At 39.0% G+C, this 71,282-nt stretch overlaps 5 protein-coding genes across 26 annotated transcripts in view; 4 read left to right on the top strand and 1 right to left on the bottom strand.

The window, feature by feature from the left end:
• The window catches only part of LOC103718330 (ubiquitin-like modifier-activating enzyme 5), a 21,838-nt gene extending 4,929 nt beyond the window's left edge, over nucleotides 1–16,909 (top strand). For 2 of the 3 annotated variants that reach the window (XM_026808952.2, XM_008807107.4), the window contains exons 6-14: nucleotides 2,502–2,654; nucleotides 2,877–2,913; nucleotides 5,705–5,787; nucleotides 10,443–10,517; nucleotides 12,107–12,181; nucleotides 12,508–12,594; nucleotides 12,711–12,826; nucleotides 16,307–16,356; nucleotides 16,446–16,909. In XM_026808952.2, coding sequence (XP_026664753.2) covers nucleotides 2,502–2,654; nucleotides 2,877–2,913; nucleotides 5,705–5,787; nucleotides 10,443–10,517; nucleotides 12,107–12,181; nucleotides 12,508–12,594; nucleotides 12,711–12,826; nucleotides 16,307–16,356; nucleotides 16,446–16,585 — 816 coding nt within the window. In that variant the 3' untranslated portion in view covers nucleotides 16,586–16,909. Of the gene's footprint in view, nucleotides 1–2,501; nucleotides 2,655–2,876; nucleotides 2,914–5,704; nucleotides 5,788–10,442; nucleotides 10,518–12,106; nucleotides 12,182–12,507; nucleotides 12,595–12,710; nucleotides 12,827–16,287; nucleotides 16,357–16,445 lie in introns of all 3 variants that reach the window. The other variant, XM_026808953.2, reaches the window with a different exon arrangement.
• Nucleotides 16,910–23,963: 7,054 nt separating this feature from the next.
• Nucleotides 23,964–37,728, top strand: LOC103718328 (splicing factor-like protein 1). 19 transcript variants are annotated; one of them, XR_005514720.1, is made up of 4 exons: nucleotides 23,964–27,340; nucleotides 27,485–27,537; nucleotides 31,448–31,532; nucleotides 35,969–36,227. XR_005514720.1 is itself a non-coding variant. In XM_026808951.2 (2 exons), the coding sequence occupies exon 1, from the start codon at nucleotides 24,093–24,095 to the stop codon at nucleotides 26,355–26,357; it is 2,265 nt and encodes a 754-aa protein (XP_026664752.2). In that variant the 5' UTR covers nucleotides 23,964–24,092; the 3' UTR covers nucleotides 26,358–26,393; nucleotides 35,969–37,728. The 19 variants fall into 19 exon arrangements, 1 of the variants encoding a protein (XP_026664752.2); XR_005514722.1 differs by lacking the exon at nucleotides 27,485–27,537 and adding an exon at nucleotides 27,434–27,484; XR_005514716.1 differs by having other exon boundaries at nucleotides 27,434–27,537.
• A 5,367-nt stretch (nucleotides 37,729–43,095) lies between these two features.
• On the top strand, nucleotides 43,096–55,346 carry LOC103718327. 2 transcript variants are annotated; one of them, XM_039133366.1, is made up of 13 exons: nucleotides 43,096–43,396; nucleotides 43,989–44,130; nucleotides 44,265–44,401; nucleotides 49,790–49,991; nucleotides 50,062–50,300; nucleotides 50,443–50,554; nucleotides 50,675–50,819; nucleotides 51,711–51,856; nucleotides 52,351–52,523; nucleotides 52,743–53,213; nucleotides 53,302–53,357; nucleotides 53,513–53,715; nucleotides 53,802–55,346. In XM_039133366.1, exons 1-13 carry the CDS (start codon nucleotides 43,148–43,150, stop codon nucleotides 55,097–55,099), a joined length of 3,573 nt encoding a protein of 1,190 aa, XP_038989294.1. In that variant the 5' UTR covers nucleotides 43,096–43,147; the 3' UTR covers nucleotides 55,100–55,346. The 2 variants fall into 2 exon arrangements, with proteins under 2 accessions (XP_038989294.1, XP_038989295.1); XM_039133367.1 differs by lacking the exons at nucleotides 43,096–43,396; nucleotides 43,989–44,130; nucleotides 44,265–44,401 and adding an exon at nucleotides 48,988–49,467.
• A 4,254-nt stretch (nucleotides 55,347–59,600) lies between these two features.
• On the top strand, nucleotides 59,601–61,803 carry LOC103718326 (chlorophyll a-b binding protein 7, chloroplastic-like). The gene is made up of 5 exons (XM_008807083.4): nucleotides 59,601–59,714; nucleotides 60,146–60,331; nucleotides 60,459–60,496; nucleotides 60,828–61,342; nucleotides 61,503–61,803. The coding sequence occupies exons 1-5, from the start codon at nucleotides 59,668–59,670 to the stop codon at nucleotides 61,518–61,520; spliced, it is 804 nt and encodes a 267-aa protein (XP_008805305.2). The 5' UTR covers nucleotides 59,601–59,667; the 3' UTR covers nucleotides 61,521–61,803.
• An 8,310-nt stretch (nucleotides 61,804–70,113) lies between these two features.
• LOC103718324 lies at nucleotides 70,114–70,864 on the bottom strand. The gene has a single exon (XM_008807082.4). It carries the CDS (start codon nucleotides 70,646–70,648, stop codon nucleotides 70,349–70,351), a length of 300 nt encoding a protein of 99 aa, XP_008805304.2. The 5' UTR covers nucleotides 70,649–70,864; the 3' UTR covers nucleotides 70,114–70,348.
• Nucleotides 70,865–71,282: the final 418 nt, after the last annotated feature.

Below are 71,282 nucleotides of genomic sequence, written 5' to 3'. Positions count from 1 at the left end.
AATTGAACATTGTGCTTTTTGCCTCTATCAGTAACTTTTGTTTGTATAGATAGAATGAACCCACACTCATCTCATTTTTTTAAAATGTATCATTTGGAAATTCTTTGTGAAAATTGCAGATAATTGCTCACTAAATTCAATATATTTAAGTAGGAACTCATCATTGTAATCAATAAATCATCATCCTTATCACCATAACACACCATCATATGATTGATTATAAGATGATTGATAGGTACAAATGTTACTGTTCAATTGAACTTGTGGTGGCTGATACATGACTATGGTAAGAAGCTATATAGCATGGATTCAAAAACTATTAGTACAGGATGGTACAACTAGTACTATACCTTTCCAACATGGAACCAGCACCAGTACAGGTGTCGAGACAGTGAAACCCTGTTACTTGTACATACTTAATGTACCAGACCTATTGGTCTGTACTGGTGCATGCTGATGGTACCATATCGACAGTACCAATGTATACCAACAGTTTTTTTTTTTCTCACATAATGTTGGTACTGATACCATACCGGTACAGAACCTTTTTGATAGGAAAATGTTATAGGGTTCAGTAATGGTATTCAAAACCTTGCTATATAGCGAACTAAGGAGTAACCTGATTGTCAAGAACCTGTAGGCATCTTGGAAGTGTAGACTAGTTTGGGTGCTACGAAATAGTTGAGATGATTACTTGTGTCACATAGTGATGCTGATATAGACGTTCCATAGGGGAAAAGAATGCACATGTAAATGAGGCAGTGTCTGGTCACCACAAATATATATATTCATGTTTCTGTTTATTTAATGAAGTAAGGAAACAATGAGGTCTAGCATAACTTTAAACCTACCAATAATAAATTACAAGGTATACCCTATAAACCTAACCCTATCATTAATTTGTTGAATTTATTATAAGCAAAATTTTTACTGAAAGTTCATTTAGGATATGTAAAAGCACTGCTCAATAAACTCAAAATTCTCAAGGGTGAGTGTATCGTGGTCCAAATTTTATTTACCATTTACTGCCACTTTAAGACTTCACCATGCTATATAAAATGACTTGTGAGGGTTCCCATAAGACTTTGTACATGCTTATATGTACACCTCTGTGTATATAGGTGCATATGTATGTATACTTGTGTATATAGGTGCATACAACCAATCAGTCAGCAAATTAGTGAATTTTATCAAGTTCAAATTGGGTTGTCTTATTATAGAATTATAGGCATAACAAATCTAATTCTACTGTCATAGTATAGCGCAGGAGTTCTATATAAAACTAAAGTCATGTGCACAACTTTGTGAAGTGTTCTACTATTATAATTCCAAGCACCCTCCAGTCATAGTGTATCAAGATTCAACATTCTTATAGCAAAGACAATGGTAATTGGTACATCACTATCATTAAGTTAATCATTAGATCATTTAGAGAAACGTAGGCTAGTCTACACGAGAATCATTAACACGACCTTCAGCAGCTATATCCTAGCATTTCATTAGTTGTACTTGTAACTGCCATCTATTATAGCGAAAAAAAACTTAGATTGGTACACTGATGCAAACTCGAACATGAGAGTAGTAACTCAAATGTGGATGCCAAACATTCATGTGGATCATGATGCGATGAATATGGATATATTCCTCACAGTATAGGTGGAAAGGCTGTTGGTAATGCCTACATTGCATGGCTGATGGAGAATTGTGGAAATTTTGACCTATATGGTTTGGACTGTGGAGTAACCCTTTTGATGACCTTTATGTTGGTTCATCCACTGTTTGTTCTAATTGTAATGTCTGGGTGAAGAACTGCGTGAAGATGAATTCTTAGGACTTTGCTTAGCGCCTGAACCTTGCATATGTTTCACATAGGCTGAAATATATTTGGTAGGAGTAGGAGACCTTTCGAGGCCTCTCAAGTTTTGCAGTCTCATTTGTGGTATGGTTAATAGGCTGCTCAATTATTCTGGTAGACCAAGAACTGAAGAACTGCAACGACTATTTGCATTCTCATCATTGTAAGCCTCACATTTATCTGGATGCATGATTATTCCTCAATATAAATGTATCAAAAACATTGCCTGGATTCCAAGTTGTCTTACGAAATGTTACTTGTCTCAAAAAGCTACATGGCATGTAAGCAACAATGAAAAGAAACTAGTGCTTCTCCCACCACATGCTATATATGATGTGTGTTTTTAAGTATTTCTGCATTTAACTATATAATAAATGTATGATAGGGTAAATGATCAAAACAAAAAGTTCAAAAATTTTAATTCTTAATATCCAATTTATCTATCACAACAAGTTGTGTTTATGAATGGTTGATTAATGTACTCACTTTTTTAACTGCTGGTAATTAGAAAAAAAAAAGAGAAAAGGATATTATAATATCTATTTTGATCTTCAAGTCAATCAAAGTTGACTTCATTTCTTGTATCTTTTTGTCTTCTTCATATACAAATGTTTATGGTGACGACTCATGCTTTTCTTGTCCTTAGAGCTATTCATTAAACATCACAACTGTAAAAGGGTTTGAAATCTTCACGGAGAGTCTTAAATTTCAAGGCTCCCAGAAATCTGGACGAAGTACTGGAGTTGATCTTGTTTTGAGCTGTGTTGATAATTATGAGGCTCGTATGGTTGTGAACCAGGTAATGACCTTTTCTATGGGACCTTGTTATCTACAGGCTCAATAGGAAATACAAAATGATGATTATTTTCCAAAAGACAACAAAACAATTTTATTGTTTTGCAACTATCATCTTTTGCAGTTTTTTTGGATTTTAATGATACCCTTCTCTTATGCTTTAGCATGGGCATTCTCATTTTCTTTTTGTTCTGTTTCTAAAACAGTTGTTACTTTTGTTGTTCAGGCATGCAATGAGCTGGGTCAGACATGGATGGAGTCTGGTAACATACATGCTCTCATTTATTTTTGAAGATTCAATCATGATATTTCTGTGATTTTCTATATATTTGTTGAGACCTTGGATGATGGCTGCTATATCACTGCAATTTGTGTCCATTAGCTGTGATCGTAGGGTGTACTGATAATATTAGCTCCCTTACTTTTAGCTAAATATTTGTTTTAGAATCTAGCAGTAACTTTGGACAAGAAATATTTAATTCATCTCTTCTATTTATCACCGTATAACATCAAAAATCAGAACTGGGTTCAGATATAGAAATATTGGTTATTATGATCAAATTTTATGTGGTAAAAATTCTCTCAACTTCATTAGAATTTTTGTGGTTTAGTCACTCAAATAAAGTTTGGTTTGTTATGTGCTGGAAATATTTTTTCAAACAATGGTTTGTAAAATCTTACAAGGAATGTTACCATGACCATCAAGTCTTCCATCTATCTTGGGTTGGCTTTTTATAAGGAGCGTTTATATTTCTATGTTTATAAATGTGCAAATATGAGGATGACAGACAATGCTTCTAGGCTAACTTAGATGCCCAATGGCTATTGTCATGCTGGGTCTTTCAATTTAGTTATGCACTCCAACCATTATACCCTAGATATCTTAAAACATATATGCATGGCAGAATTTAAGTGGTTTGGATGATTATTAGCCAATAATCAAAGTAAAGCTATTATTCTATTGTCAAAAAATCATTCATTTGATAATCATTTGATGTGCACATAAATTTTATTTTAGTCTTTCTGGACATTGTAGATCATGATGAACAGTGTGGCTTATCAATTTAGATATCCCACCTTGTAATTTGACTACTAGGCACAGTATAGTTATGCGCCATGAACATAAAAAGCATTGTACACATGCATGAAGCATGATAGGAAAATAAGCTAGAGAAGATCTCATTATGTGCCTAACTTGGGTAAGATAGGACACGCTCTTGTTCTGCCTCCTCATAAAAGTGACCTTGTGCCTCGTAAGGATGAAGATAAAATCGTTCGATGGCAAAACTATCGGGATAAGCTTTTAGAAGTATAGGCTATGATAAGTCATAGTGATTAGAAAACAAATTTTCAGATACATTGACAGTGTAAGAGAGATAAGGTTATATCATATATATGCCATTTTGAAACTATGTTAAGGCTTTAAAAATCGAACGAACCAGACCGAACCATCCAATTTGTACCGAACCTAGGACAACTCGGTTTAGACATGCTTGATTCAGGGGCAACTCTAGTCAAACCATGGGCCAATGGAGCGAACCGTTCTAAAATCACTCGGTTCACCCTGTACCACATATGAGCCGAGGTCAAACCACTCAGTTTGCTTGGCGTTGTGAAAACCCTTGCTTCCATCTCTGTCTTTGGCTCGTCCTCTATTGCATCTATCATGCTCATGCCTTGTCTTCGGCTTCTCCATTGTCAAATCCCTTCAAGGCTCGGCCTTGCTCAGCTTCTTCATTGCCAACCCCTATCCAGCTGGCATTGATAGCAGCCGGCCACCACCTTAGTTGCCTGGATCTCGCCGTCGGTGGCGGAATCTGATTGTATTTTGAATCCAGCAAGCTCAAGGTGCTTGGCAACACCCCATGGTGAATTCAATCCTCTCTCTCTCTCTCTCTATTTTCCTCTGTTTTCTTCTCTGTTTAATGGCTCAGTAGAGGCCAGCCATGGTGGTGGAGGGGTGGAGGCCATTCTGCCTGCTTCCGAGGTCTCATGTCCATCTCTGCTGGCAATTCTACCCTTCATATACTTATATTTTGCTAGATACTTTTTTATTCCATGTTTATAAGAAGGATCTATGATTTATGTCAAGTCAAATTGGGGGATTGGCTTGGGGTTTTATTATCAGTATATTACAGAGATGTATCATCTAATTTATTGTTACATCCTTCTATTCTTTTCATGAGGGAAATTATACAATATATCTGCTACATACAAATGGTATGCTTGCTACAGTAGCCATGCATGCATGTAGAATAAGGTAACATGCACTTGAGTATATTATGTAACATTTATCGATAATGGCTTCTTATGGCTGCAATGGAATCTTCCGCTTGTTCCATTCAACTTATATTTTGCCTTGCTTCTTTATTCAATTCTACATTGTATTGCCTTTTCTACCTACCATTGCTCCTCAGTCCACTCCATCCCATCTTCACCATCAATAAGGATCATCCAACAAGGTTTCTAGAGAGATTGACATTTGAGGGTTCCCAGTCCATGGCTTCTAGTTCAAGATGGGGCTTCTAGTTTTTGCCTTGGCATTTATAAGAGTTCCCACTGCCTTCAATTGAGAGCAAACCTTGGCATAGTCCTTGTTCTCACTGCATCATTGACTTAAAACAAATGTAAAAGCTTCTATAACTTGTCTAAAGACAGGAGAAGAATCCCTGGATTTATATATTGAGGAGTTGATAGCTCCAGCCTTCTATTTTCTTGGGTTATATGTATGTCATAGTAATATCTTTTTCTTTGCAACCATCTTCTATTGGAAGAATGGAAAATCTATACTTTAGAAAGCACTTCTCTATACCTTTTTTTTTTTCAAAAAAAAAAGTAAGCTGCTTAGATTAGTAGAAAGAAAGGCCAACTCATGGTTGTTTTCGAATGTGAACATTAAATTATTTTTTGTTCTATTTATCTGCCTCCGTTTAAGTTCAAAAGCTCAAATTCTATGATGCTGAATATAAAACACCAGGCGGATTTGCCTATGATATATCAGCTGTGCATTGTGGGGAAGGAATGAACTAAAACTTTTAAGATTTTTTATGGCAGGTGTATCTGAAGATGCTGTTTCAGGTCATATACAACTGCTGGTTCCTGGGGAAACTGCTTGTTTTGCATGTGCCCCTCCTTTGGTAAGTTAATATGTCTTTAGCTGGGTTCAAGAACCATGCAGTGGAATTACAATGTGTAGATGAATACTTTCTTCCCAGATTTCCAGCTTGGGCTTGGCTCATTAAGAGGTTGTTTGACCTCAGCTCTGCTCATAAACAAGCCAAGTCTGAACATGTGTTTTGTTCAGATATTGAAAGAAAGCTCCACTTGGTTCGACTGAAGCTTGGCTCAAGGGTTAGCTGAGCTGAGCCTGAACAGGTTATGTTGAGCTTGGCTTTAGTTCAAGCCAAGCTCAAGCAGCTCAATTAATTTCTGAGTCGAGCCCAAGCAGCCCAGCACTCGGTTCGTCTTGGCTTGTCTGCAACTCTACGCCTTACTAACCTTTTTTAGAGTAAACTAGTTGTACATAGTTTACCACTTTGTATGAGGGCCTTGCTTTCTATTGCAACTAGCAAATTATAGGGTATTTTTGTCATTAAATTTTGAAAATGATATTTTTGCTTCGAATCATATTATCTTAAGGGTCTTGTCATTAAATAATGAATAAGATATTTGCTTTGATACACTGTGACTACAGTTAGTGACCTGGTAGTTTGAATTTCATGAATGTTACACTGATTGTATCACTTATGGGAATTACTAACTTTGTTAAGCATTTGATTTGCTTTTTATCCTTATTTATTATGGTGGATGCATGCACATAAACATACAGAATTGGAAACAATTTACAAACTGAAGACATGCCTGTGCATGAGATAAGAACAAATGTGGCAAGTTAGCAATCATTTTTTGGGATTTAAGATTATGGTTTCTTATAACATGTGGTTCTTGTTGATTGGGTTTGGTGTTAAGTCATTCGTGGGATGGAAGTTGACAATGCTTGCAGGGTAATTGTACAATGGTGTATCAATGAGGATTAGTGTGAAGTTGCTTATGAGGCAACATTGAGGAACACATATTAAGAGAAATTACTTGTCCATTATATGTGCAAGAATGATGATACATTGATACTTGCTATCTTGATCTTCAGATTTTGGTTTTTGTACTTAGGCCTCTACTTTTGTGGGCGCAATTGTCTTCATTGATGCTAGTTGTTCTGTCCAAGTGAAATGTTGAAGCTCTGTAATTTGAGCCATAAACATTTGATTAGCTGCTCTGCAGATGCTTAAAGAGGCCTTGCTAATAAGAAAAGAGGGAAACAAAAGTTGCACTGATTGTGCTTGTTGACTTCTATTATTGTGTCTTATATTGGAGTGTTATGAAATAGACTTATTCACGTGATGAAACTCTGTCTTTTATCTAACATATCTTGTAGCATTGATTGAGCCACAACCTTGTTTCAAAGAGGTGCTGGATGTGGCTGCATATGGCTAAAGTGCACTTATTCTTTAATAGCTGATGCTATGGGGAAACAGTTAATTCTGCTCTAGACATCAGAAAGTAACAGTATCAAATTTACATTCATACAAACTTCACAATACCATGGGTAGGTGTTGATTTTGTTAGTGCAACTGCATGTTATGTTTGTGGCAGCTGAGATACACACGAAAAAGAGGTGCAAAGATTCAGTTTACTGTTAGAAGATGCACATGCAGAGAAAAGGAGAGGTAATTACATTAGCGAGGAAAAAGAAGGCTCATGGCATTTGATAGCCTTATTTTGGATGATGAACTGAGGTGAGATGTGGAATGTTTTGGTTGATTGAGACAAGACTAGTCAGCAATGTTTAAGATACTAGTGCCATACATGTATCGGTATTTTATTGGGATGATATGGTGCCAATGACTGTCTGGTAAGGGGTGTCAATGGAGGCTGATAACCTGCTAACCTGACCCAAAATGTACGGTTTGGATCTAAAAATTGGGCCCAGTTAGCCATTGGGTAGAGCTTGGATCCCAAAAAAATTGGTTTTCTACCATATACTTATTATGACTTAACATTTGTCTTGGTTTTTGTTTATTAGAATTTTTCTGTTTATCTTTTGGTTGCATAGATGAACCAAAAGTAATAGCTGAAATGATATCTACCTTTCAATTCATTTTCAATTATTTTTTATTATCAACATTTTTCATAATTCAGAGTTCTTAGGGAAGGATTGTGGGTGCATTAAATTGCCTAGAAAAATAATTTAAAAAACTAGCAAAATACTTATTGAAGATCTGATTTTTCCTCGAATCACAACCCGATACGCGAAGGTTTGTGTATAGATGTGGCCAAACCCAACTCAAATCCGACTTGCTGTCACCCTAATCTAGTACTAGGGACTTCTTTTGTGTGTGTGTTTTGTTTTCAATTTGTTTTGAATTTTTATCTTAAATGATTTTTTATTTTTTTTAAAAATTTTTTCTATATTTAAGTGGTTTTTGAGACAGATGGGATGTATGGTGCCAATAATGGTTTCAAGAGTTGTGATATCAATAACATTTTTAAAAAAGAACCAACAAGTATAAGTGAAACATCAATTTTTTTCTTGTTCTCTCCCTCTCCCTGTTTCTCGGTCTCCGCCTATATTAACCCCGTCACTAAAGCAAAAGGAAAGAGAGTATGGCCACCAGGTACTCTCTCCTTTCCTTCTTGGAATTAGGCAATCTGTTCAAGTCACTCTTGCTATTGTTCAAACCAAGCCTTGTACCTGCCCTGCCCTGACTTGTTTTTCCAGGATAGGTGGGACATCCCGGTCCAATATAGGATCAATATCCTGCAGGGAGTCAGTCCCATTTTCCCGTTGGAACTACAATGGCTAAGGAGTTCTTTCTAGTTGTATTAACTAGATGTATTGGTAGTGACACTTATTAGTATAGAGAAGCTTATTCTCTCAGCAGATGCTTGAAAATTGTATGGGCAAAATCTCTGATTTTTTTAGGAGACGGTCGGGCTATCGATGTTATGGAGGATAGCTGGCTCTTTGAGAGGCCTCTTAGTAGATGGCCTACCTTGATCGATGCTGGATGCCTAGAGGGGCGTAGAGTCTGCAACCTGTTTACCCCTAGTGGGCAGGCATGGGACGAGGATCTGATTCGACGAGCTTTTGGGGAGCGGCTGGCCGAGCAAGTCCTATCTCTGTCGATTTCGGCTGTGGAAGCTGTGGATAGGAGGGTGTGGAGCACAATTGGGAGGCCAGAGGTGAAGGCCCGGGATTTAGCCCAGGTGATCAGGAGGGCTCCAGCTCGTCAGATAGAGGGGGGCTGGATCTGGAGGCTCTGCATTCATCCACGAGTCGCCTTGTTTGTCTGGAAGGTAGCTTCAGGGTGTTTACCTACCAGAGGCATGTTGGCTCGGCGAGGGATGCAAGTTTCTCCGGTATGCTTGGATTGCCCGGAGGTGGAGTCTATCTTCCATGTCGTTAGAGGATGCCCGAGGGCTGCCCAGATCTGGAGGTGTGCCTGGGGTCCCCTTGATCCAGGGCTGGGGTGGTCGACGATTGAGGACTTTCTATTGTTTCTGGAGACTTCAGCGAGGAGGCCAGGCTTGGAGAGTCCCGAGATCAGGGTTGCCTACTTACTTACCACTGTTGGCTAGATAGGAATGCCCGAGTCTTCGAGGTCAGTAGCGGAGATGACTCTTCTTCATGCGAAGGAGATTATCCGCAGCGCTACGCTGTCGTCCCTGGAGCCGGCTGGAGAAATCTGGGGCTCCCCTCTTGCTAATGCAGCGCCCAGGACCGTGCAAGTCTCATGGGAGCCTCAACCTCCTGGTTTTCTCAAGGTAAACTTTGATGACAGTGTTAGTGAGGGAGGATGCACTAGAGGTGTGGGCTTTGTTATCAGAAACTATGATGCTCGTCTGATAGCGGCTGGGGGCCAGTAGATCTTCGACAGGTCTGTGGTCAGTGCTGAGCTCAGAGCTAGCTGCATGGGAGGGAGTCATCTATGCGGGGTGGATGTTGGGTGCGGGCCGCATCCTGCTCGAGAGAGACTCAGCTTCGATGATTGAGTGCATTCAAGATTTGGAGTTTGATGAAGGGTCCAGCCCGTTGATCCACGATGTTTGCAGACTCTTGGACGAGGGAGGCCTATCGTGGGCCAAATATGTCTACAGGGAGGTGAACAGCGCGGCTGATTGGGTAGCCTTATTTGCGGCCCACCACTCTGGAGCCTTCACCTGGGGGGACCACGTGTCGGTGCCTCACTCTCTATGTTATCTTTTTTTTCTGATTTTGTTGGATGCACCCACCTTCGGCGGGTATGAACTGCCATTGTACCCAAAAAAAAATGTCAGTACATAGTGAGTGGTAGTGAGCAAATGCACAACATTTTCTTTCTTCATGGAGATGATAATAAATAGCAAAAGTTTAGATTCTAGAATGTGGTTGGGGATGTTAAGTTTCTATTGAAATGGTTTACCCAGGTTATTGTTTAAAGGTTGTCCTTACACTAGTAATCTCTTACTGTTTCAGTTGTTTTACCAAAAAAAAATCTTTTATCCTTTCCGTTTTAGTAAGATCGCCATGATCTTGGTTACATAATTAATATGTTGGTCCTTTTATGTGCACTATGCTATTTGATGTTGTGGAAACATTAATGAACTAAAACTTGATGTGATGTGTTATCGATATAAGAGGCATCTCTCCCTGTGCTCTGATGATGATCCAAGTGAATGTTAAACTGTTAGTTTTGCCATCATTTTGTATCGTTTGACTGTATGAAACTGTTGATAAAGTTCTAATGTGTTATAGGTTGTAGCATCTGGAGTGGATGAACGTACACTCAAGCGAGAAGGTGTGTGTGCTGCATCTTTGCCAACAACCATGGTGAGGAGATTCTCTCTCCTTTTTATGTGTCTCCTCTGTTTCACTTCTATTAGCCAAAGAAAAAAATCAAGGTGTTGTAGGCTCATTTTCATTTCAAGAAACAATTATTAATCTTTTTCGAAATATCTTTCCATCAAAATTATGATATTCTTAAACGTTATTGCGACGGTCATATATGTCAGTCATCCAGCTTATGATTGGAAACATTGTATTTTCATGCTTAGAGTAATAAACTGTAAGGTGTATTAATTAGAGAAACTGTTGTATATTTATATAGTTATATGGTATATGTTTTGTATCCAATTACTTTGCACATGCTTTACGTGAGGGGGTGGCATCAACTGTAATTCCATATGTTGGGTTATTCATGCAGCCAATTTACCTACAGCACTTCAGAATAGTTTTCTAGTTGTAATTCTCTATGGATTTTGTTGGATATTTGAGTTACCTCAACTAGCAAGCCTTGTGCCATCCACATAGGATCAGCTTTATGGATCAACATTTAACCCACTAATGTTTAAGAGCATGATCCTATATGGATCAGTGTCAATTCCTAAGCAACGCTGTTCATGCAAAACTTGAAAGCTAGGAGACTTACCTTTACTAGGTTGTGCATTGTTGTGTTACATGTGAAATGCATTGAATGAATTGGTGTTACCTGAGTAGCTATGGGCATTTTTGGATCTTAACACATTCACCACCATGAAAATACTTTCTCTTTAAGTTACAAAAGATTTTCATCAAGGGTAACATGTGTTGCTTTTAGTTGCACTTAATTCTGAGCTGTTTAATTCTTAGTAATTTGGCAGGAATTTTAAGGTGCATCTCAATATGGGATTTTTCATTGGCACATGCTTATGTTTATCCAAAACATTGTTCGTATGGTATTCTTATAGGTGTTTATTTTTTTTTTCAATTCGGAAATGTTCTCCTTTCTTCCATCATCTTTCCATTTGTTGTCTCCAGAATTTGAATCATAGTCTCAGTTTTAATTTCTTCCATGCAGCTATTAATTTGATTGCCAGGATAAATTGAGCAATAGAATATAATGATGTTATTGGACTATTATGATTTGATTTTTAACCATTGTTTTCCCTGTATTTTTAGTATATGTATAACCGTACTGCCTATCATGGAAAACTGGAATTTCTGTGTTGATTACAAATTCTTACTCAGGGTTCAAGAACTCAACTTTTCTTCATTGGACTTAACATTTGTAACCAATGAATTTATTACCTGTATTTTCTCTAAGACAATAAAATTCCCTTCATTTGTAAGAGTTGCTTTAGTGGCCCTGATAACATATTTATTTTCATGATAATAATTTTCTTTAGCAGCTTCTGTATTCTTACAAATAAGCATAATATTCTGACATTTTTTTATCTGTTTTTTATTTGGAAAGATTAAGCATACAATGCTGTATGTATGCCATTTTCCCATCCTCTTTTGCTTTTTCCTAATGTGATAATGCTGGTTTTCTATTTCCCGATATGATTTGTCATCAGTTGTTCTTGGACAAGCTGTTCATTGTTTGCTAGCATTGTTATCTTTACCCAATTTTACTAGCTGGAGATAGATTATCTATTCAGGGGGTTGTTGCTGGTCTCCTAGTTCAGAATGCGCTTAAATACTTGCTGAAGTTTGGCCAAGTTTCTCCTTATTTGGTAAGTTCAACTCTTGAAAATTTAATCCATCATCAACTTGTACCTAAGTTCTTGTACTTATGTAGAACTTTTAGCACCACCACTGGATCTTCATGTGTTTCAAGTCTTTTAATCAACATTCATATGTTACACATCTTGTTTTTCTTGAGAAAAAAAACTCCACAATTTTAGCATATGCACTAAATGTATGAATGCCTAATAGATATTGTTTAACTCACTGGCGATCAACAAAAGCTGAATTAATTGGAAAATTTTACAACTTTCTATGGGGTACCGATGTTTAGAGCATTCTCTGGATGACTTTCATCACATCATTTACACTGCAGGGATATAATTCACTAAAAGATTATTTTCCAACCATGGAAATGAGACCAAATCCACAATGTTCGAACTTGGCATGTGTTGAGCGGCAGGTATATAGTTTGCATGCTACGTATTCATGAAGTGGCATTTTATAGAATTAAAACCCGTGTTCTGCCCATCATATTGTGCATCCGGAGTCATGGTTACAACAACATATATTGTGCAGAACGAATACATCCAAACAAAACCAGCTAGAGATGCTGCAGCTAAGGTGAAGGTGGAAGCTGAAGCATCAGCAGCAACAGAAGGCCCACTTCACTTGGAGAATGACTGGAATATAAGGTACTTTATGCTTGTTGGTAATCTTAATAAGCTCCTAGAAGCTTAATTAGCTACATGAAGAGGAAAGTTATCTGCTTTTTTTTCACTGTATAATACTCACATCCATCTAAATGTTATAGTCACAATGCGACCTTTATGGTGTACATGCATTGTTGTATATGCATGTTCATCATGTTGTGTGCTGATGTGTTATTTCATTTTTTATAGTAGTCTATGCCTGTAGCTGAACGTACATGCACTCCTTGTGCTACCATATGCTCATTTGGGTGCACAAGTCTTCATGTGTGTATGTTTGTGCATGCTTATTCTTCAGAAACTATTTGTGAGAATTGCTCATCCCTCTTCTGATCGGATAGTTGGGTTGATCCTTATCATTTTGCCCTTTAAATTGTTCATTGGTTGAAGGCGCTATTGAATTTAATGGGATGGACTATAAAAAGATTTTTTTAATTTGGGTTTTGTATCAATACTTGTATCGTTTAATCCTGAGTCACCTCATTCATCAGAAAGTCCTAGTAAGTGAATCGTGCCCAGCAGCTCCACTGTGATTTCCACTGTCATCCTGATTATGCTAGGTTCAGATCACCTGCTGTTGTTCGTAGGTAGTTTTGCCTCTCTATAGTTCTAGACTTTGTCATCATTGCAACAACATGTTTAAGTGTCTGTTGTCAGAACTCAACTTGATGATGACCCAATTTAAGCTGATTAAGGTAGGGTTTTCTATCCTGCCTCTGAAAATACTTTAAACTTGCATAATTTATTTAATCTAGCATTTTTGGAACTTTCTTGCTCTACATATTCAACCAGTCTAAACACTAATCTCTTTCCTTTAGAGATATTTTATAGCTGATTTAAATGCCTTTTTGCAATTCTTTGCAATTTTTTGTGCCTAAGTATATTTTGGGGTCCTTTCATCCACTTCCCATGTCTTAATGGTTATGGTTGATAGTTTCCAAATAAGTTTTGAAAAACATAACCTAGATAATTGGGACATATAGCTAATGTAATTATGTTTTAGAAAGCTCTTTTTCTTGCTTAATAATTTTAATGTTGGAAAAAAAAGTATTAGATGTAATATTGGTTAGAGAAAACAAGTTTGTTTTTTTGGTTTTAGCTTGACATTATATCTTATTTGAGAGAAAACTTGATAGCATATCAATTTATAAAACTTTAAGCCCATTTGGAAGGTTTTAGTCAAGTTCATTTCTAAATTCTAACCAATTTTTTAAATTCTAACCATTTTTTCAATTCTAGATCCATTAAATCCTTGCTTGATTTAATCGTAGCTCGAAAGATTTGTTGAAGAAATTCTAGATACATGACCGCTCGAGATTAATTGCCATATGAAACAAAAAAATATCAATAAATATTTAAGCAAACCGTGAAATTGAAGCTGCAAGTTATCAATCCAGAAATTCTTCACTTCAAATCAAGTATTTAAGTACTGCAGCCTTGGGGCGTGCTGTCTGGTGGCTGTTATGGCAGATCCCATGCAGCACCTAAATAAGGAGAGGATATTAGGGTCCCTTACGGTTTGGTATGGAGCTGTACTGAACCATATCAACCTGTGCTGAAGTGGCATGGGTTGATATGAGCTGGCATGCTCGATAGTCAGTACCAACCTTTTGTCAGGTGCCCATATTGCCCCGACAAGGTATGTGCAGGCTGACATAGATCTCAGCATGGACTGATGCATGAAACCTTGCTCCCTGTTTGGATCAAGTCAATCAGGCTGACTTTAGTGGAGAATATGGTGTTATTCTTGGGAAGATTCCCAGGATCTAAACATGATGAGGGGGTCCTGCTTTCTCTGTTGTTGTTGACCGAGAACTTACAGCCAAGTTGACTATGTTGACGTAGGTCTTATGCTATGTCATGTTTTGATACGCTATGATATCAGTCAGTATAACATAATATGACTAGTGCATGATCCATAAGAATAATCAAAATCACAACAAATCATTCATCTTCTTGCATAAAATCTGCCCATCTTCTGGTCTGTGATCTGGCAATATCAGACATGTCAAGGTAGACCTATTCAATAGGCGGGCCATGGTAGGTTCGGTCTGGCTCAACCAAAGATATAACTAAAATTAACCTGAGCATGGTACTTGGGCTTTGGGTCAAGCCTCGGACTTCCTGGATCCTCTTTTTTCAGTTTAAAAGTTATAAAAAAAATACTTGCCTAGATTAAATGCTTGAAAAGGATTGGCAAGGTCTATGCACTTTTTATGGTTGTTCATAAGGAGTGCTCGTGCATGAAGGTGGACTATTAATATTTTATTTGGTCACCAACCAGATTTCTAAGGCATAAGTATACATTATATATTATATAAGACTTTGGCTCTGGCCGAGCTGAACTAAACCTTAGCCTGGCCTGTTTTAATAGGTGGGCTCATATTTCAAGCCCGGCTTGGGCCGCCAGGCTTAAAATGCAGGCCCAATCCTGTCCCAAATGCTTCGGGCATGTGCAGGCTAGGTGGGTCGTCGGGTGCATGAACAGGTTGTCAAAAGGCATATTCATGTCATATCCTAGTGTACGACAGAAATAGACAAGTTTGCATGTCAATTAGTAGTTTGAAATTGTTGTCTATATCAATATGTTGCATGTGATACAAACCCACATAAGCTATCATAAGATTATAAGGCAAATGTTGAGTTTGTAGGGAACTATTACATGCTCTTGAGCCTCAATAATCTACTTCTCATACAAATTAAAATGTTCTCTTTGAGTGATCAAGTAATCGCTGCCTTGAAAGTAGAAACTTAATAAATGTTGCGTTTAGGTGAGGTCAGTAAGTGATTCAATAGCAAGCATGATTGAGATAAGGATATTGAAGAGACCTTCAAAATCACTGTCACATTATTGCCAAAAGAAAATTAGAATTTAGTGGACATGGAAATTGAGCAAGTCTCAATCTGAAGGAGCTGCTCTTGCTGATGTTGGTAGATGAGTGGATTTCATAGTATTTTCCTGCATTCAAGTATTGCAGTGATTATTGCTAACTGGACTCTAGATTATAGATTAACATCTTTAAACACATTGCTTCAGAAGTTTGAATTATTCTCTATAAACAGAGGATGAAGGTGATTTTTATATTAATTCCATTATCGCAGACAACCAAATAAACTTAACTGCACCATTACATTACCCTAGAGTATTGGATGTATATATAGTTAAAACAATTTAATGGATATCAAGTTTTGAGGTAGACATGTTGGCATCCATCTGCCAGATATTGTCAATGCAGAATGTCAAACCTTGTATGTTCTTAGGTTTGATCTTGAGACAATGGATGCTTCAGATTGCTGATAAAATAAGAGTGCTAATATTTGTCAAAGGGTTTATATTTATGTTCTAAACTGTGATCTTCCTAAAATCTTCAATATTACCTGTCCATTTTAAAGAGTTCTTGTGATAGGTTTTCACTTACAAGACTTCAGCTTTTCTTGATATTCAGATTTTACTTGTTTATACAGTGTTGTTGATGATACCGAGATGGAAACATCAAATGCTTCCAGTGCATCAGGTGATCTATCTGCCATGGTGGAACCTCTATTTTCTCTTTTCTTGGTTTAAATCTTTCTCATTCCTGCACCTCTTTTCAAACACATGCAGGTGCTCTTCCGGAAGGGCTTACCCATGAGCTCCCAAGCGCTGACAAATATCCGGAGTCACTGGTTGTTGGAGAGGCGAGCCCTGTGGTGGATGATCTTGAGGATCTACAGCGCCAGCTTGATGCCCTCAATGCATTGTGACCTTCCAGAAACATAAACCTCCATGCAATTTTATTTGAACCCTTTTTTTCTGGTGCAAAGGGTATTTATCAGTAACATTGGCTTCCCTGATTCCCTTCTGAAAAGAAAAAAGGGGAATGGGGGAAAGAGGTCTTGATCTAATTATGAGTTACATTAGCTTCCTTTGTTCCTTTCAGAAAAGGGAAATGGGGGGAAGGGGTCTTGATCTAATTATGAGAGACCTTCAGTTCTTATTCACTTAACCCGCATTCCTCCAAATGCTACAGAATTTAAGTTTACTTTTCTATGGAGCCGCAAAAGATCTAGTGCCTGCAATCTTTGGTGACAAAATGTGTTGAAAGTTCAAAACTTTTACTCTCTCTCTCTGACTCTCTGTATGTGTATGTGTGTTCATGCGTATGCAAAGCACAGGCATGCATGCACACTCGTCTGGGTGTCTGTGGATACCCCAAGTCCAGAGACTTCATGTATTGGTGACCTTTTGTCTTCAAATTAGTGCAGCATTCTTGAATGAAACTGCAATTGTCTCTTCAGGTTCAGATTCAAGACTGGCACCAACTGCCATGTTCAAGAGTCACACATTATTGAACCTTTCTTTTATGCTTATGAATAAGTTAGAGGCAAATTCCAGTTCGGTCAGTTCTCATGAAGCTAAGATCCATGGTAGGGGATGCTGGGGTGAGTAATTCAAGGCTGTTAACCCCACATCAGCTGCACTTTGCCCCACCTGCCCTGCCTGCATAAAACAAAATTGTCATTCTATTTGTTGGAAGTTGGCGCAGGTGAGCACTGCAGTCAGTCTACTTGAGCCTTTGGTTGGTCTTCTCTTGTTTAGAACATTTTAAAGCAGTATTAGAGAGGTGTTTTAGACTTAGAGGGTTGATATTTTCTAGTTGTGATGGTCTGCTGGGGGGATTTTACACACTTGCAGATTAATCACAGGTTGCTGGAAAACCCGGCAGCTGCATGATGGCAAGCAAAAGGCTGCAATGTGAAAGAGCATTTTCTGTTTCTCTGAAGTTCTAATTAGATGCAATTGGAATCATAGGCAATCAAGTGCTTCCAATATGTTCTCAAAAAAAAAAAAAGTGCCTCCAATAGATGGTGGTTCTACATGGAAGAGAAATTAAAGAGATGTTGGGGCAGCTGCAATTTACTGGCTTAAAATGTTTTGGTAGATGCCCTATTCATCTGCATTAGGCATATGGAACTATCTAGACATTGGAAAATGGAACCTGAACCTGGAAAATTGATATTTGAGAATGAACACTGTCCGCTCTTTTTGAAGCAGCATGGCCTACAAAGTCCTACGCTTGCATTTGAAGGAGCTATCCTGGTTGAGGATGAACCAGCTCTACTACGATGATTGGTTGGATCTAGAGATGTGTTGGGACTTGGGGGTGGGCACTTATCCTCTACTTTAGGACATTTGGAGCTTGGAAAGAGGGAGCATATTTTTTTGCAAACGAGACAAACTATCAAGAGGTGAACGGAGTTGCAGGTTGGGTAGCTTTTTTGTGGCTGATTATTCGATATGTTACATTTTGATTTTTTTAGATGTATTTATACTAAAATAATGTCAAAAGCTCATCTTAGCCGAAAGAGAGAGCGCCATACCTTACTTCAGTTCACATAGAGAGCGGAGAGGGTAGTCTTAGAAATAATAGGAAAAAGCTAATAATAATATAAGTGTGAATAGAGGAGAGGTGGATGTACACTAGCCTATGTCTGCATGCAAAAAGTTGTTTCTATGTTTGAAACTTATCATACCCAAATTATAATGGGGTAATTTTATCAAAATCCATCCTCAAAAAAAAAAAAAAATCCCATGAAAATCATTTTTTCCGTTGGAGCGAGCGAGTGTAGCTCTTTATACAATGGCCAGCATTATATAATTTTGGAACAAATCTCTGCTTACACCAACAATGGTACAAAAAAAGGAAAAAAGCAATGTAGTTTAAATATTGAGTGACATTATACGTGCCAGCTGATTTAAGGGCCCATTACTAGCAACCTAGGCTCAAGTCCATTTTAAACTGCTTCGAATTTAAAGCAACTACTTCGAATTTATTAGTTCAACGGGTTGGGTGGATGTTTGCAACTCTTCTCCTTCTCTTTAAACACACACACACACACACACACACACACACAGAGAGAGAGAGAGAGAGAGAGAGAGAGAGAGAGAGTCAAGGAAAGGCCATGGAAGGTAGATCTTGAGAGCCTCTATACCAACTATTTAGCGTTAATATTCAATTAATTTTACCTAGGAATCCTTGACCATCTCAAGTTAAGGCGTTTGTTTTTCTTTTTTTTTGTTTATTTTTGTTTATTATTTTTGATAATGAAGAGGGCAAAGTCCTCAAGAACAAGAAAATATAGAACTACTTTTGGATGGACCACATGTCGGTCCCTACTTCGTTGTATAATCTTCTCCTCTCTAACTTTGTTCATACCCATCGGGTGTGAGCCACCGTTGTACCAAAAAAATGAAAAAAAGAGGAATAGGTGAAGCTAAATGAAAGTCCAGTGAATGCCCCTACAGGCATGGTTAGCTTGAAGAATAGCAGACAAGAATTCAAATCCCAAATATCCAAAAGAGTAGGACGAGTGTGTTCATTGTGGAAGATACTTTGTTGATCCACTACTGTAGATGAATGGATTTTTCTAACCAAAACGGAGCTCCACCAAAGCCCTACAAGAATTATTTTCTCGAGAGGCAGCATACGAGATATATCATTATGAAATATCCAGCACTGGCTTTACTATCACAAATAGATCCATTGAAGTTTACCTTGACCACACCACAGGGAAGGAACACCCAATACACTAAAAATGGAGGAAAGGAACTGGGGTTCAAAGAGCCAAAGTATCCAAGTGCCATAAGAATGAGGCTGAGGGGATAATATCAGGACTTACATAATTTTAGTCAGGTATCCTCCCTTACATTCTTTCAAAAAAATTAAAATAAAACTTTGAATATGAAAATGGGTCAGGTCGAGCTCAAGCATATCCTGATCCGATCCAACCTATTTACAATCCTAGTTATAACTGCGGTTCTTGCACGTGGTCATACCCTTTTGGCTAGCTAGAAGCCTAGAAATCTTAGGATGGTTTGTGCGCTCAAGTAAGAAGATAGTTACAATAAGAAATTATATCTTACATGGTGTGCATCATGTAATCGTGTACGCCGCCCGTTCTTATAGCACTGCACTAAGATGAGCGCTTGATGAATGGAGCTTACAAAAATGAGCAGTTGTGATTGGCGGTGTGCGCGGTCATGTGATATACACCCTGTAGGATATAATTTCTCGGTTATAAGAGTCTTTCTTCTTTAAAAAAAAAAAATAGCACAAAAGAAAAACAGCTGGTACCATGGTCAATGTTACTTTAGTGGGACCTCTTTATAACAAACTAACAATCTAATGTTTCCTCAAAAGGTCTAAATTGAGAAAAATTTGTACTTACAGAGTGTAGAGTAGGAGAAATTATTAGATCGACTTGGTCTTGCAGAATCTAACAACATAAGGCCAACAAGGTGACTGGGTCTGGGTTTGGAAGGCAATTGGCATCGACAGGCCAATATACTCCTCAGGTGATGCTGGTGACTCCATCAGCCTAAAGTATTGCAAGAAAAGGCACCAAAACTAATTGAATGATGTACGAATTCTGCCTTCCAGCCAGCGATAAAGAATAATGACAATTCTCCAAGAATCCAGGAAGCTGTGCATGAGACTTCTCATTCTATTGTCATAATTTCTTTGATCATTTTTAGTGGCAGAAACACCGCAAGGTAGGTATTTATTCTAGGTTTTTTGTGTTTATCCTAGAAGCATTTGTATTTATTCTGCAAGTATTTCTATTTATTTCTAGAGAGTAGCGCAGAAAAATAATGAGCACCCATATAGGATTCCGTTTACTCTTGGCTAGTTTCTATTTACTTTTTAGTCCTCAAATTCTTACTATTTATCTCAACTGAGCCTTATTTATTTTTACGGTATTTCTATTTATCGCTGTATTTTTTTTAGTTATTTATGTTTATTTTTAAAGGAGACTGTAGGAAAGCATTAAGCACCTTTGTAGGTTTTTTGTTTATTTTTTGTCTATTTCTGTTTACTCCGCAGAAATTTGTGCTCTGTTTTGTGTTGACTTCATCTCAATAATTAATTTTTTTTTGTCAAAAATGGTATGGCGGTGCTGTAAAAAGGGAAGGCTTTGACAAAGAGAGAGAAAAATATTTTCTATTCTGACGTAACGCTATTACAATGGAGAGAGAGAGAGAGAGAGAGCGCGCTCCTCTAGAGGGGGCAAACAAATGGTATAGACATGGGCCCCAATGATTATTTTTTTATTTATTTATTTTTTGAGATTCAACATGGCTCCGAAGAACGCCGTTTTGCCACCAAGATGATAGCATAATGGTAAGGAGGCGATAATTTCGTCCAAATTGTCAGGATTCGAAACACATGAACGGCGATTAAATTAGAAGATCAGATACCCCACGCTTGGATGGATTGCTGGCAGTTATGCTTTCCTTCCATTTGTACCAAGGTGGCACTGAAGTGACGTACCCACACGTGAGGTGGTGAGCCCGTGAGTTGGAGAAGGCATGCGAAACCTGTGACCTATATTGAACAATTTCTGGTAAAAGAAAGGCCCAGCAGGGCTGCGTCCCTCCCCCTCCCCTCCAATTTTTCAAAAAAAAAAAAGAAAAGAAAAAGAGCGCCGTTTAGAGAGGATAAGATTGGGGGACCGGATACTTGAGTCCCACAATTTAATCAAATGTTTTCAATTTTTAAAGCTTTGACATCGCGAGGAGTCGTCAACATTTAATCAAATATATATTTTTTTAAGCTTCACGGAGAGCGGTCAACGTTTAATGAAATATATATATATATATTTAAGCTCTCACGTGGCGTTAGGAGAGTGGTCGTTTAAAAACTGCGGGAGAAGCGCGGGTGGTGCGTTCCGTCCCATCTCACATATATATTTTTCTTTTTTCTTCTCCCAAACGGCATCCGTTAACGGCTAAGTTGTACGGATTGAACCGTCTTGGAGGCGACCGAATTGGCCCATAAATAAATGCACTCGAACTGTTTGTCTGTCGATCGGTCCTACAGGCGGCAGGATTGCCCGATATTTTTTTTAATAAATTTATCAATCTACTCTTTTTTTTTTTATAAACAAAAAAATATTTTTATTTTTTATAACTTTTAAAATATTTTATATTCTTTTATAATTTTATATTAATTAATCTTCTCAACTCTCTAAATAAAATATTCTTAAAAATTAATGTAGGATTATAAAAAGACATAAAAATATTCTTAAAAATATAAAAAATAATGTTATTTTTTGTCCGATGAAAAATGCGTAGATTGATAACCTACCATAACAGAGAGTATACTATCAATCCCTATATATATATATATATATTGTGAAAATTGTTGGAGCAATTGTAAAATATACAATTTTGGAACAAATCTCCACTTGCACCAACAACAGGATAAAAAAGAAAAGAAAATTGTTGGAGCAATTGTAAAATATACAATTTTTCTCTTTAAAGCACGCGCGAGAGAGAGAGAGAGAGAGAGAGAGAGAGAGAGAGAGAGAGGAAGGCAATGGTAGGTAGATTTTGGGCACCTCTATACCATCTATTGAGTATTAATAAGTAGTTAATTTTACCTAGGATGCGTTGATCATCTCAAGTTAATTTTTTATTATTATTATTATTATTATTATTATTATTATTATTATTATTATTATTATTATTTTGATAATGAGGAGGCCAAAGTTCTCAAGAACGAGAAGATATACAACTGCTTTTATTAGCAATTGCAAAGAGAACAAAAGAGAAATAGGTGAAGCTGAATGAAAGGGTAGTACGTCCCTGGCTTTTTAGCAGGCATGGTTAACTGGAAGAATAGCAGACAAGAATGAATATATTCACTGTGGGAGATACTTTGCTGATCTACCGTAGACGAATCGACTTTTCTAGGCAACCTAGAGCTCCATCATAGCCCTACAAGATTTATTAACTTCTGAAGAGGCAGCATACCGGAATGTCATTATGAAAAATCCAGCACTGGTTTTAGCATCACAAATATATCTATTGTCCGAAGTTCAGCTTTGACAACCTTAAGGCCGGCTGGAGATGAGCTAGACAGGCTAGTTGAAGTGTAGAAGGTGGTTCTCTTTTGGGCGTGGACTGTAAAAAGTTTGTTTGCTGGAGAGTTTCTGCCGAAGGACCTTTCGATGCCCAAATTAGAATAGAGAGACCACAGTATAGAAGGAAGAGAATCTCAACAGAGTATTGTCTCTATGAATAATGTTGCGTGTGTACCTTAGATCCCTTAGGCTTTTCTTTTATATAGGAGAGCTCATTTTGACATTACCTGGCCTAACGTGGCGTGCAATGATAGTCAGATAACCACCGAATACGGCCAAAACGTGGGTGCCGGTCCACATAGGCGGCGGGCAGCTGGTGGGGCGTAGGCCATGGTGCTGCTACAACTGTGGACTGCCAGAGTTGTCAGTTGTTGGGACTGACGGCCCTTGCCGACACGTATTGATTATTCTCCTCGGCTAATGGCTCCTCCTTGGTCGGAACTGAAGGTGCTCACCTCGGCTAGTCAGTTGCTCGGCTAGGGCCAAGATTGTTCTTCTTGGCTTCGTCTAAGGTCAAGGGGCAAATTTGGCCCGAAGTTGAGATGTTCAATATTTCTCCCAACAAGATTCATCGAAGTTTACCTTAATTGTACCATAGAAAAAGAACATCTAATCCATTAAAAATGGAAAAAAAAAAAGATACCAGGGTATCTAAGTGTCATGAGCATAAGACTAAGGTGATAACTATAGGACTTGACATATTTTTGGCCAAGTATCCTCCCTTCCTTTTTTTTTTTTTTTTTTTGCTTTTTCTAAAAAACATTAAAATAAAAATTTGAATAGGAAAGTAGAGTAGGCCGGGCTCAAGTATGCCCACATCGGATCCAACCATTTACAATCCTAGTTATAAAGTTTTTGCTCGCAGTCATACCCTTTTGGCTAGCTAGAAATTTTAGGATGGTTCATGCTCAAGTGCGATGGTTATAAAGGTCTCCCTTCTTCTTTTTCTTTTTTTAATGAAATTAACAAAGGAAAAAACAGCTACTATGATTATTACAACGGTCAATATTATTTTAGCGGGATCCTCTCTATCACAAACTAACAATCCAATGTTCATTGCATAGCGTAGGGTAAAGCTCGCACGTGTGGAGTCAGGTCATGCGAAGTAAAGATCTTTTGTTACTCGTCAGTCGATCAGATCACAACCGTCCATCTTCTCCCAACATTTCAACCCTGTGCCCCGTCTCTCTCTCTATATATCACTCGGACCCTCGCGTCTTGAGTCGATCGCGCCCGACCTCGATACTCATCACCGACCGAAGGTTCTCGACGCGCCCCTTCTGCTGCTCTCTGCTCTGCTTTTCCGTTCTCCTCCAGGGTTAGTCTCTCTCTCCCTCTCTCTTCAATGGAGGAATCCGCTCATTTCCAAACCCTAACCTCTTACCCCCAAACCCTTGATCCCCCCAATCCGTCGCCCCAAACCCTAGATCCCCCTCCTTCTTCCGAAACCCTCGACTACTGCGACCACTTCCCCCCTCCCCCTTCCCCTGAAAACCCACCTCCTAACCCCCCGCCCGACCAAGCCGACGGCCAGACGCCCGCCGCTGCGGCCGAGAGGCCGCCGGTCTCCGAGAACGGCCTGGTCGCCGTGACCCACAGTGGCACCGACAAGGATGTGTCCGGCGGGGAGGAGGAGATCAACAGCCGCCGCCGCCGCCGTCGCAGTCGCTGGGACCCTCCGGTGTCCGGCGACAGCGCTGGCGATGGGTCTTCTGGTGGCCGGAAGCGGAAGACCCGATGGGCCGATGAGGAGCCCAAGCCGGTCGTCCAGCTCCCTGACTTCATGAAGGAGTTCGCCGCCGACCTCGACCCCGAAGTCCAGGCGCTCAACTTAAGGCTTCTTGAAATCAACCGGCTTCTTCAATCCGGCATGCCCCTCGACGACCGGCCAGAGGGCGCCCGCTCCCCCTCCCCGGAGCCAATCTACGACAACATGGGTATCAGGATCAATACTCGGGAGTATCGAGCAAGGGAGCGGCTGACGAAGGAGCGGCAGGAAATCATCTCCCAGCTCATCCGCCGGAACCCAGCGTTCAAGCCCCCGGCCGACTACCGCCCTCCCAAGCTCCAGAAGAAGCTCTACATCCCCATGAAAGAGTATCCAGGCTACAATTTCATTGGCCTTATCATCGGGCCCAGGGGCAACACCCAGAAGAGGATGGAGAAGGAGACTGGCGCCAAGATTGTGATCCGGGGCAAAGGGTCTGTCAAAGAAGGGAGATCGCAGCAGAAGAGGGATCTGAAGCCGGATCCCTCGGAAAATGAGGACTTGCACGTGCTGGTTGAGGCTGACACTCAGGAGTCTTTGGATGGTGCTGCTGCAATGGTGGAGAAGCTCTTAACGCCGGTCGATGAAGTATTGAATGAACACAAGAGGCAGCAGCTGAGAGAGCTCGCCGCACTTAATGGAACCATCAGAGATGACGAGTTTTGTAGGCTGTGTGGCGAGCCCGGGCACCGACAGTACGCCTGCCCTGCTCGAACTACCACCTTTAAGAGCGATGTCCAGTGTAAGATCTGTGGCGACGGAGGGCATCCCACAATTGATTGCCCCATGAAAGGATCGGGGAAGAAGATGGACGATGAGTACCAGAACTTCTTGGCCGAGCTTGGTGGAACAGCTCCAGAGTCTCTAACTAAGCAGAGCTCGGTATTGGCTATTGGTTCAGGCTCTTCTGGGAGCAATCCACCTTCGGCTAGTGGTAGTGGTGCTGGGGGCACTGCAGGCACTGGAGCGACCAATTGGATCAAGAAGGAATACGATGAGACAAACTTGTATATAGGATATCTGCCGCCTACTCTTGATGATGATGGACTGATCAGACTGTTCTCTTCATTCGGGGATATTGTGATGGCTAAGGTTATCAAGGATAGGACCACTGGGCTGAGCAAAGGTTATGGCTTTGTGAAGTATGCAGATGTTTCTATGGCTAATGCTGCTATTGCTGCTATGAATGGATATCATCTAGAAGGCAGAGTTATAGCTGTAAGAGTAGCAGGGAAGCCTCCTCAGCCGGCTGTGCCCCCCGGTCCTCCTGCTCCTGTGGCACCTACATATCCTTCTCAACAGTATATGGCTGGTGGGCCTCTCGCAAACCCTCCACCACCACCTGGTAGCTATGCACCAGTTCCATGGGGCCCCCCAGTCCCCCCACCATATGCTCCATATCCTCCACCACCAGGTTCAAGCATGTACACCCCTGTTCAAGGCCAGTCTGTGCCGCCTTATGGCGTGCAGTACCCTCCTCCGACACAGACTGTTCCTCCTGGCACTGCAACTTCAAGTGAATCAATGCAGAATTATCCTCCTGGTGTGCAATCACAGAGCACTACCGCACCAGTCCAGCCGGTGCAGAACAATGCCTACAGTGGTACTGTTGCTCCAAGTGTTCCTCCAATGTATCCGCCTCCTCCTCCTTTTGGGTATGCACCTTATTACCCTGCAGTTCCACCACCAGTACAGCCTCCGACTGTTGATCCCACTCAGAGCATTGCAAATGCACCATGGGTCTCCAATCCACCAGTGCCTCAGCCTGCTTCAACTGCAGAACAACCAGGAACTATGGGTGCTGACACGGAGTATGAGAAGTTCATGTCAGAGATGAAGTGATGTTGACTATCATGCGTTTTGCATCTGCACTGAAAGGTAAGGCTTCATCTTGCTGCTACTTGCTCTTTCTTAGATATCATAGCGAGGTCATGATTAATTGCAAAGATTGATTATGTGACATTACTAAATTTTGGTCAGCCTATGTCTTTGTAAGACTTATGGATTTCGTAAACTCAAGTGGACTCATGAAGAACATAAACTGGGCAAAAACCATGCTGCATATGAAGTGTTTCATAAGTGTATGTTCTTGATTGTAATAGCATTCGACATTTTTGTTTTCTTATTGAACAGGAGATATTTCAGCCAAGTCTGTCTGGAAACAGCTGTGCCGTGCTTCCATTTGCTTCATTTTCTTTTCATGGCCTAATACTTGCCCTGTCTAGCACTTTTTTTTATTTGGTTGCATTCATGTTTTGGCATTTCTTAACTTGGATGCTGGTGATTATTACATTTTTTGGCAGGCTTGAGGTTTCTTGGAGCTATTGTCAACCTGATTTATTTCCTCTTGCTCATCTAGTTGGAAGTTTGGGACTCACATCTTTAACCTTGCTGTACTCTTATGACCATTGCAGAGACTGCGGGCTCAAAAAAACTGATCGTTTTCAAAGTGGCAAATTTATGTACTTGATACATCTGTTGCTTGACAGTTACAATTTTTCTGTGGTTTTGGATTTCTTTCTCATGCAGAGGGCTTTTCTGCAACCAGTGCGCCAAGATACTAGTCTTCTCCCTGTCTGCTCTCATCTGGAACTTCTTTTGGGGCTGTTTACTAGTTATTTCATGATGTTTCTTATATGAGACCTGTTATATGACTTTTGTTCTCTGGCTGATTATCTAGTTCTCTAACTGCTTAATATTTCATTATTGTCAATGTTGCTACCATCTTATTGTGCTATTCTATACATTTTTGATTGCGATGGATGCTTGGTGATGTTTCTGGCCATCACTCTTTGGAGCAACCCTTGTGGTTATACTGTTATCAGGTTGGGTAAATATTCATTTTCTCAGCAACTCTTATGTTTTTCCTTTTTTTCTTTATTAATTTAGACTGCCTAGAGTTGTTTCCCAGTTTATAGGTGAGAGCTGGGAGGATATGCTGCAAAAATTGATAATCACTAGCTCATCAGGTACTGCCTGGAATGCAGATGGAAATTGGGGCATGGCTGAAAAATTTTCACTTGTATGATTTTTTTTTCCTTTGTTCATTTTGATATTCTAACCAAGTTATGCAGCATGGGTGATATCTGTCAACCTTTGTGGTTACATTGCCTTTGTGGTTACATTGCCTTTTGAGCATAAACAACAGGATTACAGAAATTTTCTTTGGTCATTGCTTTATTGGTGTCGCTGTATCAGCATGCCAGTTCTTCTATCCTTTGACAAAATTTTATTCACACAAGCCCCATAGCACTACTGGCTTCCTTTTCCCAAAAAAATTCTGATTTATCATATTATTCACTGTAATTTGTTAGTTGAAGTGATTGTTGCAAGTGCAATAGGACTTGATGCAATCTCAGAAATGGAGAATGTATATAACTGAACTGCTCTAGCTGGGTCATGACAGAGTGGAGTTATTGGTAAGTTACAGATAGTACTGCCAGAGGGCAACGAAATTCACCACAGGTATGTGTTGAAGAGAGAGTTAAAGCTAAGTAGGCAGGAACAAGTTATGTGCCATTGGGCAAAAACAGCTCAATACCTTGGTATTATGTTATTTGGGTTTCTTCAAGTCTTAGATAGGTCAAGCTGTTTAGGCAGATTTTGAAGTCCTATGAGTGTATTGCGGTTCAGGGGAGAAGGGGAATTCCTTAGGAACAACAATCTCAAACTGTAAACTAATCTCTTACGATGTGTGCTCTTCTCAGTGTTAAACATATAAAATTGGAAATATTTTAATTCTCATAATCTGTGCAAATGTCATTATAATAAGAAAAACTAGGAATTTTTGAACCATATAATTATGGAGATTCAATTTTATAGCATACTTTGAATCATTGAACTAAACATCCAACCTTTTCTTTTCTAAAAAATATCTTTTATTTTTCTTTTCTTTTATTTATTTATTTATTTATTTTTTTTGAGGGGGGGCGGAGATGAAGTAAAAAAATCATAACAACATGGAAGGCAATCCAATCTAAATTATAACGTAGTATTTCTTGGATCAATCAGTTATTTTTGTTCCGACTGAAACTCAACTATGTTAATTCATCAGATTTACGCTATTTCTCGCTAAAGGAATTGAGAGCAAGCATAAAATATGCTGCATGGGACAACATCCCTTCATTTAAATATCAAACATGTCTAAAATATCTCTTAGGTGGTGTTTTGTATGGGTGATGACCCCAAGATCAACGGTGATGGGGGTGGAAGTGACAAGATTTCCGGGTTGCATCCTAGTGATTTTACGTGGCAAAGATCCCGAGTCAACCTCACTCCTAAAATCACCACCCAACTCAGTGATGTTAAACCCATCTTGGAGGACATGTTTTTAGGTGTTGTTGATTTGGGCTGAAATTTGGGGACAAACGTGCCCCTCGGTCCAGGAGGAAAAATTGTTTCAAAAAATGCCGGTCTCTGGAAAAAAGTCCTAGCTGAGAAGGGGTTGATAATTCCATAAAAAAAAATTCTAGTTGAGAAGGTTGGATAATCCCCTAGAGTTATCTTGACAGGTTTTAATTAACTTTTAGTCTTGTTGATTTGGTTTGGAATAACATGTTTTGATAATTTGATTTATATTCATGTGTGTTTTCCTAGGATTTATTTGAGACTTCTGTTTAATAGTTGCAAAATATATGGAATATATTGAGGTGGTTTTGATTTTACCTACCAAGTAGGTTAATCGTGGATACATAGGGATCTTTAATTACTGGAACATAACATACCAAACACAATACTCGGGATGAGGATCACCATAGTGATCTCATTTTGGTCACCAAGAGCCACCTTAATCTATTCTTGCCCTTCCCTAGAACATGCACAAATGAAGAGAGAAAAGCCTATAAGTTTTCAAACTTGACGAAAATTGGTGAGTGCTGGAATTTACATGTTTACAACCATCCATCACAAACCCAGATACTACAATATTTGCCTAATGTTCCTTTTTGTTTAGTCTTCAACCATGTTATTATAGTCAACAGCGAATGACTAAGGGCTTGCTTGGCATGGCTTTTATTTCTTGTTTTTTTAGGTTTAAAGACAATTATAAAAACCAAGTCAAAAAACTTATCTTGGTATTATTGTTTTTATTTTCTATTTTTCAAAAGTTTTTTTTATTATTTCTAGAAAAATGAAAGGAAGAAATCCGTACTTTTAATGTTCTCAAAAACAAGAAACTCATTTATTTTACTATTTTACTATAACTATTGTTACTGTCTCCGCCTCTGCTACCACGGTGCCATGTTCACCATCATTTCTGCCTTTGTCACCATCATCGTTGCCATTACTGCTTTTGTCTTGTAGCCCGCACTGACGCCACAAGCATTGCAACCATTGCTGCTATCACCTCCGCCCCATTAGTACTACCATAGCCATGTCTCTGCCATAACATCACCATTACAACTGCTGTCACCACTATTATCACCACTATTGCTCCCACCATCAACATTGTAGTTGCCTTTGTTGCCACTACTATTGTCTCTGCAACCACACCATATTTATGTTTTTGAAAGTATTTGACCATACATACCATGTTATCAGAAATGGTATTTATTTTTTTGTTTCTGAAAATAGAAAATTGGCAGTGATGCCAAACTGGCACCTAAAACTATCTTTTTTCTGTTTTCTAGAAATCAAGGTCCGCCGTACCGGTACCGATCGGCGTATCGGTGGCGGCCCGGACCGATTCCGTACCGGTCCGAACCGGTCTCATACCGGTGCTCCAACAATAAACTATCGGTACCGGATTTCACGCTGATTCGAGACCATGCTAGAAACTATTTGGTTGGCTAAAGATGTGGAAACATCGAAAAAGAATGTGAAGTGGAACTATAAATTAGATGCATTTATTTTGAAGATCAAACTTAGAAAACCTTAAACTCTTTTTTCCCTGTTTTCTTTCTTTCTTTCTTTCCTAGGAAGAGATAGATATATAAGTGGGGACTTTGAAGTTCCTTTTTCTACGGGCTTTAGAGACAAGTTTAGGCATTTTGTAAATGTTCAAGTTTGAATTAAATGGCATAGCTATTCTTTCTGGATTAAGAAAGTGTGAGGACCCATGCGGGCGTGTTTAGTTCCACATCAGTTATTTGCCTGGCAAATCTTGGGTATTTATACAGGATCAAGGAACTCAGAAAAATATCTTTCGGTTAGCTTTTTAGGTGAGGTCCTGAGTTGTGATAAATGGTATTAGAGTGGATTCGGCCCATGCCTTTTATGGACTGGGAGACATTGCAGCATGAGAATAATTGAGCTGACCACAAGTTGATCGTGATGTTTGTGATTGAATTTGGATTCTTAGCCTAGCGAGGATGCCAAGGCTTAAACGGGGGGAGTATGTGAAGATCCGTACGAGCATGTGTTTAGTTTCACATCGGTTATTCGCTGGGCAGATCTTGCGTACTTATATAAGACTAAAGAACTCAAAAAATACCTTCTGGCTAGCCTTTTTAGGTGAGGTCTTGGGTTGTGATAGAGAGCATACATTGGAAGTGCAAAGTCCAGAAGACTCAAAAGACTTGATTGTGTTCAATGGTAGGCAAGGAAATAGGTTTGAGGAAGAAACTGCTATTAGAGAAGGGAAGTGGCCATTGTGGGGGGAGAGCAGTGTTCGTATATGGGTTTTGTTTATTTACTTGTATGGCTGATTTTTATGTATTCTTATTATTCAAGTTTTGTTATAAGATTCAAATGGCTTTTTGCAATCAAAAATTAATAGATAAAACCTTTTCAATGGTAAATACTTTTGTTTTATAACATATGTTTTATTTGTGGAATTAAATTAAAAAAAAACATATTTGATATCCACTTCAGTGTTCTTCTCTTGTCACATGTCAGATTCTTAGGTTTTCACTTCATATTACTTACAACCATGTGCTTTCCCATTGTTGTACTCCTTAGCATTATCTTATATCTTTTTGGCATAATACTTTCAGCTATGTGCTTTGCCAGTGGATCCATTGTACTTCTGATGGTATCACAAACTTGTGAGAAGTGACGTATAACTTCATTGAAATGGTGGTTAGTTTTTCCTATTATTTGCATTTATTGGCATAAGCTTGCCTTAGCAGTTGAATTACACATTATAGTATCTTTTCTTATTTTGGGGTGATAACACATTATAGTATCATAGTTGTCACTTCATATAAGACTGTTGATGTTTGCTAAGTTGTGCGTAAAAATATTCAGTATATTACTTTTCAACCGCAGTATTTGGAAGTAGAATAATTACCATTCATCATAAATTGATTTGAATAAAGTGTAGAAGTGCAACACTAATATTGAAGAGATTTGTACTATATGAGCTGGGAAGTTTTATTTACAATGTTTAGATACATGGTTTCCATATTCATCAAACTGAGTTCTGATCTTTTAGAGTTTTGGCCATTGTGATGGTCTGAAATATAGTTTCTCTAGTTCTGGCAAAAGAGTACTAAAAGCCCAGAACATATCTAGAAGCAAAAAGAAATTGTTGGAGTTGAAGAAAAACAAGTCAACAAACAAATTTTGCATCAATTTATGGCATATGTTATTGATTGCGACTTCAGGATGTTGAGTTGCAATGTTTTTGCTTTGCAACCTTTTAAAAATATATATATAATTTTAAGATGTTATATGTTGCATTGTTTCAACATACAACATTATTTTCGCATGATAATCTTCATGTCTATCATATTTGTGCGGTTATGAATGTTAGAAAATATGCTTATTCCCTAAAAGCCAAATAGGAGGTTGTTAATGATTTTATTTGGTCATAAGAAAACTGATGGAATATGAAAAGAAAAATTTATTTTTCTATTTCTTTTGTTTGCCACACATCCTCCGACTTTGTGGAAGGATAAAATTGCCCCTACATTTCAGATAAGTTGAACTTTCATTCTACACCATGGATCATGGTATGCCATACCGGCCCGTACCGGCCGGTACGAACCGGTCCAAGCTGGGACCGGTACCGGATCAGCGTGGGATCCGGTATCGGGAGCTTTTTATTGAAAAACTGGCCAGTACGACTGTCGTACCGGTACAGAACCGGTACGGAACCGGTATGTACCGGTCCGGGCTGCCACCGGTACGTACTGGTCTGGGCCACCACCGGTACGCAGACCGGTACTGGTACAGCGGACCTTGCTTTGGATAATATATTTGGTTGCCTGGAAGTGACTTGAAGCGAGTTTCAACTAGGTTAAAAAATGTTAAAGTGACTTTAGCTAGTGGTGCCCTGTAGTCACTTTGGTGAGGTGGATGCCCACCTACTCACTTATGGCAAGCAAAAAATGCTTTGACTTATGTACTTTCAAATATTTTTTGTTGAAAATAATGAATTAGTTTCCCCAGATAGTGAGAATGAAACAGTCCTTTTCAAGGAAAAGATATTGTTCCCTTTTTTGACTTTTTTCCTTACAATTAAATTTTCTTTTTTAATAACATTGTCACTGTTTCCATATGTTCTCAGTCAAAGCTCCCATATCTAAGCTTGAAGTTGGGAAAATGCTTCCCACTTTAAGGAAATCAAGAAATAGAAAATCAGTTCATATTGCCCATGTATATAAATTTAGTTGGCCATGCGTCAGTTTCAGATGAAACTCCAAAAGTGACTCAATATTTCTAGCTTTAGCCAAAGCTGAAATGCCTCGCTTTTGGTTTTGGAGTTGTTTGTGAAACTTATATTTGAAGGGGATGATTTGTTGGATTTCTAAGTGAATGTGCAATGCGCCCTGCCTCTTTAAGGAACTGAAGAATTAAATGTTCTTTGATGCACTTCAAAAACATAATATCAAACTCTGTAGCCAAGCCACTGATATGCATATCCTTGTATAAGCTGTGAAGGCGCAAGACGATATTTATTATTACTTTATAATTAAAATAGGAAAAATCACTTTATCAATGAATGGCTCATTCACTTCCACACATATTTCCATTTATTTTATATTCTTGACAAATTGTTTTGGGAAAAAAATTGTTCCATCATAGTTGAGGCTTGCCTTGCCTCATGCCTCTGGGTGAGGCTTCCAGAAATGCTAAGTATCAGGTGTGAGGCTCTGTAAAATGAGGTATTTGACGTCAAGAGACTGAACAAAGGAGATACATATCGTGCCATAAATTCCATCATATATGGGAGGTGTACATGTTATGGTTTTTTATTTTTTTTTCACTTGCGCTGCCAACAGAAACTATTCATGTCATATATTTCATTTGCATATACTCAGTTTCAAAATTTAAGTTTGGTAGGACTAGGAAATGCATTAATTTTTTGGGTACAATAAGAAATGCATTAATTACCAATCTTTGTTCACATCTGATATGTGTAATTCTGATTATATTTTGTGATTATAAGTACAAAAAATGATGCCTATGCATTTAACACTGTCTATTTGTCGTGTTAGTTTTTTTACATTTATAAATCTTTAAGGAAAATTTATGAGTCCTTTTACTTGGTTCATTGAGAGGTCAAAATCTCTTGCCTTTCCAAATGATTCATATTTCAATTAACAGATCTTTTTACATGGACAACATTGTTAGCGGAAGAACTTGCAAGTCAAATTTAGCTATGGGGATTATTTGAGTAATTTGAATCTTTTAAATTGTATTTATGCTTGACTGGAAGCATGTCTAGTTGAGTCACTTTGGTCAAGTCAAGAGTTTTTCGGTTGTTTTCTTTGGCTTTACTCTGTCTAGGAGATGAATTTGGTATCTAAATTAACTCGTCTTCTTTCCTCTTTCTCTAGGAGATGAATTTAGTATCTAAATTAACTCGTCTTCTTTCCTCTTTCTCGAAATTCTTTTCAGTCACAAGGTAGATACCCCTACTAGGCAATTATAATTCTAGGTGCTGTGGCATGGCCTGGTGGCCCTTTAAAGTTTAACTGACACCCATTTTTAGGGCATTTTTATTAAGCTAAGAATCTATTCTAGAATTCTATTATTTCCTTTCATTTTCATCAAGCCTTGGTGACTTGAAGTTGTGCTTTATAGCTGTTTCATATTAAAAGGAAAATGCTTGGATGATAAGGTAGGTTAGGAGTACTATATAGATATTTGACCCTATATTATGGAGGATATGCCTAGCAGTATTTCTGTGTCTGACAGGTTTGTTTAATTTTTGTCCATGTTTATTTGTAGGACAACACTGGGACATCCACACAATTCTGTATATATTTCTTATGCCTCTATGTCAATGACTTGTATTTGTCTCCATTGACATTTCTTTATATTTTTACTATATTATACTTTTGAACAGGATAACATATGCAACTTCTACTCTTAGTGGATCTCATGAACAGTCAGCACTAAGCCTGTGTCTAAGATGAACTTGCTATTTAATAATATAATGTGAGTCTGAAGATGATACAATTTAGTGTTAAATGCTAGATTGATGGGAAAAATATGGTAGATGAGGGCCTAGTTTTTAGAACTGACACAGAGTGCATCTTCCAATCAAAAAAAGAACACTTACACTGTATGGGTTGCATTTTTCACGGAGTTCGAGAAATATAAGGTTTTAGTAGATATTGATGACCTAAAGATATTGTGATGCATTCGCTATCATTATTTTGGATTTGTCATACATGAAAATTAACAAACAAAATAATTTTATGTATCCAAGATGGATGAATGTAGATGTGCCCCTGGGGTGCTATCTGGTTGATGCATAAGGCAAAGGCGCAAAGGAGTGTAGAAGGTTATCTTGTATATATTTTGATGTGGGGCGATGTACAAGTCTCAAACTAAAGGATTAATTTGTCGTTTATGTTGGTCAGGCAGGTGCTATGATAGTGCCTCAACAGTATATTCCATTGCATGTGTGCTAGTTGTGCCAGCATATGCCAAGCATTGGCCTGGCACAGCACATCAGCATAAGGCACTTGATTCTAAGGATTGTATTATTGTGTGTTAGCCTGTCACAGCCATGATATCTACTGTGTGTTTGATGCTAGTGCTTGGCATAGTTGGCATGCGTGGAGCCAATATACCAGGTCCTGCATTTGTATCAACTATATTTTATATTTAATGTATTTGTTTACTTTTCAAAGTAAAAGAAGACTTCTGTGGATGTCAAAACTAGGGAGATTATGTTGAAGTATGAGTTCATCAGAGGAATTATAGCATTTGCAACGAGAATGAGATGGTGACTTGCAATGACTAAAGATACAGTCTTTGCTAGAAATGATTAGTCAATAATTGGGAATTCAGTAAAGCTAATTGGAGATAAGTAGGGATTGGGCATGGCAATTATGTCATTAAATGTTCGTTCTTTGTGCCTGCTTGCTGTTCTTCATTTTATTTATTTTTTTGTTTAACATTTGTCTGGGAGAGTTTTATTTTCGTTTTTTTTTGTTTTGAGTATTTCGGGGTTTGTGTTTGTTTTCTTAGTACATGTAATAGAATTATGAATGAATGCTGCAAATATTTTCTTAAAATTGCCTTTGGCTCTGATGTCCATTGTCACATGATTGTAGGGATTTGCCTTCGGCCATCAATTGCTGCCTGTTAGGAGATTTTCAATACCTCATATCAAAGTCAAAGAGGAAAGTGTTTAATTGTGCATGCTGCATATAGTTTATCTATTGAACACACTGATTTTGTCAGCCCTTAGCTAAAAGTTGATTAATGCTATCTTAGATACCTTTGAGTTATTTTTTTTCTGAAATAATATTTAGTTATTTATTTTGATTGAATTGCTACATGAAGACATTTTGATGGCCAGTTCCAGCTTTAGTGAGGATTGCAAATTTGTTACTCGTTTGTTAACATCATTGGAAAATCACTCTCGGTTTTTTGCTGTAAGTTAAATGGTGGCAGTGAATACAAGATCAGATAATCAGCTGGAATTTACAGATCATGGTTCATGCCAGTGCCCTCATAGTGATTAGAAACTTTGGATTGACATTAAAATAGCATCTTAAATGACACCAACTCTATTATCAGTGTCAAATCTAAGGTAGTGGACATGGTGAGGGATCTGATAGAATAGGTTGATATGCCCACTTGTCGAGATTGATGAGGTTTAGATACTCTGTTGGCACATCCAAGTGATCACCGTCTTGGAAATTGGATTACCCTTTCAGACACCTGTTCTTTGTTAGGAGAACCTCGGAGGCCGGCTGCTTGTGCTTAGCTGCTCCTGCCTGAGCCCCTTCAATTGAACTTGCTGCTGCTTGGGAGGGTACAAGGCTGTCCTGTGAGGTAGGCGAACCTCAGACCCTCCCAGGCAGCAGCCAGTTCAATTCAAGGGGCCAGTATCAATTAGTTATATTTGATTATGAAACTTGCACCAGCTTGTTGAAGTGAACTGTTGACTCACCTTGATGACACCGGCAGCTTGAAGTGCCAAGGCCTCCCAGTAATAAGGTTTTCATTTGGATTGTATCAGCATTTAGCACCTCCTGGTGTAAAGTATGAATCATGGTCCTATTATGTCGGCTGGTATAAATCAATAAAATCTAAGATCTTGGCTTGTAACCAGTATTTTTCAATCACATTTTCGCCTTTTTAAAATATCGTTTAACTAATAGATCTTGAAATCACTTTTTGAAATGGAGTTTTTGATTCTGGATTTATCTTTTTGCTAGAGATTTCGGTATCTCGATATCAATATATCGGACGCAAAATCAGTACTTGTTGATTTCTTCTAAATTTTTACGCCTGCTATATCACTTGAGATAAACTGAGATCTAGGTTTAGCTTGGTCTTGGCCATGGGTAGAGATAACTGATATTGAGATATATAAGCCTGATATACTAATGATTCGGTGAGTTTAGACCATATTGGCTCTGTGATAGTGGTTAGATAGGATGATTGCTTTCTTTGCCGCGGACAGGATGGCTTGCATTGGTATCCATTAATTGCATGTCTGCACCCACGCCTGCCTAGCGAAGCTACAGTGCAGCATGAAATGATCCATGTCTTAAGGAATCCTTAAACAGGAATTGCAAAGATCCAAGTCATTGCGAATAACATGCCCACTCTCTGATCAGGGTTTTGCAAGGCAATTTTCCCATGAAAGCTTTTCCGACAGTCTCTGTGCTCTCCTCGACCCAGAGGTCTGCCGGATGCAAATGAAGGATGCAAGAGATTTAGATGAATGTTCCCCACGAATTCTTTTGTAAGCATCCTCAGCCATAACTTTTAGTAGAATCATTATTGCTGCCCTTTGATATAGATTTGGAATTATAAATATGAGAATAGAGAAAGAATGAGAGTGATTTTTTTATTTTTGGCATTTTGAGTTGTTACTTACTTGGGCTGGTCCTCTTTCAATCTGAGCTTCTAACTTTTTGGGCTGAGTTTCGGTCAGGAGCCCTATAACCTGGGCTGAGCCCGCGACCACCTATAGCCCAGCTTAACCCACCCAATGTGCATCTCAAGTAGGACGGGCTGTCATGAATAAACAAGCTTTAAAAGATGAGCAACTACCGTGTCGTCCCTAACAGCATTCATATTCAAGGATGTAGGCCAGTGTGATGAAGGAATAGTTGTAAGACGGATCATAAACAGATCTTATTGATTTGTCCCCCTCAAAAAAAAACATTCATTTGAAATCATTTTGGATGTTAGTATTTGCCTGACGAAAACTTCGCCATATTGGCAAGGACCCCACTCTGTTGGGCTGGAAGAAACGCAAGATTATTCTTAAACAAAAGTTCTTTAGCTAATCCGGTGGCGAGGAAAGCTCTGCACCTTTTTCTCGGACTTCTAAATTTTATGTAATGATCGTGAACTGCCGGGCTTTGCAAGGATTGCTGGAAAATTTCATTCCTTTTGCCGTAATGCGGAAATGGAAAGCTAACTTGGTACTCTACAGATCTCTATCAAGGCTTGATTAAAGTCATGATGAAGTGCTTTACCAATCCCTTCTGAGCCAGGTTTGGCTATTGCTCTGAAACTGCCACCAATTTCTTTATATCTGGATCGAAGAGTTTCAGTTTCAGTCAGTTCTTGCATCAGCTTCAACATCAAGTTCCAGCGCCAGTTTCAGCAACTTTCTCAGTTTTAATGTCCTCTTTTGGGTTGGGTTCTGTTTTGTAGGGTGTTGTAATTATATGATTACATCCACCTCTCTTATAAGAGCTGAACACTACTTTGTACATTCTCATCTCTCTCCCTTAATAAATTTCTGGGCGGCACTTTGCTTCCCTTTGCATCAAAAGAAAAATGGTGCAAACCATCCAGCACCCATTAAAACGATATTTCAACTGCATGGTCTAACTTCCTCGGTCTCAAAGCTTGAATGCCCCAACAACGGCTTTAGATATTGTAATTCTCTCCCAAGCTACCAAGTACAGCTTTCTTCGTCTAGATGGCTAGCCATGTTGAAAAACTTCCAAGAATCACTACAGGTTTCCAATCTTAAAGGCTGTCTGGATGATTGGGCCAAAAATCATATTGAATTCATGGGTTAGACCAGTACAACCGCCAAAATTATAGTTAGGCTAGGCTTAAGGATAACTTTGGAGTGAGCCGGCTGGGCTCTCCTATGGATAAAAAAAAAGACTTCAACCCCTTAAAGGTATCAGTATGTTCGACATCAAGCAAATGGGAAGGGGGAGAGCACAAATTGCAGGAGTATAACCTTGCCACGCCACAAATCTAGAATATAACATGGCCATGTTACTGAAAGGTACAATCCATGATAATACGAAGTCAACAATTATAATCTCAAATAAAAATAAAAGAACTAAATCTATTATCTATTAAATAATTAAATAAATGTTGGTATAGAGCTTAAATCCAAATTTAAATATCAAAATTCAAAACCTTAAAATTCAGAAAGTCATCAACTATTCTACTATAGATTCATAGTCAATTAAAGAACTAAAATTCTACTACAAAATCACCAAGCTTGCTAGCACGAACTTCAAGCCTAAACTCTTATTCATTTATAGTGACCTTATTTCTCTTTAAAAAAAAAATGAGTTACACAGCTCAACAAATAAATCTTGCACTATCTTACTAGATCAAGCATAAGTTTTCATAAATCAATGCATCATTTAAAAAAAATAATTACCGTTACACAATGGCATATTTAAGTGTAACAATATCATAAAACAAGGCATAAATTAACCATTCTTTTTTATATGCATAAATCGTGCAAATTTCATAAATGAGGTCATAAGTCCTTTGTTATTTTGCCACATCATAATTCATAATGATTCTCTTGGATTGAATGCTAAAATCACTTTATACCTGTGACAATGTCGTAATCAATATCATGCCAACTATTATAACCCACTGGTGGAGCTATATGCCAAGCTACTATAACCCATTGGCAAGGTCGTGTGTCAAGCTATTATCACTTGGCGATGGCTGTTTGCCAAGCTACTGTAACCCATAAACGAGGGTCGTACACAGTTATCTCAGATCCCATAATCATAGTTCTTAAATCATATTTTCATAATATATATATATATATATATCATAAATAAATAAATAAGTTGAAAGATATTAAATGGTTTTATAGAGCTCATAAATTATCAATAGTGAAACAATCATACAATTAATCTTTTTATAACAAAAATGCAAATTTCATAAACATGGAGTTCATAGTTCATAAACAAGCTGTTAATATTGAAATATCAATGAAACCATATTTTTTATGACCATACATGATTTGCATAATATCATATGCTCGATTCTTAATTGAGAGAACATAGAATCATCAATGCTGCATATTATTTTATATTTTATGAAATTTTAAGCAACAAATAATTCAAAAATAAGTAAGAATTCTCAGGGTTACTTATCTGTTTTTGTTTTGAATCTTCAAAGTTTAACTATGCAAACTAGTTAAACCTATTCAAAGCTATTAAAATCCATCATCAATAACTCTGAAACCCAAGAGAGCTGAGAACGAGTTAAAAGTTGGTAAAACGATCCAATTTGAGATACTGTAAGGTGTATAGCTACATACCTGAACTAGAGTTGAGAAAGACAATCAGGCGACGGGGCCTGCCTATCTGGTTGGCCCAAACAAGATGAACTCAATCTGTCAAAATTAGCTATGATTTAGGTGACTCAATAAAGGTCAATAGTAATCGAATTCTAGAGATACTCGATGAAGGCCGAGGTAATGGACTGGTATGCCACCCTAATACCCGGACAGTTTAGGGCTTTCTTATTGGGGTCAACTTGAATCTATAGTAAAGAAAGATAGAGAAAAAGAGAGACAAATAAGAGAGAGAGAGAAGCTTTGTCTCTCCTAGAAAAGGAAGGGGAAGTCGGGGTCATTGGGGATAGTGCTAAAGGGCATGGTGGCACCTGGAGGCGGTGCATAGTCAGCGATGGTGACAAATCGACGAGAAATTAAGAAAAAAAAAAGCCAAGAAAACAAGGAAACATGGGGTTTTCTTCGTTTTTGGTCATTGGCCGTTCATCGGCGTCCATGACGTCGCCGTGGAGGGTTGTAAGGAGGCCAAGACAAAGGTTCGGTGTCCAGAGGTGGTAGCGTCGGTTGCCAAAAAAAGGAGAAACAGATTGAAAAAATGGGATGTAAACAGGGCCCTTTCTTGGTCAATTTCTAGCCAATTTGTCAACAGGAAGGAGAATCGGGCTTAGATTGGGATCCAACGGCATCTCTAGATTGATTTTTTGGCGGGCACAGTGACCCAAGGTGGACGGCACTCAAGAAGTAGTAAGAGGAGAAAAGAGGCGATGACAGTCAATGATAAGAGGCTAAAAAAGGGGTTGGGGTCCTTTATATAGAGCAGGGACTAGGGTTCCCTAGTCTCCGACAGAGTCCGAGGCAGAGGAGGACTTCTCCCACTCTCTGTGCTCAAGCCGAGCTCTCCCTATTTGGAACTTGCAATGGCCCTTTGGGCCGTTCTAGGCCAGTTGGTAGATCGGGCCTAGTTGGGTTCTAGGCCAAATCCTTTCACTTCCAACTAAGTATTCTAGATTGCAACTTCTCAAAAGAGGTCGAAGATCATGAAAACCCACTCTGCCAGTGTCATGGATTCACAACCCAAAAGTTTGAACTTTAGAAAGAGGACTAGACGAAGCTAATAAACCCATGCGGCATGTCGCACCCCTTTATTAATCGATGTGGGACTAGGACAATCTCTCCCATCCAACCTCGTGACGCCATTGTCATTGTTGGCTCCTACTCAAGAGGGGGGCTCACCTATGACTCGAGTTCTATTGGACCCTACTAAGTCTTTCTCGACCCTGACAGCACTGATACCATTTGTTATATAATCATAACACAAAATCTAAGCTGTTGAGAGAAGGATCAGCCCAGGTTAACAAATTTGTATGGCACTTTTTATTAGTCTATTTAGTACTAACAAAAGGCACTCAAAGATTACTCCATATATCATTCTCAATATGACCCCCGAACTACTTCTGATCCTTCTTTCTACATCCACAAGAATAAAGAGACTAAATTTGTCAACCTTGATGATCGTTTCCTATCAACTTGAGTGTCGAGGATCACATAGTTTGTTAATATGGTATTGGAGCTCAGATTTATGGAGATTACACATCCAAAACATTGTCATCCCTTTTCCTATCAGCTTAAGTTTTGAGTCTTTTGGGCAGTTAATAGGATAAAGGATTTTTCCATACTCACAGCTTGTCCAAGATAAGGCTGGTTGGCTTCATGCTTAGAGAAATTAAGCAACATGCTTTGACTAAATTCTTCCAATACCTAGTGAGTCTTAGCAGTGCTTGATTAGGGGATGCTGGTCAGAATGATCTTTATTGGTGCATGCCCACTAATTTATTTGAGGACTCACTCCAAAGCCCACTTCAAGGAGCTAAACCTTTATTTATTTATTTGATTAGTCACTAATTTATTTGACTAATTTATTCGAAATGTGTGATTTTAGTAGAATGCTTTTATTATAGTTTTGATCAATATTATTTTAAATAATACTCAAAAGGACTAATTGTATAAAAAAAGGATCGAGATTGCTCATAGATATTTTTTCCAGTTGCGTCAGATAGACACAGGCATAGATTTGGACATCTATATATTTTTTTCTGTGCCAGTTAGAATGCAGCTAGAATAAAGGAGGGCAATATTCAAGGAATTTCAAGAATTTTTGCATCAAAATGAGCTTGCAGCGAGCTTCGACTATTAGGGGTGCAAACAAGCCAAGCCGAGCCAAGTACCAGACCGCTCGAGCTCGAATTGAGCTCGGCTCGAACCCTATCCTAGCTCAACAGCACTAGTCCAAGTTTGGAATGATCCAAGCCCACTCAGGTCAAGCTTTCCCTGCAAACCAACCCTGGTTGAGCTTTGAATATTTTGCCCCTAGATTTGATCTCAGCCTTAGTATACTTATTAGAAAGAATTCCCAATTTCAGCAGGTTGCTGTGGCCCTGTGAGAGAGCAGGCACAATGCCAGCTTAGATGCACCCAGTCCTTCGACCACTCTTTTATGGAGAACTGTTACACCTCCCCTAATAATACACAATAAATGGCTGCATTGAGTTACCCTTTGAGCTGTAGTTATCTGACCCCAGTAGCAGTAAATGCAGTGCTTTCAATATGCAGTTACGTTGCCTGGCAGAGTGGTGGGTTGGTGGTTGATATGTTTTGTTGAGGATGTTTTCTGATCATTTTGAAGCACATGAAACTCTATAAGTCGCCTTTAGAACAAAGCTGGCTGCTTCCACCAGCTTTATGTCCATGTCTTATGATCTCTGTGAATAGCTTGGATGTGAGATTGGCATCAACACCTCAGATGGGTCTAGTGAATCTTCTCAAACTTCTTCTGTGGGGGATGCTTCTGTTGCATCATTTAGCTCAATCAGCTGTCTATATACACTTTGATCGACTGCCGCTGGCTCGAACAAGGTTCTCTACAGCAGTTTTTAGATACTCTATTATGAACCAGAATGGCCAAAATCTCTGTAGGAATCCAGGATGTTCCATGTATTGTGAGGTACTCCTCTACCATCTCTTTGTTTTCTAGTGTTCTGGAGTATGTTTGAACTTGGATTGTACTACTCAGAAAGGTTCTGATTCTTCATGACCGCTCACCTTGCTGGGCTCTGTATTGTGATGAGATGTTGCACTAATGATTTCTGATAACAAATTTGGCAGGCTGATGAGTCCATAATTAAGAGCCTTCAGAGCATCTGGAATTCTAATTGGAAAATATAGATATTTAGATTGCACTTTATAATGCCAACTGCTCCATGAATTCTGTTTGTATTTTTAATGAATATATAATTATTTGGAATTTAAACAAACTAGGGAGTCAGGTACTCATGAATTGTTGGCGATTTTTTGGCTGAGCTGTGTTCTTTTTTTTTTCTGAGAGACATTTTGTTTGACTGAAAGCAAAAATATCTTTTTGAGCAAATCAGTTCTCTACTGTTATGGATTGTCATCCCATCCTTGACCATTTGTTTTAATTATGTTGTTTTCTACTCTATTTTCATTGAGGTTGATAAAAATAGATGATCTTGTTCTGATAAGAATAGCATGCACTTATCAAATGACAGCTAAATCTATCCTACTTATTTGAACAGCTTGACAAGCAGCCCCTGAAGTCTTGCTCCACTGATCTCATGGTATTTGAAAATTTGACCACCAATCAATACCATAATTTTCTTGTTGTTGTCTCAACACCCACAGGAGAAAAGAACTCAACTTCTTATAACTGGTATATTGGTAAAGTTTCTACCTTATTAAAATAATTTTAGTAAATTTGTGTTGTCTTAACTTCTCTTTCCCAAATATCACCTTTCTTTAGCAATTTTCTCCGAATATCACCTGTGCAATTTTCACTTGTATTTGCATCACAGATACCATCCCACCAACAGCATTTGTTTATACTCAAATGAAATATACAAGTGCTGATAATATCACTGTTGGGATTACATTCAGTGAGGCCTGCACTGGTCAAGGTGGCTTCAAGTGTTCCAATGCTTCAAGTTGCGATGTGAGTATATTTATAAAAATGACACAGATTTTATTTTCATGTAACATGGATAATATATTATCTTGCATTGAAGCATTATGCATGAATTGAGGATTTTGATCATGTGTATATTTTGGAGCATCATATCTGGAAGTAAATTAAGAACTTCAACTCCATTAAAGCCTCTCTATCATTGTCATACTTAAACTGATTGAGTAATTAGTTTAAGATAACATATGCTTCTCTTCTCAGAACTTAATTTGTATAGGTTAAATTTGGTGGGTGTTTCACCCTCCTTTTCCCTCAAGAAAAAAGAAAAAAGAAAAAGGATCTGGTCAGAATTTGTTCCTTTTTTTTGCTAAAATGGGTAATTCACACTAATCTGGTATGAATACAACCAAAGAAATCAAAATACGATATATCCCGAAAAGCCCTTAGGGAAAGAGACCTATCAGTCTACAACACCTCGTTAGAATGACAGGCTACAAAGGAAGTCATCCAATATGTGGCTTTATTAGCTTCTCGATATATGTGCCTAATAATAGTAAAGTGTCTCCTCTCAAATGGTTCTAAATATCCTGGAGCAAGGGATTGGCACCCGCCTCCCTGGCTTGGCCCTGAATCCACAAAATCACCATGGAGAGTCACCTTCCCCAATGATGGATCCTATGCAACCAGGTGTACTCCATGTCCACCTCCATGTGCGCCCCATAGGAAATTGCAGAATAGCTGCTCAAGCTTTATCATAGAGGCTCTCGGCAAAATGGTATTAGACATAAGATATATCGGTATTGAGCTGAGGACAGATCTCACCAGGGTCAACCTTTCCATCATCAACGAGGACCTAGCTTGCCACCCCTTGAGGTGCTCCTAAATGCTCCGCTCCAAGATAGCACACTCACCTCTCCTAAGCCTCCGCCTGGTGATCAGCACTCCTAGGTAATGCCAAGGCTCCTCCTGCTCCAAGATGCCAATACACTCTCTAATGGAGTGCCTCAACTGGGACTTAGTCTTCATGCTAAAGTAGATGACAGACTTATGTAGGTTCACCTTCTAGCCCAAAGTAGCACGATAGTCCTCCAAAATCCTTCTAAGGGCAGTCACATTCCTCATAGAGGTCCTGGCCAGAAGAAGGCTATCATCTACAAGGAATAGGTGGGAGAGTGGTCAAGCATCCGGGGCAGGCACATAAGCCTCAAGTAACCGGTCCAAACAAGCAACCCATAGAGTTCGAGAAAGAGCATCAGCACAGAGAATGAATAGGTAAGGTCAGAAGAGACCCATTGCAGAGCAGAAAAAAATTGTAGAGGTGCCATTGATCAATATTGAGAAGAATGGGGCCCACACACAGCTTAGCAACCACCGGATCCAAACCTCGTGGAAATCAAAATTCTTCAAGGCATCAAGAAGGAAGTCCCAACTGACCGATTGTAGGCTCTCTCTATATTAAGCTTGATAGCCATAAGACTCCGGTGTTGAGGGGACCTCAACATATCATGCATGAACTTTTGAGCAAGGAGGACATTGTTGGTGATACTTTGACCCTCCACAAAAACACCTTGCTCCGAGCTAATGAGCCTGGAAAGAATTGGCTTCATCCTATGCACCAAAATCCGTGCTACTGCCTTATATAAAATAGTGCACAAACTGATCAGCCTATAGTGACTGGACTCTGAAGCATCCTATTTCTTTGGGATCAACATGACATAGGTTCTCTTCCATAAGTCAGCAACACTAAAGAACTACTTAACTACCGCCAATACCTTCTGAAAAATAGGAGGAACCCGTCCAAACCAAGTGTTTTGTCCTCCACCATGGACTAGAAAGCATCTTGGTTCTCCTTCATAGACACTTGAGCAATCAAAGTAGCATTCACCTGATTTTCAACTTTGCAGTGGAAAGGAGTGGGGCCCTCCCTTGCCAAGCCTCTCAGTCCACCTCAACCTAAAGAACTCAAAGATAACCTATCTGATCGCCTCACTATCATTGGTAGTTTGACCTGTATCATCCCTCAAGGTGCGAATCAAGTTCCTCTATCTCCTAATGATAGTTAACTAGTGGAAAAATCTGGTGTTCTTATCCCTCTCTTTAATCCACTAGACTCGTGACTTTTGGCACTAGAGAACCTCCTGCTGCCGTAACAAGGAATGATGGAGAGATAGCTTGGCTCTTAAAATAGCTAACTCCCCCATAGATAGACCACCACCCTGATCCTCTCGTCTGATAGCAATACTTGCCTCCACAAGCTCGACCCATCTGAATATGTTGCCCACCACCTTCCGATTACACCACTTCAATCTCTGCTTGATAAGCTTTAATTTGTAAATAACACATTACATGGTACCCCTCAAACCGGCACACACCAGGCTCCCAGCATAATATCTCGAGACTCAAGATAGTCAAGCCACAATGTCTTAAACTGAAAGGGGCCACAATATCTCATGCTCACATCAGTACTAACAAGGATTGGATAGTGATCAGATGCAATCCAAGGAAGGTGACGCACCTGGCAGCTTGGGAATTGTTGAGTCCAACTGGCAGTAGCAAAAACCATGTCGATTCTCTCCCAAACTCTGTTCTATCAAGTTGGTTATTGTACCAAGTGAATCTAGGTCTAGAGATGCCAAGGTCAACTAAGCCGTTGTCGAATATGAAGTCACGAAACTTCCTGTAATTAATCTTGTCAGAATAAGGCTTGCCCCTTTTCTTCTCGTGAGGCCCCTCAATACAATTTAAGTCACCCACAATCAGGGAGGGAATATTTTGTCTGATTAGATTAGAGGCCTCATCCCATAAAACCCATCGCTGTCTGTATTCAGTGTTTGCATACACACTCAACAAAATTCACGGAGGTTCATTTGGTACTGAGATAACCATTACAACTTGCTAGGTGCACTTGTGGAAGACATCCACAGTGGCCGCACCAATCTTCCACAGAACAATGATGCCCCCTTCCTCCCCTCCCCCACAAGACCACAGGACTCAATTGCATAGAAACCCCATGACGTTGGCAGCCGTCATCTGGCATGGAGGAGACTCCTCTTGACAACCGCATCTCAAAAGGTAAGCAAATAATGGATTAAGAACTTGCACTAGTCTCCTGAAGGCAGGGAGAAAAGAAAGCTTCCCCTCCCCCCTACAGTTTTAAAATAGATCTCCTGAAGGTAGGGAGAAAAGAAGATTTCCCCTCCCCCTAACATTTCTAAAATAGAATATTCATGCTGAAGGTTGAGGAGCACACTTGGGATCCCCTAAGCTAAGGCCCTCAAGGTTTAGGCTTGGCCCATTTACCTTAGGTCCACCCACCTACTCCACGGCTCGCTTGTTCCCCTCCAATGCCTCCTTGACTCTCCTCACCACCCCTTCATGCCCCCCCCCCCCCGAAAAAAAGACAGCAAAATCCACATGTGGCGAATGGTCATACTTCCATTTTGGACCACCGGTGACCAACCCGCCCCTTCACCGCCTCCGATGGATGACCCTCCGCCAAACCATGGGAAGAAGGGCACAAAGAGGCTTCGAATACGCCACCTTCCTTAGGCCCGACATTCATTGGGGCCACTGGCAGCACCATCAGTGGAGCCCTCTTAGCCGGCATGGTATCTCCATTCTTGTTAAGGTCCTCCACTAGGCGCTCGACCATCTGAGATAGCGTCGGAGAAGAAAGTCTCACAATAGGACCCTTTAAAGTGTCCACCAAAACCGGCCCAAATGATGAGTCTGGCCCACTAGACCCGCCTGCCTCCAGGCTGGGCTTCAGGGCCAAGGTCAAGCTTCTGGGCCGCTTCAGGTTGGGCTTCCCAGTTCCCACGTCCATCGTGCTAACCTCCAAGCCTCCCATTTAGTCAACTAGGTCATCCCCCTCCATTTCCTATTGGCTAGCCTTGATCCCATAGCAACTCAAACCCGGACCTCGACCCAGAAGCTCCCACCGCGGATCTGACATCCTGCTGCCAAGTGTCGCAGCCTCTTTTTTTTTTTTGCTGAAACGGATGATTCATACCATTCTAGTATGGATACATCCAAAAAGTCAAAAAACAACAGATTTCGGAGTGCACTAGGCAGCTCCCTCTCCCCAACCTAAAGGGTTTCTCCGAAGTAGTTTGCCACATACGAGGCCACCCAATCTGGAGCCTCGTTAGCCTCTCTGCACACGTGCTTAGCTTGGAAGGCCACCTCTCCACAAACCATGGCTCGGACGTCTCAAAGCAGGGGGTGATACTCACTCACACCACTAGCGCTTCGCTGGATTCAGCCAATAATCGTAGCCGAATCACCCTCAAGCAGTACAGCTCTAGCTTGCAACGCATACCGAACTACCCTCTAGCATAATCCAAACCGGCCCATACTACCCTCAGCTCAGCCCTTGGGACTGAGGTGTCGAAGATCTGACCACCATCAATCACAACTACCCTAAAAATCGGACCTCTAATAACGAAGCCTATACCTTTCCTCCTACCACCATCAAGCATGCATCCATCGAAATTGACCTTGAGAAAATTCGAGAGTGGAGGCTCCCAAATAAAAATCATTAATGAGATGCTATGCGAGTAGAAGTAGAGCTTTAGATGTCCCAAACTATCAAAGGACCATGAGAGATGAGCGACGGCGCAACCTTGTAAGCTCTTGCCACCCATCTGAGTCAGGTGGCGAGTCGGGCAAAGTCGGCCGAGGCGAGCTCGGCCGCGAGGAAAACAAGCTCGGCGCAGAGGACTCCGACGTTGACTCAGTAGTCTTCCTCGCTCGCTGCAGCCCTTTCTCCGCACTAGCCTGCCGGATTCTCACCGTGGCGAGCCACGGGCCGAAGACCGGCCGCCGCTCAACCTTCTTCCCGCTCGATCTCTGCCTTAGTGTCATCCCCGAGGTTCTTATCGCCCTCCACCATCATCGGTGTCGTCGCTTCTGCCCCCGGTTGCATCATCGTCTCCGCCCCCGGCTCCCGCAGCGGATCCTTGTAGTCCTCCCCCGAGTGCCCAACTCTCCCGCATTGGTCCTCACAGAATCAATTTGAAATGTCATTTTGCAGCGCTCAAGATTGAAGCTCTGTGAGGGATTGCTGTACTCATTGATTGTTTTAATATATTCTGGTGAGCTACAGCCCCTATTTCCTCTCAAGAAAAGATCGAAGCTCTGTGGAAGTAATTGGTTCAATTTTTTCTCATTTTGATGCCGTGAAATGTTCGTGCCATAAACTTGCACTTGACTATACATCATCTTTTCTTTTCTTTTTTATATTCATTCAAGATGCTCTTCTTTTTTCCAAATTTTGAGCAACCAAAAGACCCATGTTTAGTAGTACAAGATATCTCTACTGATGAAGTTTGTAAAAGCAAGTCATCAGCTTCTTTTGATTGATCCTTTGTGAGAAAATCACTTCTTTCTTTGGTAAAAGCCTGATTTGTTTTGTAGGTAATGATTAATGGGCCTGCCAATGTAGATGCATCGACATTGCAAATTGTTAAACCTGGCTTCAGATATAGCTTGGTTATTGTGTTCTCTTCAAATGTGATGTATGGGAGAGTAGTAATCAAAACGGGTGAAAGTTTTTGTTCTGATCAGGCAGGAAATTCATTCACAAGGACAAAGCACTCGATCCATCTTGTTTACTTTGGTAGGATTTTTATATTACCTTCTTCAATCTAATCATCTTCTGTTCTGATCTTCAATCTGCTCTGCAACAGATAGACGACGAGTTTATGCTGAACTAAGAACATTGATACCATCCTATGAGTTGGAGATTGGAAAAGTGCCAAGAACTGTTCTTGCCACTAACAGAACTGAGGAAATGAAATTTATTTTGACTTTCAGAATCCCAGTGATAAATTCGACAAAGGATATCTTGAATGCGTTGCAAGCAAATGTGGGCCGCTTTGTACCAGTTCCTACTGCAACACATGGGAATCGCCATTTCTGTTTTGAAGTAAGATATATTTGGCTCCTAAGAAGACCTCATGCTGTATATTTTCCAATCTGTTCTCACTAATGGAGAGGCCTGAAAGGCAGAGTATTAGTCATCCATGCTCTAATATTTAATGGATAGTTGCTATGGTTTTATTTTGCAGCTCAAAAATGTTTCAAGCACAGAAATTATAACAGTGAAGCTTATGCCTGATTCTATTTTTGCGCAATCAGGAATTGCTGTCTCTCCGGTTATGCCTATTGTGTTCCTTTATGGTACATTTCTCTCTCCATTAAAAAGGAAAACAAAAAATCTCCCTTTATATTGTCTCTTCTAGCATCATATTAAGTTCTCAAAACAGTTTTTTGCTAATTGATTATGGATTTGTTTGATAGATACAACACATCCCAGTGTAGTGCTGAGTACTAGCTCCCCTATAGTTACAAAGGAGGCCAACATCAATGTGGTAGTTGAATTTACAAAACCTGTTTTCGGATTTGATGCCTCAAGCATAGAGGTTGAAGGGGGAAAAGTTGCAAGGCAGGTGCATGTGTTGTTACCTGAAAACTTATTTCCTTTTTACTTGATTATTCTGTCTGCTTCTCTTTGCATCAACATCCATATTCTCACCCAAAAAAAAAAACATGCTTAATCTTATCAGAAATTGAGATGCCACCATATTTTATTGAGAAAAGAGATGCATCCATTATCAATGAAGAGAAATCAGAATACTGGTTCCATGGAGATTTGATTTATAGCTGTTGGAATGAAGTCCATCCTTTGATGGTCTAGCTGGCCACTAAAAGTCCAATATTGTGTTTTGTTTTCCATTAAAGATTCTTTTGGTCAGATTTGGCGCATGTGTGAAAGTCAGATTGATCGGCCAAACAACTTCATGCCTTTGCTATCTTTCATATGTTGCCGATCATTTAGCATAATCTGGTTTCATGTTTCAAGATTTTGGTTTCAGAAAATATATGTTGAATTATCACATAACACTATAGTTGCAGAGAATCAAAAAAGTTCTGAGGCAACGAAAATGAGTGCAATATAGATGCATTATAAGCATCAGAATATTTAAGTTTCAGAAGAACACATAATGGCATGATAGCAGGTCCTGATACTTCCCATCAGTGCAAAGTACAAATATGTATAGCTAAATTTGAAGTTTCGACATCAGCCTATCATAAAAATTGTCTCAACTGATTGCTATAGATTCGCCATGATGTACGTTAAGAGTATGTTTTACATTGTAGATTGCTTCTCATATTAGAAATTTTTGACTAATAATTAGACATAAGGATAAAAATGTTTTACTAAAAAGACCTTTTTTCCCTGGGGAAAAAAGACCTGATAATTTGACCAAAAAATGTTCTATTTTCTACAAATTACATGATATATCTCTCCTCATTTTGTTTCTCTTGCATGCAGACTGAAACAACTCTCGGAGGCTCTCTACTCAATGACTGTTGAGGTGCTAACTCAGACTATAGTCTCCGTCCTTGTACCTGAAGGCAAAGTGAGGGATGTCACTGGAAATCTAAATTTAGAATCTAACAAACTGGAATTGAGACATTGTATAGTCCCTCACTCTTCTCATTTGCTCTTAATCAGCTATTTTCATGCTTATTTTATACTAGAAAAGAATAGATACTTGAATTCTTGGTTGCCCAGAAGCCAGTTATAAACATGATATAATTCTTGTTGTGAGGGTGGTTACTTTGAAAAGAGTATAGGGTTCATGCACAAACCTAGAGCATTTACATATCACAGAGGGCAATACTACAACAATATCAAATTATCATGAAGAGTCATTAAGAAATCACCCTCACCACTACAAACACCTTTCTACCACAATATCACTCCTCGCTCCCTCTTCCAAACACTGGATTCTTTATTCTTTTCTAATAAGTTGGAGGAAGGTCTTTCCTTCCTCCACTTAACCTCAAAAAAAGAAAAAAAAAGTTTCATAGGCCCATGTGACTGTAGTAAAGAAGAAGTCCCTATATTTTCTATGAAAGTAGGTCACATATATCTTTTATAGCGTTCTGATTCTTATGTTCACATGTAGATTTTGTGCCTGCTGTATCGGTTGCACTGTACTCATTTGCGACAGCAGGGATTCTGGCTACATCACTAGCAGCTGCTGTTGTTGCAGTCTCCTCAGCAAATCTAGCAGCAATAGGCAGTATAACGAGTGGGGTCAACAATGAAGTCATTTCAGATCCATCAAGAAATCTTCTGGTGAGTGTCAACATACACTTGTGAGCTATGTCTCTCAAGTTTTTTTTTTTTTTTTTTTAAACTCGTTCCAAAATAGGAGGGGTGGAGGCCCCAACTTCTCTCTAGATGATACTTGATTTCTGATAAGTTGCTCCAGATTTAACTTTAATGAAACAAAGACAGAGGAGTCAATTTTCAACTAGGGTAGATAATAAGTGGGCACAATGTTGTTTATCCCAGGGAATGGCTGGGCATTTGCAAGTATTTGTCTTGTCAGACTGGTATTCAGTTGGCTTGCCCGCTGAATATTCTGAGACAACAAGAGGCCTAAGATGGCTTCTTCCCAGAGCAAAGCTTCCATGGAAGAAGGAAGACACGCCCACCTGGCCCAACTATCCTTCATCTTACATAGTTTTCAGTAATATCTCGAAGAAATATGACAAAGGATCTCTTCTTGGTATCAAAAGAGGACAGCATTCTTTAGCTCCGCGTTCAAATTGTGCATCTACACCATCAAGGCAGCCGATGATCTCACCAGATTCTGAGATTTTTAAAAAAATTATGGAGCGCAAAAGATCATGTGAAGTTAACTCAGCTCCAACATATAGAGGCTCTGAATTTGGTATGTTCAAGCAAAAACAGAATGTGACCATGGCAGATATTCCTTATGGGCAACTTCTCAATTCTGAGGAATATTTCATCCATTTCTTGGTAAATATCCACTTAAAAAGTTGAGTCTTCTGTGAATTCTTGTTAACCCTTCCATGTGATGGTAATTGTTCCACATACCTTGCTGCAGAGAGGAGAACCTCTGTCTGCAGCCAACGTTATTAAGAAATTAGAGAATTATGAAGGGTAAGGTCTACTCTGGTCTCTCGCTTTTTGTTTCCAAGTTAGGAAGATATTTTGCAACATTTTAGGAAGATAATCTTGTCTGATGGAGCTTTCTGAGGCATGGAATATGTCATCTTCTCTTCAAACCTTATTGTTTTGCTCTTTGAAACATGAAGATGGCAAGACTTAGAAATGAACTTGTTCTGGCTTGGAGTGGGGGGTGGTGGCCTGCTCATATTGCATTTTATCACACTACTCTTTCTAAAATGGAGGACAAGAACATCAGTTCATGGGCTACTCTCCATTCCACGCTTTGAACTCTTCCTCCTCTTCCTCATGCTTCCATGCATTGGCCAAGCATCGGCTTTCATCATTAGAGGTAAATCTCGTCTAAATCTTTCTTGACCTTAAAGAAATCTTTCAGCTTTTTCTGGACTCCATGCTGTTACTACCATTGATTCTCAGGTGTCACTACTAAAGGGATAGTCGTCGGTGCCTTGTTCTTAGCCATTCCCACTGCAGTTTTCTTATCAATCCTATGGTTCCTCACAAGCACTCTATTCATGGATAGTATGTTCCTATACAAAGAAGTAAAGTGCACCGATGCAGATCATTCAAGGTGCAGCCAGCTTTCCAATTTGTTATTTGGTAGGAGCACCACTGGAAAATGGTTTATGGCTGAAGGAACGCCGACATCGTTCCTCTCGCGATTCGGTATTCTCTTTGAGGACCGGAAGGGTCCTCCATTGTTTGTCTCTGCTGAAACAAATGATCCAAGTAGCATAACAAAGTGGACTGGCAGTGGGCAAAGTGGCATTGGAAGAATGAGAGCACTAAGCTCAGCCGACGGCAACGAAGAAGCTGGTGCTTCTGAAAGGCTTCTCGGGTGCATCAGATCAGCTTTCCTCATTTTAGATCTTATACGAAGAGTTGGATTGGGAATCCTTTCTGCAGCCTACTCAGTTCCAAGTCAGAGCCAGTGTGCTATAGCTTTCAGCATCACAATGTTGCAGTTCCTATGTCTCTTCCTCCTCAAGCCATATATAAGGAGGGGAGTTCACATGGTGGAGAGTATATCACTTCTCTGTGAAGCCATTTTATTCGCCCTCGTGTTCGACGTCAATCACTTCAAAAATTATACAAACCAGCAGACAATTGGCATTATGATGCTCCTACTCCTCTTTGTTAGCTTTGTTTCACAGATTGTCAATGAATGGTATGCTTTGACCAAATGCCTCCTGAGGATCACACAGACACAGAGATCTTTTAAGCTGGGACTTGAGTGGATCTGTAAAGGCCTTGTGTTGCTTTACCTTCCAAAGAAATACTGGAGCAGACTCATTCCTGGATCCACTCAGCCTACTACTGGCCTAATTCCTGTTGTACCACCAAGTCCAGAGGTTGAATTGGAGCACAGGAAATCTGAAACAACAATAGCCATAAGCCAAGCGAGTGCAACAGTGGTTCCTGTGAGCATTCCTAGCGTAGCTGACCGCGGCACACCGCAAGGAGCAATGCAGACAAACATGGATTCAAATCCACCACGATGGCAGGTGCCAATCCAGAGGAGCAGAACAATGTCTGCAAAAGGAAGGCTGTCGCAGAGTTCTAAGTTGGCGCGGGAGAGTGATATGAAGAAGCTGAGGAAGTTGGCAAGAGCTAGTTTTTTGGTTAAACATCAGAAGGCTGGAGAGGGGAGTAGTAGCCATGCTCCAAGAGAGAGTCATCTGGATGACTCATCATCAAATGGCTCTACAGCTTAATCAGCTGGAGACAGGCAGTGAGGAGATGCCATGTGGACTTATTTGATAAAGAATGGGATGATGCTAGCTGGATTTTGGTGTTGGCTAAGCGCATCATGCATGCTGTTATTTTTATGATAAGCAAGTATTGGTTCTTGTATCCTATGTACATATAACTGGTGCTTTAATGAAGAAATTCTGGGTGTACAACTGCTAGCTCTTTCAATTCTCCTCAGGTAAGGGAAAAGAAAAGAAAAGGAAGGGAAAAAAAAAAAACTGCTAGCTCTGTCAGTCTCTCTACTTTGCAGAAGTAGACGCCTATCCAAACTCTTTTCACTGCAAGATGAAAACAAAGGAGCAAAGTTCCTAGGTTTCATGTCACTTGGAATCAAGATTTGGTTGTTTGCCTCAACAAGGTAAAAGAGATGATTTCTCAAACCAGTTGGTGTGGATTGTGGTGAAGAGCATACGTTTTTAATTTGAATGATATCACTAGCTTAAAGTGACATCTTTTTTCGTTTCTCAATATAAGTTTGTTGGATTTTTCCCATCTTTTTTTCGACATAAAGAAAGAGGGGGAGGGGGGTGTTCTCTGGAGGGGTATGTATGTGTGCTGTGTGTGCTAAGAGTGTTGGCTATCAACCTATATTGTCCAGGCTGCGTTTAGGAACTTTGTATTGAACATTTTATAAAACTTTCAGAGCTCATAAAACTATTGAACTTTTTATTTTCTTAATAGTCTTTAGCAACTGTAGAATTTGGGAATACTATTTTTTTTTTAGTATTAACCAAGGTTCGCCATACCGATACCGGACTTCGTATCGGTGCCACACTAACATAGTATCGATACGGTATGGTATGTGGTGCGTCAAGCGTACTGAGTATTGGTAAGCCACCAGCACCAAACCGGTACAGTATGGTATGTTTGGTATCGTCTGATTCAATACAGTACAGCATTTCTTGGTATGCACATGGTCCAAAACTGAACGGTGTTACAATAAAATGGCAGCAACTTTTTTGATAAATTATTGGAGACTTCCTGTTTGAAGTCAAGCTTAAAGCTGAGTCCATTTTGCTACAGTAACACTTCGTAGCTGTTACAAATAGTCTTGTTATCAACATGGTTGGTCATCTTCTCCTTTTTCTTTTTTCAAGGTAAAACAACTCCATGATGTGAATGGTGTTCCAATTCACATCATTATCACACGACTCCAGATCCAAGAGGGGCATGAAGCAAAATCCAGGATGACTATAATGACATTTATAAATAGTTGAAACATCATCAGTTTACATTAATGAAACAAAAAATAATTAAATAAATAAATAACTCCTGGTAGGGAGCTACATTTTTACCAAGTTAGTCGAGAAAAACCATGCATCAGATTCTCCATTGCACCATTCTCTCAAAGCAGCCACTTCTACCTCCTTTCAATCTGAATAACTCCCCAAACTCGATCCAAAGAATCCAAATGCTTCATGTCGATCTTTGTTTGACTTATTTTTTGTTCACAGCTTCCCCATTAAATTTGACTTCCATGGTAGGGTGGCAATTAATGACCTAAGACATGGACACGACTCTCAATTGATCCATTTTAAGCAGATTTAGGACAGGCATAAATAAGTTTGGATCATAAACATGTCAACCCATATAGACCCATTTATTAAACAGATCAGATTTGGGTTTAGACCTTTGAGGCATTCAATAATTGGGTTGGATTAGGACATGGCTTATTTAATCCATTTAAAATATACTTAATGACTTGTTTAACTGGACTCACTTAAGCTATTTAACACATCTTCATTCATTTAACCCATTCAAAGCATACTTTTCTTTTTCTTTTTTTGGTACAACGTTCAAAGCTTACTTAACTTGTTTGCCCTATTTAACTTGATTCAACCTGCTTAGTAAATGAGTTATGTAGGTTAGATCAGATTATCTATTTAATAAAAAGATTAAGTTTGGATCCGAATCTTTGACTTGTTTAATAAACAGATCAGGCTGAAATTGACAAACTTTTTACTCGACCCAAATGCCACCCCTAATTATGCATAGCTTTTAAATGATATATATATATATATATATATATATATATATATATATATATATATATATATATAGAGAGAGAGAGAGAGAGAGAGAGAGAGAGAGAGAGAGAGAGAGAGAGATGGTTCTATTCAAGATTGGAAAGAGGATTTATAGGTTTACCATGCTGTTATGAGCAGTTCATGTGGACAAGACAGCAAATTCAGAAGATTTTTTTTACAGATAGAGAGAACAATACAGTGGAGGAGGACCAATTTTGTAAATTTTGTAGAAATTTCTTTCCTTTGATGCTTAAGGATTTTCTGGAAGGATAATGGTAGTGCAAGATTTTTAGAGCAATTCATGATCCAAAATATTATGACTTTAAACAATTTCCATTTATGTAGAATAATACATTGAAGGAGGAGTAATTACTAAATCTTTTATAATTTTACTGCATGAAGGATAACACATTGGAGGGAGGACAACTTCTAAATCTTATATGCATTTTGTCCAAAATGACTGAATTTTTATGGTAGGGTAATTATGCAATATAATTTTAAGAAGATTTGATGGATTGCCCTGCCTACGATACATGCATGGTAAATTTTAAGATTTGTTCTTGCCATGATGTGCTGGTTCGCATGTATTGCATCCTACAACTAGCCTAGTTCCTATTGGCACTTGGTACTCCAGAGACCGAACCGGAGAACTAAGAAATCTGAGAAACAACACAATCCTTAAAAAAGATGAGTGCAATAGTTGTTTCTACGAGCAGCCCTGCTATAGCCAACCATGGCTTGGAGAGTTGGTGAGGCTAGTTTCTATCTCAATCCAGGCTAGCTGAAAGATATTATTTAAATTTCTTAATTCTATATAACCAACGTCTTGGAACTAAACATCTACTCTTATGGATCCTCACGTACCTTTTCCATTTAAGCCTCTAGCGTTCTTGCAAGGCTAAGACTTTAAATTCATTCAAATTCAATCACAAACATCACGATCAACTCATGAGCAACTTAAATGGACCCGTGTTGCGGTATCCTCTAATCCACCTCATCCAAAAAGGCTAGCCGAAAAATATTATTTGTGTTCTTTAGTTCTGCATAAATATTCAAGATCTTTTCAGCAAATAACCAATGTGAAAATAAATATACACTTAGATCCTCACAGTTTCTCAAGTAAATACTAGGAGTGTGGAAAGAGAACTGGCATTCAGATTCCAATAGAGTAAGAATTATCTGGATGGATCATCACCAAGTGGCTCTACAGCTTATACAGCCACAGACAATGAGGAGTTGTGGACTTTATTTGGCAGAGAATGGGGCCTTATCTGCTGCATTGTGCTTTGCTTTTCAGATAAGCAAGTCTTGGTTCTTCACTTGTATCCTATGTTCCAGATAATTGATGCTTTAATGAAGAAATTCTGACAATGCAACTGCTAGCTCTCTCAGTTCCTCTACTTTGTATACATAGATTAGTATCAAACCTCTCCTTTCATGTCTCTGGACTCAAGGTTCAGTTATTTGGTTCGGCAAGGTGAAAGAGATGAGTTCTTAAAACAATTTTCTGTAGATTGTGGTGAAAAACAAAGATTTTCAATCTACATGAAAAATTATTTTTTTGTTATTTTCTTAATGAAAAGTTTGGTAGGTTTTCCTAGTTTCCTCGACCGAAGAAGGAACACTTAGGAGCATCGTTGTAGAGTGCTGGCTCTCACTAAGCTGGGTGCAGCAATTTTGTTTTGAATCTTCTAACGTCTTTGGAGCTCATAAAGCCATTTAATTTATTTTTGTTTTCTTGCTAGGCCTTCAGAATTGCAGCCCTCTGAGACCACTATTTTAGTAGCAGCATAAACATGGTCCAAAAATGAGGAGTGTAAAAACAAAGCCACAGCAGACTGTAAAACTTTGCTCAATACATTAATGGAGTCTTCCTGTCTAAAAAAAGCTAAAACCCAAGGCCTGACTCTATTTTGATATGATAAGACTCAGCGATTGCTACTAGTAATCTTGTTATATAGTCTTTGCTATTAGCATGGTCCTTTCGGTCCAGCTCCAACTCTCAGACCTATTACTGTTTCAATTTACATCATGATCACATAAAATCCAGATCCAAGAGGAACACAAACCCAACATCATGGACAAAATATAGCCTAACTTGATGCAACACCACTCATTTCTGATGGTCAGGATCAAACCTCCTCACCCATTTTCCAACTGGATCAAGTCATGGTCATGTTTATATATTGTCTGGACCACATAGGAAAAGATAGAGAATTTGGCTATCCATTGGTCTGACTCTGAATGCCAACCTCTTGCCAACATGATTTTTTGTCACAGCGAAGGCCTGCTTGGCTACCAGCCACAAGATTTTGGTCCATCCATGTCAGCTAATTTCTGGAGGTGAAGGATCCAGGACTCAGATTCTCTGTGCCACGTGTCAGAACACAACGGCCTCACATGACCACCCTCCTATCTCTCTAAGATAAGCCCATTCCATGCATTAAACTGGTGCCTCCTATTCCTACTCTGCTCCCCCCCATCACCACCACAAGGAAAGTGCCATGGCTTCAGTCTGTGCCACCTCTTCTGCTGTTGCTGCCATTGCCAGGCAAGATTATCTTCTTCAAAAGCTATCTATGACAAAGAATATAATGTTAAAATTCCTTTTATAGATCCTTCTCATGTAAATATCCCTCTCAAGAGGAAAATTCTAGATTTGCCTTTCTTCTTCTTCTTTTTTTTTTTTGTATGATTGCACAAATTTATGTAAATTGGTTTTTGATTACATGTAGAATAATTGTTATTGCTTATGAAGAAGCTTGCTTTTGGTTGATCAATGTAATTTAAGCCATTTATTGTAGAAAGTGTAATAGATCTTTGCTGTAAGTTGTTTCTGATGAAGGAGAGGTTGTCTTGCATGGGAAATTATTTTGTGTGGTTCTTTGTTGATCAATGTAATATGTCTAAAGCAAATGTGCTAAGAAAGGAAGGTGTTCTGTACCTCTGATCATTACATAAATTTGAATGGATTTGATTCAGCTCTCAGAAGAGTAGGCATGACCTGGGTGCAACAAAGGCATCCTTCCTTGGAGGAATGAAACTAAGGCAAAAAAAGTGTTGGATTGCACCCACCGCACGCCGAGCACTTTCAGTTTCTGCTGAAGCAACAACAGAGAGGCCACTCTGGTTCCCAGGCAGCACCCCTCCTCCATGGCTTGATGGCAGGTAAAGACTCCTTTTTTCGATCACCCTCAACTTCTTCCTTTTCATAATTCCCTCCCCAAAAAACCACAAAGAAAAAGAAAAGAAAGGCAGATTTGTATTGATTCCAATTTCACTTCCATGGATGCAGCCTCCCAGGAGACTTTGGATTCGATCCCCTAGGCCTCGGTAAGCCTAAAATCCACTGAGACTGAACTGTTAAAAAGGATAAGAATAAAATTGATGAGTAAACCATGACTGCAGATATGTGTGTGTGTGTGTGTATGGAAATTTGATATTTTCATGTGTATCTCAATCGAAACGAAAAATAGATGTACTGACTAATGCATCCTAAATATTTAGTACAAAACATTCAAATACTTTTCAAACTCAAAAATGTGTTAGTGAATTGATAATCAATGGTGACCAGAAAAAGAGTTTCAAAAGACATTTTATTCAATTGGAACTTAAAAAAGAAGCATTCCTTCATCCAAAGTGAACGTTGTTGGGTCTTACATAGGATCTGATCCGGAGAGCTTAAGATGGAACCAGCAAGCGGAGCTCGTACACTGCCGATGGGCAATGTTGGGCGCTGCTGGCATCTTCATCCCTGAATTCCTTACAAAGATTGGCATTCTCAACACTCCATCATGGTACACAGCAGGAGAACAGGAATACTTCACAGACACCACCACCCTCTTTGTGATCGAGCTCATCTTCATCGGTTGGGCTGAGGGGAGAAGATGGGCTGACATCATAAAGCCAGGGTGTGTTAACACTGATCCAATCTTCCCAAACAACAAGCTCACTGGAACTGATGTAGGATACCCAGGTGGTTTGTGGTTCGACCCACTTGGATGGGGCAGTGGATCTCCTGAGAAGGTCAAGGAGCTGAGGACTAAGGAGATCAAGAATGGAAGGCTGGCAATGTTGGCAGTGATGGGCGCCTGGTTCCAAGCCATCTACACCGGCACTGGTCCAATCGATAACCTCTTTGCTCACCTTGCAGACCCTGGCCATGCGACTATTTTTGCTGTAAGTGCCATTCCAAGATAACCTTCCCTTAATTTCCTATGCAAAAAAAACTTTGGAGTTAAGTGGCATGGAACAACTACATAGATACATAATCTCTAGAATGCAATTTTATCTCTCTGTTCCCAAATTTCAATACTCATTTTTTAACTCTATATTTCAGGCTTTCACCCCAAAGTGAAGAAGGATCAGAAGAGCATTCACTGCAGTCAACATGGGAAAGATAACGATGTAAATCTTTTGTGGGAATGGAAGCTGAGCTGAAGAGAGGAGTGTACTTATCATGGATGCTTGTATCATTAAAAATAGTACTTGCTTTCTGCTCAAGTGTTTAATGTAACAAGTGGACAGTGTACAAATAACTTCAGAAACCTTGCATATGGATTAGAACAAGTATGAGAATCTTAACAGCTAGATGTAAAAAATCAAGGTATTTCATCCTAAGGCTTCTATATAATTTTGAAGTAAGCTAGTGTCCTGTTACTGACAATAATTTAAATTTGTGAATTCTGTTTAAGAAAGAGTCACCACCTTACTTGTCAATAAAACCAAGTTAACACAAAGTCACAAATAAAACAAATATCGAGTATGCATATTAACAGACAACAATGGTGTGCTCAAGTGCATTAAAAGGATGATTTGTTAAAGTGTACAAGCCAGAGTGAAATATGACATTTTTCCACTACAACTACCCTGCCTTGACGAACCTCTAGAGAAAATGGCTAAGTACCCATCAATTCCGAAAATACCTGCAAGGGTTAGCAACTTGAAAATAATTTTTTAACACAGAAGAAGAGCCATCCTTGAAGTCCACTTATGGAAAACCTTCACAACAGCATATCATTTGACCGTATAGAGAACATTACAAAAGATGGAAGAGAACTTACAGATTTATCATGAACATGGAAAGGATCCAGATAGAATGCTTACAAGGCTCTTGGAACTTGACTAAGATCTGTGTCCATTGTGAGTTGTGCTCCTTAACCTATATAATAGTCTTATGAAACCTTTAAAGTACTTCAATTTGGAAATCAAATCTAAAAAAATTAAAAATAAAACTTCTGAGAAGAAATAAATGCAACAACTGAATCGCATATTTTTTTTACTTCACCAAATAATCTGTACACAACTGATCAGAAGAACAGAAATCTTTATCTTAACCAGTAAGTTTTGGATATTTTTTGTGATGTTAAACAAAAACAGTATACTGAATCATAATATGCACTAGAGTAATATCTAAAGTCAAACTGGAAGCTTGTCCTTAAGTATGAGGTAACTAGAGAATTTAAAAGCATAACTTAAAGTGCAAGTAGTACTTAAAAAAGAACAAAAGACAGTGGGAATTTGTAATATTGCATTTTATTCAGATTACGTAATTGCGGGACAGAAAATGGGAGGAAAGATAAAACGAGCAATAATTTTGTATATTGACACTTACAAAGGCAGCCACTTCTTCATGCTCCATTGGTCTTGGAAAGCTCGAACAATAGATTAAAATATGCATTGTCTCAGCATGTGCAGAAGTTACAATGACACCTAAGATTGAGACATCAGCTACCAACCCTTTTTACTTTCCATTACAAGAAGCCTGTGGCAATCAGCTACAAAGTGGAAGATTAGCCCTCCCCCAAATACCCATTCACCCCTTGAACCATGCCTCTTGAACAGCTACCTAGAGACTTTACCATCTCGATAAGCTGGCACCTTTGCCTTAATGATTACATTTACACATTTATATAAATCTACTTTCATATCCTCTTTAATAAATATATACTTAAGTTTCTTAAAAATAATAAAAACAATAAAAGGAAAATTGTCAGAAAATAGAAGTCCAAGAAAAAAATTGGTGACAAATAGTGTTCTATCATTGTTTTATTCATGTTTTACCTTGAGACACGTTCTATATGAGAAATCATACAACGTCTTTTCTACATAATTATTAATAAACCACATCTTTGTTCACCACGGTATGTGAATCATAATTTTAGTACTTAACAAAAGTCTGACTCTGCAACTTTCTTGATGCAACCCAATTTCGTTTTTTTAAAGTTTTTTAAAAATAGAAAAAAGATAATAGCAAAGGCGTAATGATTGCTACCAAGTATATGTGCTTTAAACACATAAAATAACTACAAAACCAACATATCTCAGGCATTAAGAATTTATAAAAACCAGTTGATTTTTGTGCTTGAGTTTACTTCAAATGATATATTGGCCATATTCATTGCACAAGAATATTACCACACAGTGTATGGCAAAAGATGGAAACTTTGGAGTGCTACCTTCTACATGCAAATGCAAACCCAAGAAAGAAAGCCTGTTCGACGTCAGCGCGCGCAAGGCACCGTAAGCAATGTCGGTTCAGGGGAAAAACAACATATTTTATAAAAATAAAGACCCATCATCAAATAAATCAAAGAAAAAAGAAAAACATCTTCTTGAAAAGAGAAGTCTGCCATTTTAGCACATTAGAATATTAAAGGTGGTTATGCAGCAAGATATTGCATAGATTCTGCTAGCAAGAACATCTTATATCCAGCAATATTCTGCAGATGCATTCATAAGAATAAGGCAACTAGTTTCACCTCACTTTATTGATTTTGAGTTATCCAGGATTTTGTGTAGTTTAGGTAGTTTTAGCTTAAAACTGAAGTTTGTTGAGATTAAATACATTAGATATGTTATACGAATGAAATAATTTATTGAAGATCATGCTTCCTAGATAGTAAACAAATTCAAAGGACTCCACTTAACAATTCAAAGCAAGAAAGATCCCGTAGATCTTGCTTGGCTTTACCATCTAAACTCATTTAGCAATATTTAAAAAAAAAAGATAGCAAATTGTTTTAGTTTTCAAAAGAAAACAAGTAGGGGATATCAAAGTGAACATCGACAATGCTTCATTGTCCCCCAAGGTTCACCAAGATAACCGAGATTCAATATCAGTCCCCAAATAGCAAAAATGGCTTAAAGTGAGATAGTTTCAACAATTTCAGTCAGTTTCAGCTGAACATTCAATCGTTGCCTACGTTTCAAAGCATATGATGCGAAGCTTTCCACATAATAATCTCCTGCCTTTTAAATTTACCAAAGATGAAAATTTTCAGAAAGATCGGATTAAGAAACAACAACTTGTGCCATCACAACCCTGGTAAAATGGTGTCAAGTCCTATGAAACAGGTTTCAATGATGAGGGGAAGATTAGGAAGGGATAAGGTTAATTTGATAAAACTGCAAGCAAAATGAAGGGAAATAAAGCCAATCAGACCAAATTTGAGGCTAATCAACTGACTGATATTGGAGGTAGTCAATGTTACAATATAAAACGACAAAGCCAAACTTGAAAGCCTGAAGGATGAATGGAGTCAAAATAAGATAAAATAATCAAAGTCACATGACTAGCATTAGTTTGGTCATGAAGAAATCTCAACTTTTACCAAAAACAACACCCAGAACAACTAATTAAAGATTGAATTAGCGCATCCAGCTTCAACAGCCTCGGTAATAAGTCCACAAGATCACATAAAAAGGCCTTGTTTGGCATCACTGCAAGTTTCCAATATTCAATTTTCATTTTGAAAAACACAGAAACCAAGGCAGAAACGACATTTGGCAACCTAGTTTCCATTTTCAATTTGTCAAAAACCCTTTCTCAATTTCTAGAAATTGTGGAAACTGAAAAAAAAAAATCTAGTTTTCACCTCTTTTTTTTCGAAAACCAAAATCATCCATGGTCACTCTACCGCCACCACCATCCTTGACAACCTAGCAGCCGGCCACTAGTCGCCAATGGTGCCACACCACCAACTCTCACTGCAACACTAGCCGCCATCACCAGCACAACTGCCACCAAACATAACCCAAGTGACTATCAAACAAGTTCTAGATTTAGATTTTCAAAAAAAAAACATTAGTTTTAGTTTACATGAAACTTGAAAACTGAAAAATAGTAGTGATGCCAAACTCAACCAAAGAAATAAACGAGCATCCAATCATATGGTTAGATTCCAATTGCTATTTTGGTGGTGAAAGGCCTCTATCAAAACCTTATTGGAAGTAATAGCATGTGCATAGATTCAAAAACCATCAGAACAAGACGGTAACGTCAGTCTCGTACTATTCTGATATGAAACCGACACTTGTACGGGTGCAAAGACGTCGGTCAACCAGCTCATCCTAGTACATAGCGATGCATCCGATAGTATTGTACCAACCATGGTCTACTGTACCGGTATCGGGCACCGGACCGATTGCCTGGCAACACGGGCCTACGTCGGGCTGGGCCTGTACCAACACAGTAGGGGAGGCAGGGAAGAGGGCGAACGGTAGAGAGAAAAATAGAGAGAAGGGGGAGAGAGGGAGAGAGGCCGGCGGAGGCTGGCGCCCGGGTAGCAAACGGAGGTTACAGCCATTCTCCTGTTTCGTTCGAAACAGAAGCCCAATCGCTAAAAAAATTCGCAATTTTTAAATAAAGTCGGCAAATCGAATTGCCTTCGCCACCCTCCGCAAGCCTCCCTCCCTTTCCTACTCGCTTTCGCTTTTTCTCTCTTTCCTTCTCCTTCTCCCCCTCCGGCAATGGTTTCGTTTTCATTACTGGAACCATCCCAGTTCGCCTCTGAGACGGCTCGGTATGGCCGGAATCGCCCAGTTCGAGACAGTTGCGTTGACCCTAGTACCAACCATACTACTTGGTACCAATACCTTTTTATTATTTTTGATGTTTTCAATTGCAGTGCATACGGTCGCTACCAGTACCATACCACTACTGTACCAATCCAATAGAAAAAAATTACAAGTTCCAATATCGGTATTTAAAACCTTCAGCATGTATACAGGTTGATTAATTGAATGAAACCAGCAATGTAAACAAGGAAAGAATTATCCAATGTTCTTAAGCAAGTCCAAGATATATGTTTGCTAGGATAGCACAACCGTTGTTGGAATGTGCTACCTCAACGCTAAGAAGATAAAGAATAACAAAAGTCCATGAGGGGTCCTTTTGATATATCAAAAATGATCGACTTCTCATAAATCTGTAGTCGCAAAAGGGATGACTAAATTTTGTCAAACCAAGCACGAGGAGATGTTAAGGCTATATATGACCCTCTTCATGTGGCAAGATTGACTCTCTTCTAATTAGGGTCAATGAAGGTATTATGCATCTCCCCACTCTACCAAAATACCGTCTTAACATCCAAGTCGAACAAGAGCTATATTAGGTTAGCGACAATAATGATGAGTACTCCAACAGAGTTCCAACTGGTAAACAATAAGAATGTCTAAAGATAGTCCACTCCATAAGTTTGATTTACTCAAACCATGTCTTGTGATGGTGCATACAGCAAATACGTACTGATATGGCATGATACTTTCAACCCATGGATGAGATATTCAAAGCTAAGGTTATGCAAGAGAAAGAAATTTCAAAAAAGCATAGTGATTAATAGGATGAGAAGTACATATTTGTTTCTTTGGCTAGGAAGAGAGGTCAAATATCAGAAAAGAAGAAGGCTAGATCTTTGAGTCCAATATGCCACAGTATAGGAATAATAAACAAGATGATGAAGAAGAAATAAAGAGGAGAGAAAGAGTCACATAGAGAAGAGAGCTTAGATGGGGAACATATGGAGAAAGAGCATTAATAGCTTGATTACCAACATTGCAATCCTTGTTAATCCATGGAAATGGTATAGATTCACCCCTTTGAGCTGGCTTATTAGTAATCGCTAATGTTAGGGTCTAGTTTACAAGAAAATTTTTATATTGGACCTTGCTTACGAATATTCATGGCAGTGAATCAGCCCATATTATCCATAATATATTTGAAATCTTTACGATCTTTCAAAATCTTAACAGCATCAATTCCATCTTTCTCATAAACAAAGCAATAATAAGGTAGATTTACAGGAGTTTGGACAAGCTTCAAGATCATTCAGAAATGTTAAGGTATAAATAGAGAGCTTCTTAGAAGTTGGAGGTCAAATGGAGGAGAATCAGGCTGAATAAATTGGGTCCAAATCTGATAATATTGGTTGAAAGTTGAAACAATAATTAATGTCAGAAAACAAAAGGACAAAAATCAAAAAAGCTTGAGACATGGAAATGAAGAAAGTCCAAATAACATTAAGTGATCAAATCTGGTGAGAAATAGTAGTTTAATTTCAGAGAAATCTTGATTTCTTCAAAAATGAGACCCAGAAACAGCCAAGATTGAATTTCTACATTCAACTTCAGTGGCTCAGTGATCAGAGCAGCAATACTTCCACTCCAAGGAAGATGAAAGCCACCAATAGTCTATTTGACTTTCAACAGCTTTCTCACAACAAAAGGCAGCACGAAAAGCCTAGCAATAAGAGAATGTTAAAGGGTCAACAAGGTAGCCATGTCCAATGATGAAGACTGGAAAAAGATTGACAAATATTTCATAGTAAATATATAGCTATTTTCTGAAAATGCAAAAAAAAAAAAACTTTGCGTGTGTCTGTTCGTGGAAGGAGGTATTCACACTTACAATTCATATATTAAATACAACTATTAAACATATTGGTACAATTTCATTGATGGATCTCAGCCCCTCATATTTTCCCTGTCACAAATAATTTATACAGAAAAAGACAGATAAAACATATCTATTAGCTAATTGACATGTATGAGAAGTACCTTGGATGTCTAGTTATCCAGGAAGGCATGGTAAATGGAGGCTTGTGTAAAAAGAATAGGAGAGAGCATAGGCCACAAAAATATGAGATAGGATATGAGATACTTTTCAGAGTGTTGACACATTTATGGAATATCAGATAGGGGTTTACGTAAGGAATCTTGTATATGGGGGTTGCTTGTCAGATTGCATATCAGCAGAAGAATTTTTTTTTGACAGAAAAGCGACTGAAGTGATAGATGGGAAGAGATTTCTCTGTAAATTGGCTAGGTACGGTGAACCCCTTGGTAATGTTTGGGATTGCATTTATCGGTAACACATTTTCAGAGTCCATTATTGCAACCACCTAAAAAGAATATTTTCTCAATTTTTTCCTTTGTTAAGAGGGTGTTATATAAGAGTTTGTACAACATTTCGGATTGGAAGGCCACCTAACATCTTAATTTTTTCTTGAAGATACCAATTATAATTATTCCCATTGAAGAAAAATCTGTCATTTCCTCTTTAAATCATGCATTTTACAAAGACTCTTCTACATCATGCCAGAATGTCTTTCAGATAATTCAAAAGGCAATTAGAAAGTAGATCAAACCATAGTATCCATAACTATTAGTAATTTTATCTGCTAATTTAAATCAATTCTTTATAAAACATGGACATGCTGGAAGAAGATGATTTCACCAAAGACACCTTTTCAGGAGACTAAAGATGGAATTCTAGCCATTCCTCTCCTAGCAGGTTTACATAACATGCAACCCCCACCCCACCCCCTCAAAAAAAAAAAAAAAGCACACTCACACACATAACATCCACATCTCGAAGTAACAACAGGTAATATACCATGTACTTGATCTTACAAGCATCTAAAGTAAACCAGATTATTTAGAAAATAATGACACCGGTGCATGGAAACCATAATTGTTATTAGATAAAAGAAATTGTGTATGAACATTCCAGTGTGCCAAACGATGGGAAATTTGTGAGAATAAAATAGCACACATGTGTAGAACATTTGATTGTTTTTCTCTGTTCTAGTCATCATGCCGTGATTACTAACCATAAGTTGACTGACCCAAAAAGTTGGGGGTTATGATTACCAATCATCATGCTGTCAAAAGTTTTTCCTGTCTTTCATAATGCAAAGAATTTTCCAGGGGTCTTTGCTAGTGTTGCATGGACACAGATATAAGAATTAGATTCGAACATGTAACCAAGTACTTGACTCAGCAAGTGGGAAAAGAAAGATACGAGGATACGTAGAATATCATATAAATTTGACTAACTTATAAAATTATACCACTAAACGTTATCTGTTTAAACATTAAAAAGAAAATGTTAAAAAGATATTGTTTGTTAAGATATTTTTAATATACATGTTTCTCATTCAAACTTCCCCATTAACTTAAGGATATTAGCAAAATAATATTCACATCTACATCTTTAAGAAATCTCGAACAAACAACTACTCAACCCTAATAACAAATTAGAGGATCAAAATCGTTATTGGAAGAGTTCCTCTTCTAATCTTTAAAAGTGTCTTTCAAAGAACTTCATAAATATCCAAGTATCCAGCATATAACTGACTTAGACGCATATTTGATACAGATATTTGGTGCTAGACACAAGTGTCCAGATAACACTAATCATTGGTTGCACTAATTCACCATATCAATTCTAAGCCCTTTTCCCCAACTTTAACATTGATCCAAATAGTCCACAAATTAGCTAAAAAACAGTGGGAAAATAGAAAAGAAAATCCTAAAGCTGACTTAGAAAAATCTCATCTCTCTCTCTCTCTCTCTCTCTCTCTCTCTCTCTCTCTCTCTCTCTCTTTGAATCTAGTATTCACACTACACCATGTTTCTCATTGCCTATACAAATTTATATGATAAGTGATCAACGGGAGCATCAAAGATTAAGAATGGAAAAAAAAATACAAATCCATTGCAAATTTCAAATTCTAACATATAGACTCACCTCCAAAGATTAAATCTTCATGCTCGTTTCTTCATATGACATCAACTCAAGCATCCAAGCATAAATAACACATCAAAATTTTCTCAAGGAAAAAATAATATAGCACAAAAAAAACAAAATAAAACAAAGCAAAAGGATGCAGAAAAACAAGACATCTTGCTTATAATCTGTATTTTTTTTCTTTCTTTTAATCAATATATGAGATGTAGTACACAGAAAAAACAGACATCAACTCCATCTTGTTCGTAAATTGACTGAAACTTCTACATGAAAATCATCATCTAAAATCATATAATTTCCCACCAATCCAAAAATAGCTGACCAATATACATAACGTAATCTTTGATATCTGGATATTTCTCTTTCTCTTATAGTTACGGCGACCGGTTGGACCGCAGGTTCAGCCGGATGGGGAGTGGCCGGCCGGTGCCGGACCCACCGCAGCGGCTGCAGGCCATCCGGCCGGACCCGGCGCAGGTCCGGCACCCGACATCGCCGTCCGACCACCGGGCGCACAGGCACGTGACCCGGCCCGTGCCGTTGCACGTGGCGCACCGCGGCGGCCGCCACTCCCCGGGCCCGGCCATCGGCCGCTCCATCGCCGACTTCACCAGCATCGCCCCGGCCAGAACCCCGAGCCCCGTCGCCAGCTGCGACACCACCACCGGATCCATCAAAGACGGTCCAAGAAACGACGGCCGAGCACCAGGCGAAGAAATCTTGTGGAATAATATAATACAAGAGAAGGTTTGAGAGACTGAGCGAGATATTACGATATAAGGAGGAGAGGGCGAGAAATTTAGGGATCACATGGCTTATTTAGGGGTAGAAGAGGAAACGTCTTGCGCGTTTGAGTGGGTCTTGACTCTCGAGAGAGTTTGAACAGTCTATTTGGGTTGGAGAGCTCGTCGCGGACTTCAAAGGGCAGAAAAAGGGGATTGGTTGGTGAAATCACTGGTTTGGACCACGTGCACCAGTTCTAAATCACGCTCCTCAGATGGAGTAATCATTATATACTCCGCATGCACTAAAATGATCGGGCACACAGCCAATCACAACCACTAATTTCTGTATGCTTTATTTATCAAGTATGCATCTTGATGCATTATTATAGGAACCAACGATAGTAATAATCAGCTACATACACGACAATGTTGGTGTGTGCAGTGTAGGAGATAAAAAATTTTAATCTTTTACTTTTTTTTTTTTTTTCCATCCACGCATATGCGTATCGTTGGTGGATCTGGTCCAACCGATAACTTCTAATTTGGAATAGAGTGGGATGAGGAAGGCATAAGGAGGTTTCCT

Source organism: Phoenix dactylifera, chromosome 14 (assembly GCF_009389715.1).
Source record: "Phoenix dactylifera cultivar Barhee BC4 chromosome 14, palm_55x_up_171113_PBpolish2nd_filt_p, whole genome shotgun sequence".
In the NCBI taxonomy this organism is placed as follows: domain Eukaryota; kingdom Viridiplantae; phylum Streptophyta; class Magnoliopsida; order Arecales; family Arecaceae; genus Phoenix; species Phoenix dactylifera.
Note: the sequence above shows the minus strand (reverse complement) of the source record. Positions and strands in the feature narration are given on the sequence as shown.

Bases quoted from the DNA above. Each gene is read 5' to 3' on its own strand.
- LOC103718328 (XM_026808951.2), top strand. From the start codon at position 24,093: ATGGAGGAATCCGCTCATTTCCAAACCCTAACCTCTTACCCCCAAACC.
- LOC103718327 (XM_039133366.1), top strand. From the start codon at position 43,148: ATGATCTCTGTGAATAGCTTGGATGTGAGATTGGCATCAACACCTCAG. The intron at 53,358-53,512 runs GTAAGGTCTACT...TGAAACATGAAG, and splicing joins AAATTAGAGAATTATGAAGG to ATGGCAAGACTTAGAAATGA. The intron at 53,716-53,801 runs GTAAATCTCGTC...ATTGATTCTCAG, and splicing joins ATCGGCTTTCATCATTAGAG to GTGTCACTACTAAAGGGATA.
- LOC103718326 (XM_008807083.4), top strand. From the start codon at position 59,668: ATGGCTTCAGTCTGTGCCACCTCTTCTGCTGTTGCTGCCATTGCCAG. The intron at 59,715-60,145 runs GCAAGATTATCT...GATTTGATTCAG, and splicing joins GCTGTTGCTGCCATTGCCAG to CTCTCAGAAGAGTAGGCATG. The intron at 60,497-60,827 runs GTAAGCCTAAAA...GGTCTTACATAG, and splicing joins ATTCGATCCCCTAGGCCTCG to GATCTGATCCGGAGAGCTTA.
- LOC103718324 (XM_008807082.4), bottom strand. From the start codon at position 70,648: ATGGATCCGGTGGTGGTGTCGCAGCTGGCGACGGGGCTCGGGGTTCTG.